General features: G+C 42.0%; 2 protein-coding genes and 1 pseudogene across 5 annotated transcripts; 2 read left to right on the top strand and 1 right to left on the bottom strand.

Moving 5' to 3' along the window:
• The first annotated feature begins 1,797 nt into the window (after window positions 1–1,797).
• APEX2 (apurinic/apyrimidinic endodeoxyribonuclease 2) lies at window positions 1,798–9,419 on the top strand. Of its 2 annotated transcripts, none has more exons than XM_079910054.1 (6): window positions 1,798–2,154; window positions 3,158–3,241; window positions 3,873–4,053; window positions 4,601–4,747; window positions 5,491–5,560; window positions 8,131–9,419. In XM_079910054.1, exons 3-6 carry the CDS (start codon window positions 3,977–3,979, stop codon window positions 9,037–9,039), a joined length of 1,203 nt encoding a protein of 400 aa, XP_079766180.1. In that variant the 5' UTR covers window positions 1,798–2,154; window positions 3,158–3,241; window positions 3,873–3,976; the 3' UTR covers window positions 9,040–9,419. The 2 variants fall into 2 exon arrangements, with proteins under 2 accessions (XP_079766180.1, XP_079766179.1); XM_079910053.1 differs by having other exon boundaries at window positions 1,803–2,161; window positions 8,131–9,412.
• A 156-nt stretch (window positions 9,420–9,575) lies between these two features.
• On the bottom strand, window positions 9,576–33,875 carry ALAS2 (5'-aminolevulinate synthase 2). 2 transcript variants are annotated; one of them, XM_079910052.1, is made up of 10 exons: window positions 33,860–33,875; window positions 28,716–28,911; window positions 27,951–28,073; window positions 24,382–24,604; window positions 23,645–23,829; window positions 20,615–20,794; window positions 17,978–18,142; window positions 17,135–17,403; window positions 14,558–14,720; window positions 9,576–10,665 (listed from the first exon to the last, which is right to left on the bottom strand). In XM_079910052.1, the coding sequence occupies exons 2-10, from the start codon at window positions 28,879–28,881 to the stop codon at window positions 10,502–10,504; spliced, it is 1,638 nt and encodes a 545-aa protein (XP_079766178.1). In that variant the 5' UTR covers window positions 28,882–28,911; window positions 33,860–33,875; the 3' UTR covers window positions 9,576–10,501. The 2 variants fall into 2 exon arrangements, with proteins under 2 accessions (XP_079766178.1, XP_079766177.1); XM_079910051.1 differs by lacking the exon at window positions 33,860–33,875 and adding an exon at window positions 26,989–27,099 and having other exon boundaries at window positions 28,716–29,161.
• A 23,790-nt stretch (window positions 33,876–57,665) lies between these two features.
• On the top strand, window positions 57,666–58,696 carry LOC307180571 (putative G-protein coupled receptor 160; annotated as a pseudogene). The gene has a single exon. The product of its transcript is annotated as a putative G-protein coupled receptor 160 (transcript).
• Window positions 58,697–60,948: the final 2,252 nt, after the last annotated feature.

Raw genomic sequence — 60,948 nt, 5'->3', positions numbered from 1 at the left:
GATAATGAAATGAGATAATGCATATGGAAGAGCCATAGGTTATATTGGAAGACAGTGCTGCTCTGGAACTTGGGTAGCCCACTTAAACTCTCTTGGCCTTGATTTTAATAATCTGAGAAACAGAGCAAAGAGGAAGTACCTGTCAGGCCACATCCTAAGGGATGCTATAAGGCCCAAGACAAATAATGACTACAGGGTGGGCTTGATACAGCTTCCCCATCTCACTCCCCCAGCCCAATAAAGCCAGAGGCCCTCTTCTAAATCTTACTCCACTAGAGTGCTTCTTTTTTTCCCTCATTTTCCCCGTGGTTTATTGAAAAGGTTCAATACTCACTATTTTGCAGCCTGCCACCCCCCAATATGTTTTGGGATCTTTCCATATCACTACACATAGAACATTTCATTATTCCCCCCCTTTTAAAAAAATATTTTATATTGGAGTATAGTTGATATACAATGTTGTGTTAGTTTCAGGTGTATAGCAAAATACATCATATACTGTTTATTCTTTTTCAGATTCTTTTCCCATACAGGTTACTACAGAGTATTGAGTAGAGTTCCCTGTGCTGTATAGTGGGTCCTTGTTTCTCTATTTTATATATTGTAGTGTGTATATATATTAAAAAAGCGAGGTAAATTTGAACACAAAATTAACAATTTTAAAGTCTATGATTAAATGGTATTTAGTACATTTTGCAAAGATTTCATTTATATGAAATATCAAAAATAGGTAAACCCACAGGAACAGAAAGCAAATTGATGCCATAAAGGTGCTGGTGGTGGAGGGCATAGGGACTAACTGCTTAATGCGTAATGGGTATGTATTTCCCTTTGGGGTGATGTTTTGGAACTAGGTAGAGGTGATGGTTCCTCATTCCTTTTATTATTAGTTTTTTAAATATGGTAAAATATACATAACATAAAAATTAAACATTTTTAATTAAGATTCTTTTGGCACAAAAGCATATAGATCAATGGAACAGAATAGAAAGCCTGGATATAAACCCACACACCTACTTTCAATTAATCTTGGACAAAGGAGGCAAGAACATACAATGGAGAAAAGACAGTCTCTACAGCAAGTGGTGCTGGGAAAGTTGGACAGCCTTATGTAAATCAATGAAGTTAGAAGACTCACACCATACATGAAAATAAATTCAAAATGGTTTAAAGACTTAAATATAAGACGTGACACCATAAAAAAAAAACTCTTAGAAAAAGAACATAGGCAAAACATTCTCAGACATAACTCCTGGTAATATCGTCTTAGATCAGTCTCCCAAGGCAAAAGCAATAAAGCAAATAAGTGGGACCTAATCAAACTTAAAAGCTTTTGCACAACAAAGGAAACCATAAACAAAACGAAAAGATGACCTAAGGACTGGGAGAAAGTATTTGCAAACGATGACCGACGACCATCAAGATCTTAATTTCCAAAATGGAGTGCGTTTCTTATTGCTCCCTCCTCCGGCCGCAAAGTTCCCTTCGCGCATTCCCCCGCCCACATTTACATGCACGGTTACGCCAGCCACTCCCTAGTCGCTGGGTGCCGCAGCCCTCTTCGTACTCAGGGGCGCAGTCTGAACACTGTGGGCGGGGCTTCGGTCGCTGCGCGGTTCCGCCACTTAAAAAGTGGTAAAATCTCGTTTGTAAGTAATCGAAATCACCAAGGGGACTTTTCAGCAGAGCAGAAACGCAGTCAGACTCAGGCACGTAAGCCAGTGTCGGGTGGTAGGGGCAGGAGCCCAACCACTGGCCTTCCTCTCACTAGTCATCGCCCCTAGGCTACCACACCGCCCCCTTCAGCTTCCGCTTCTCCAGCCAATGAAAACTGAAGGGCTTGAATCCCCGCCCCATGTGTGTCCGACCCTTTTGCGGCACGCACAAGAACGCCTGCGCAAATGCGCGCGCGGAAGGCCAGGCCTGGCGGACACAGGAATTTTCGGGTTTTGGCTCGCACTTACGTGGGGCGCGGGCTTAAAGGCATTGCAGTTAGCTGTCAGCATGTTGCGCGTGGTGAGCTGGAACATCAATGGGATTCGCAGCCCCGTGCAAGGGGTGGGAAACGAGGAGCCCAGCAATTGTACCGCCATGGCCATGGGGCGCATTTTGGACAAGCTGGATGCTGACATCGTCTGTCTTCAGGAGACCAAAGTAACCAGTGAGCGCTCAAGAATTCAGGACCCCTACCACACGTTCCCTTTTCCGCTAACTTTTGCTCTCTGCTCCATATCATTTAACTTTCCCATTTCTCTATCCTTAGAGTCCTCCCCCTAGAGCCCGTCTGGAATCCCAATCCCCCCTCTATATTTCGCACTCCAGCTAGATCTCCTAATTCCGACATCATCTCCTGGCCTCAGCAGAACCATAATTCCCTCCCCCTTGCAATCTCCATCTTCTTTCAGATCCTCTAATTCCTACTCATTCTCCTGACACAGCTCAGTCCCCCAAATTTCCTCCCGCCACACACTTTCCATCTCCCACTCCCAAGACAGACACCCCCACTTTCCCTTTTCTGCCCCCAGTTCATATCCTTTAATTCTCACACCATCTTTGCCCCCAGTTTAGACTCCCTAGTTTCCTCCTTTTTAAACTTCTATCTCAGATCCCCAGTTCCTCTTATCTCTACCGCCATCTCTCCTCCCCAGCTGAGAGCTTCTCATCATTTCTACCTCATGTCCCACCCCAAACTTAGACCCTCTAATTCCCTCTCCCCCACAGCTCAATCCCCTGATTCCTTCCCTCTCCCACCCACCTCCCTCTAAGACCCATTACCTACTTTCCCTCCATCCTCAGTTCAAATCCTTGAATTCCCTCTCCTACCTCCTACTCCCAGCTCAGATTCCCAGTTCTCTCTCCCATATGTCCCATTTCCCACCCCCAACTTCCTCCAGTCACCTAGTCACCTAGCCTCCTCCCACCTAATTCTTCACCTCCCATTCAGTAGTCTTCCCCTTTCTCGTAATTCTGATAACAATTCCCTCTCTAGTCCCCACCTTTTTTTAGCTTCTCTTCTTATCATAGGTACTTGATATTCTCTTCTACCCTGGCTCTGATGTGTGCAAGAAATTAGCCTACAGCTGTAATTCCAAGCCTTTCTGTGTCCTGGGTCCTAGTTTTATCTCTGATGTAATCTTACATCTTTTTTTTTTTCCAGGGGATGTGCTGACAGAGCCCCTGGCTATCATTGAGGGCTGTAACTCCTATTTCAGCTTCAGCCGCAACCGTAGTGGCTATTCTGGTAAATCGGGCTTTCTGGGGACTTTAAAGTGATGGAGACAGGTGGGAAAGGGTTTTCAATATTTAATGAGAAGGTAATAAGAAATGTAGGCTTTTCATCCAAGAGCTAAAGCCATATCAGGTTATATGAAGGATAATTTTTATGTATAATACTGGATCTCAGAAACACAGTAGTGTGATGGTTAGTTGTATGAGCTCTGGAGCCAGACTGCCTGAGTTTGGATCCTAGCTCACTTCCTAGCTGCGTACCCTCTGGCAAGCTACTTAACCTCTTTATGCCTCAAGTTCCTCAGCTGGAAAATGGAGATAATGTGTACTTCTTAGGGCTATTACAAGGACTAAACTAATTAATCCATGTGATAATAATAATAGCTAACATTTTCTGAGCACCTACCATGTAAAGCACTTAGAATATTAGCTGTTATTAATCTGCAGCTTTTCTAGATGAAGGAACTGAAATTCCAGGGTTTGAGTAGAGGAGTTGCCTCAGGCATCCATGGCCCTTGAGTTGGGGGAGTCATCAAGAGAGCCACACTTGATGAAGATGAGTCGGGTGACCTGTGCAGGGGCAATAGACTGTGCAACAGGCTGTTGGCTGCCAGGCCTGCTTAGAGTACCCTCTCTGTCTCCAGGTGTAGCCACCTTCTGTAAGGACAGTGCTACCCCAGTGGCTGCTGAAGAAGGCCTGAGTGGCCTACTTGCCACTCAGAATGGGGACGTGGGTTGCTACGGAAACATGGATGACTTCACTCAAGAGGAGCTTCGAGCTCTGGATAGTGAGGGCCGGGCCCTCCTCACACAACACAAGATCTGGTAATAGCCCACATCCGCCTGTCACCGAGCATTGCTGGTTCAACTCTGTGAATGTGGTGATTCTAAGGCTTGCCTTATAAACATACATTCACCATAGAAAACTTCCCAAACTTGCCTTTCCTGGACTTCAGTCCTGGCAAGGCAACCTGCTATGTGACCCTGAACAAATCATATTCTCTTCTGAGCCTTGAGTTCTCTATTTCTACAGGGGTGGGGGCGGGGGGAGAGGGAGCCTGGCCAGGAGGACTAGCTCTCTTTTTTACCACAGGTGCCTCAGAAGCAAGTTAGCCAACTTTACTGCCCCAGGTTGCTCTCTTTCTGTGTCCTGTCTTTGTGAATGGCAGGACCATCACCTGGTTTACCTGAGTGTCATCCTAGATGTAGTCAGTCCTCAAGTCCTGTGTATGCCAGCTTGTTCATGTCTCTCTATCCCTTTCCTTCACTTCCATCCCACAGACAATCATTAAGTGGGAGCCACATGGTGTGGGGAGGGGAAGGGTGGCTTGAAAGTGACCCCTTTTGCGGGGGCCGGTTCTATTCTCCCCAGCACATGGGAAGGGAAGGAGAAGACCTTGACCCTAATCAACGTGTACTGCCCCCATGCGGACCCTGGGAAGCCTGAGCGGCTCGCCTTTAAGATGCGCTTCTATCGCTTGCTGCAGATCCGAGCAGAAGCCCTCCTGGCAGCTGGCAGGTACTGCAAACCTGGGCAGCAAGGCTTCCTTGAGCTTGTCCCGGGTGCCCAGCCCCGTGTCAAGGTCCATTGAGAGGGATATGGGATCTTTGTCTTTTGAGTTCATTTACAGCCTAGTTGTAGACACCAGCAGGCCCACCAGAATAGACCCTGCTGTCTAAGAGCTGTGGGGACCAGGTAAAGTGATACAAATATGGGTTTTGTACTCAGATACCTCTGAGCACCTATCCCAGCTCCTCTTTTACTCACTGTGAGCCCGAAGGCTAGTGTTGCCCCTATTTTCTCTTTTGTAAAATAAGTGTATGAATCCCTACCTCAGAGTATAGTTTTAAGGATGAAATGAGATGAGGAAGGTAACGTACTTGGGAACAAATGAAAAGTCTTATCCCAGGGAGGGACAGGAAAGTGAGGGTAGGTTGACATAATCGAGGGATGCTTCCTAGAGGGAGTGGTACCTGAGCTCATCTTTAAAGGACCAGAAAGATGCCATTAGGTAGAGATAAGTGAGACAATCATGTCAAACAGGGAACAGGGTTACCTTTGGAGATCATAATTGTGTTGGTCAGTTGTAAAAGGCATCAAGGTTATACTGAAATTGGAGAGGCAGGCTATTATGACTTGCCGTTGGACCCTACCTTGACCTCTGTGTGGCAGGTGGTCTATCTGAGATCTTGGGCCCAGGAGAAAGTAGATGGGCCAGGACTACTGCTTCCCTTTCTGACCATTCATTTTATGTTTTTCAGCCATGTTATCATTCTGGGGGACCTGAATACAGCTCACCGCCCCATCGACCATTGGGATGCAGTCAACCTGGTAAGGCTCCCTCTAGGCCTTTGACCTCACTCCTGACTATGGTTCTGTTTAGCCAGCCAATCAATGCTTTTTTTTTTGGCCCAGGGGCAAGCTTCCTTCACGGAAAAGCAGAGCTTAGTTTGAAATTCTATTCTCAAAGCACTGAGGATTGTGCTGTGGACTCAGTTAGTAGTCAGTGCTGGCTCGGCCCCTCAGAGCTCTCAGCATGGTGGTGGGGTATGGACACATGACCAGTCAATTATAGAATGGTGTCTTCACGGCTGAGGCAGAGACAGCAGCCCAGGAGGTTAGGAGAGCCTGGAAATAGGAGTCGGGCCAGCCAGGACGTCAGGGGAGATATCTTAAAATGGCTGAATCTTAAAAGATGAGTAGAGCTTTGGGGTGGGAAGCAAAGAATTCTAGCATGATGAGCAAAGGATGCAAGGTGAGAATTTGGCTGGTGTGCATTGAGAACTACAAGTCCCATTCTTGTTAGGGGGTGACAGAGAAGGAAGGTGAGTAGCAGGAGATGGGGCTGGAGAGTTTCAGTCAGATTTCAAGAGCCTGGAACTCCACATTGCCTTGATCATTTCCCTAATATACTATGTTTCCTGCTCATGAACCTTCAACACCTCTCTGTTACCTTTGTGATGCAGAGAAAACACACAGGCCTGGCATTCAAAACTCTTTCTTGTCTGCACCCAGTCTCCGTTTCCATTCTCTGCACCTCTACACACTCCATCCACTCCAGCCAGGTTGTCTCCTCTCTGCCCATTGCAAAAGTTATTCTCATTTTGGCTTTTCTCACTGTCCTCTGAATTGGTAGGCATCCGCTCCCTCTGTCTTCTTTTCTTGTGTGAACCTCTCATCTCTGAGTCCTTCTATGCCAATGGTCCTCAACCCTTGAAAGTACATTAGTACAAGGAGCTTTTACAAAAATGTCAATACCTTGGTGCAACCCTAGACCAATTAAATCAGAATCTATTGGGTGTGGAGCCAGGGTAGCAGTATGTTTTGAAAGTTCCCAGGCTGATTTTATTGTATATTCAGGCTTGAGGACCACTGCCCTAGAATCTCCAAGTCAGTTCTCATCATAGCTTGCCTCATAAGGGGAGGGATAAGTAACTTATGCTGGCACAGTCCAACTCAGCAGTAGGCTTGGCTCAAAGAAGAGGCTGTAGGAAAATTCCTTGATTAGTTTGCAGAAGAGCCACAGGAACATAAATGTGTCTCTCAGCTGGGAAAATGAGCAGAAATGAGATAATGAGAGACTGGTGGTGGTGGTGGTGGTGGTGGTGGTGGGGAAGGGAGCGTACACTACAAACTGCAAGCCTTCAATCCTCCCTACCTTATTCCTTATCGGTGTTTACTTAGTCTGTTTTTGCTGCTTCCTGTGATAGTGTTATATACTTTTATGCCTTCTCTTCTTAGTTTAGAAATATCTTAGATATCTCGAGTGCACTTCCTATATTCTTTTTTTCCCAAGGAAAGAGAACTAATAGTACCAGATCACATGAGAAACACAATCTTTCCAAAATAACAGAGTATGTCTACTTCCCACAAGACCAGCTCTTCTAGTCTCATCTCCCTAAATAGTACCATCGTCCTCTTGGTTGCTCCAACCAGAAGCCAGGGAATTGTGTTAGTGTTCTTCTTCTCTACCCCCCTTTCCCATTCAATTGGTCAGTGAGTACTGTTGATTCTAGCTCCAAATCATCTCTTAATTTCATTTTGTCTCCTCTGGCACCACCCTAGTCTAAGTGACCATCACCTCTTGATAGTCAGTCTGGTTGCCCCTCAAGTCTTTTGGGTATACTGTCCCCTCCCTCCACAGGCCCATCACAGAAGTTGTTCTCTCAATTTGTAACACCCTCTGCCTGGGTTACTCTTGCTCAGCCTTCAGATCTGGATCTGGATCTCAGCTCCAGATCACTTCCTGAAAGGAAGCCTTGTTGGTCCCCAAGACAAGATCATGGTCCCACTTTGTCTCTAGTATCGTGCCTGGCACATAATCAGTGTTCTTTGAACATTTGTTGCACTGAATGAGTGGGTGAGTGGATTGGATGGATGATGAATTAGGGATCAGAGCCAAAGGAAGTATTCAGACCTGAAACCCTGGAGCCCCTCAGCTCAGGAAGGGGGTGTGCTCAGTGAAGGCTTTGACACACACAACAAGATAAGCCAAATAGTACCAGAGGGTTTACATGAAAAGGCAACAGGCTTCTTAACTCCTAACCTCAGCCCTACTTCCTGGAGGTAACCACTTTTAACTTGCTGTTTTCCATTCTCTTGGTGAGCAGTTCTGAGAATTGCTTTGATTAACTAACAGCAAGCTTTCAGATCTGGGATTTATGGCCCAGTGCAAGGTAGAGGTAGCCTGATGCAGAGGGGAAAAAGAATCATGGCCTTTTAAATCAGTAAGGGTGGAAAGTGAATCCCAGCTCTGCCAGTTCTGGACTGTATGACCTTAAGCATTCTTCTTTGAAACAACCACATTTTCTTGTCTGTAAAATAAAGCAGTTAATCTAAGCCCCTTCCAGTTCTAGGCGTCTAGTTCTACCTCTTTCTTTGTCCCCCTTCTCTTTCCCCAGGAATGCTTTCAAGAGGACCCAGGTCGCAAGTGGATGGACCACTTGCTCAGTAACCTGGGGTGCCAGGCTGGTTCCCATACGGGACCCTTCATTGATAGCTACCGATGCTTCCATCCAAAGCAGAAGGGGGCCTTCACCTGCTGGTCCACAGTCAGTGGCGCCCGCCATCTGAACTATGGCTCTCGGCTTGACTATGTGCTGGGAGACAGGACCCTGGTCATGGACACCTTTCAGGCCTCCTTCTTGCTGCCTGAGGTGATGGGCTCTGACCACTGCCCCGTGGGTGCAGTCTTAAGCGTGTCTTCTGTGCCGGCAAAACAGTGCCCACCTCTGTGCACCCGCTTCCTCCCTGAGTTTGCAGGCACCCAGCTCAAGATCCTTAGATTCCTAGTTCGTCTCGAACAAGATCCTGTGTTCAGGCAGTCAGCGCTGCAGCTCAGCAATCAAACACCAGTACAGATGCGCCAAAACAAAGCCCGTGTGCGCTCGACCAGGTCTCGGCCAAGTCAAGCTGGTTCCAGTAGGGGCCAAAAAAACCTGATGAGCTACTTCCAGCCATCCTCCAGTCGTCCCCGAGCTTCTTCTAACTTGGAGCTTCCTAGCCTGGGCACCCTCATGACCCCAAAGACCTCAGAAGAGGATGTGATGGCCAATGTGGTGGAGGGGCGGGCCAAGGCTTCAGAGGCCAAGGATGAAAAGGAGGTACGGACCTCATTCTGGAAGTCTCTGCTGGGGGGGCCCTTGCCCATGCCCCTGTGTGGGGGCCACAGGGAGCCGTGTGTAATGCGAACTGTGAAGAAGCCAGGACCCAACCTGGGCCGCCACTTCTACATGTGTGCCAGGCCCCAGGGTCCTCCCACTGACCCTTCCTCCCGCTGCAGCTTCTTCCTCTGGAGCAGGCCCAGCTGAACCAACCCAGGCCTAGGGATGTCTGGCATGGTTAACCTTGTACATGGTCTGAGGCCAGCTTCCTCCTAAGCTACTTCCTCAAGACCTCCTTCCCACCTCCTCTTCCTCCTCCACCTTCCTCAGGGACCCTTCCCTTTCCTCTTTTTCTTCTTCTTCCAAGGCCTCCCTTCCTCTCTCTTCTTCCTGCCTAGCTCCCCCTCACTGGTGAGCTTCTTTTGTCTTAATGCTGTGACCCAGTCCCCCACCCCACTTCCCACCTTCCTCTCAGAATTACAGAGGAACCAGTTGCCCCAGGAAGTTGTGATTTTAAACCCCTTCCTTCCTTCCTGGGAAATGTATCTGTGCCTAAATAAAGTACGTGTCTTTGTTGTAGTGCACCATGTCATGTGGACATTTTCGATGTGCTCCATAAAGCTGAGTCAGAGACGTTATCTCAGTCCCGGGTTTGCCAACTGCCTGTAACCTGATGATATAACTTCCAGGGAGAGGGGAGGAAGGAGGATTGGTGCTTACCATTAAAGTGCTCTGTTGAGTTGTTGGGGTTCCCTGCACTGCTGAGGTTGGATCAGCAAGGGAGGTGGGTGTGGTGGGGCAGAAAGCTCAAGTGGGCTGTGTAGCTTTAAACCACTGTTTCTCAACTGATGTGTCTCACAGCTGCCACAAATGGGCTACAGGGTAGAAAGAAATGGGTCCCTCAACCCTAGAGTTGCCAGGCAGGACCAGGAATTGCACAAGTTTCAGGAAAGATTGCCTCCTAGACAAGTAATACCATTAATTCACCCAAGCATGCCATGCAAATGTTTTCAGTGTGTTATGACCTAGAAAGTTTGGGAGCATTGCCTTGAACAAGTTGCTTGCTATAGCCAAGCCTCTTTCTCACCTTGGGAAACAGAACTGATAAGTCTTGTTTTATAAGGTGCTGTGAGAAGCAAAGAGGATAATGGATTGAGGAGGACATCCATTCTCTCTGTTGGAAAATATCTCCAAAGTTTTGGGGAACCAGTCTTTTTCTCCAGGCAGATTGGTTTGGGCTGATTCCACCTCCTGGCTTCAGAGGCTACCTGGGGCCTGAGTTTCTGGGCCTACGCATGAAGAGTCAATCCCTGGATTCTTGTTGAAACCATGGGGAAAGAGCCATTTGATATAAACCTGCCAAATGTCCTGGCTCTTTGTTTAACTCACTGTGTAGTTTTTGGCCTCTTGCTCTTTCTGGATCTGTTTCCCTATCAGTAAAATGACCAACAGGTGATCAGTGGTTTCCTCATGGCTCTGCCACTTGTCTGAGGGCGTCAGGTATAATGTAGTTGTCTGTTCTCTGTCAAACAAAGGGCTACAAATGCTACACTTTGCTCTTTATTTTCAGGCTCAAGTCAGCTAGAGGCACACAACAAAGCAGAGGACAGGAGGCGGCCCAGCCCCAAGAGAGGTGCAGGTGTGGTGGGGATCCAAGGCAGCTTGTTTCTCAGGCATAGGTGGTGACATACTGGGGCCCCATGTTCCCAAAGTAGGAACGTTCCCACTCACTCATGAGCTCGAAGTGCACAGGACGACGACAGAAGTTGCAGGCAGCTATAGATACATCCTGGAGGGGCAGCCCCACCTCAGTCCAGGCTGCCAGCAGCTTCTCTGAAGGTAGTGAGGGGAGGGGAGGGAAATAATTGGTTAGAGTAGGTCTTAATCCCTGTGTCACATTACAGATGTGCCAAGATATTGATCCCCCCAACCCTTTGAGATGTCTCGGAACCAGAGGTATCCTCCTCAGTTTGCTCCACCGTGTGCTATGAATGTTAGCATATGTGTATGGGTGCTGTGATGTATAAAAGTTTGAGAAGCACTCATGTGACATAATTTGAAGCTATACTGACCTGGCCTGAACCAAGCCCTAAGTACAGGACATGCTGTGGCTCAAGAAGTGAATCCATCTAGTTGGAAACTCCTAGCCTGGTGAGGAAGGTGACACTGACACTACCCACACAGTGTCGTCAGTATTGTGACCTGGGAGCCTGGGGCAGGGGTTTTTCCTAGAGGGAGTGGGAGCCCAGAGGACAGAACCTGACCTTGCTGTCAGAAGTACCTCAGTTGTGTCTCTGTCCCTGGCTTTTTTTCATGCCTACTCCCTGTGTGATCTCATCTAGTTTTATGGCTTTAAATACCATCACATGCTGATGATTGTGAAATTTTCATCTCTAGCCCAAAGCTGTATCCTGAATTCTAGACTTGTGTATCCAATTGCCTTTCTATATCTCCACCTGGATATCTAGTAGGCATCTGTAACTTAACATGAGCACAACTGAGCTACTGATCTCCCTACTCTCCACCAAGTCTACCCTACTTTCAGCCTTACCCATCTCAGTTGATGGCAATTCCAGTTGCTCAGTACAAAAATGTTTGAGCCATCCTTTATTTTTCTCTTTCTTCCTACCATACATCCAGTCTATCAGCAAATACCATTGGCTCTACCTTCAAAATCTGACCACTTCTCATCACCTACAGTGCTATTTTCAGGTCTGAGCCACCATAATTTCTTAACCCGGAATATTACAGTAGCCCCCTAATGGATGTCCCTGCTCCCAGTCTTTCAGTCTATTCTCAACATAGAAGTCAGAGAAATTCTTTTAAAACCTGAATCAGATATGTTACTCCTCTGCTTAAATCCTTCAGAAGGCTCTCCATTTCAGAGTTAAAGCCATAACCCTTCCAGTGGCCTATAATACCCTACACAGTCTAGCCCACATTGCCCCTCCTCAGTTTTCTGTCTCTTTCCCTCTTGCTCACACCACTCCATCCACACTCATCTACTTACTGTTCTTCAAATACAGAAGGAATACTGCTGTGTTAGGATCTTCCTTGTCTTAGGCTGTTCTCTCTGCCTGGGATGCCCTTCTCTTAGATTTCTGCCCAGCTAACTCCTTCACCTCCTTCATATCTTTGCTCAAGTGTCACTTTGGTTGTCTCTACCCATAACACTCCATTTAATGCTACAACCCTCCTCCAAGCTAGCCCATGTATCCCCCCAACCAGCACGTTTTTTCTGCTCTATTTTTTTCCATAGTGCTTAGAACTACCATGCTATTTAATTTGCACTTACTTTTTAAAGTGTTTTTTGACTATCTCCTTCCACTAGAATGTAAGTTCCAGAAGAATAGGGAATTTGTGTCTGTTTTGTTTACTACTGGATCCCCAGCACCTAGAACAGTATCTAGCACACAATAGGTACTCAATAAATATGTGTCGAAAAATGAATGAAAGGATGCCTGATTAAGTCTAGAAGATGAAAAGAAGTAAGCCAGAGTAAGGGGTGAGGGAGGGCATTCCAATCAGAAAGGAGCATCATTAGCAAAATCCCAGAGGTAAGAGGCTAGAGCAAAATGAGGGAACTATAAATCATTCAGTGTAGCTGGAGAAATAAAATGAATGTGGGCAAGAAGTGAGGGCATAGAGTTCACCATGTTGAAGGCACTGAATGCCATGCCAAGGAGCTTTGACTGTTCTCCAGGCCAGTTGTCTCCAATTTGGGGGCTTATACATCCTATTAGTACAAAAGTTGTAGTATGTACCTCCAATGTATGTATTTTTTATATACTATATACGTATATTATTGTCACTCTATATATTAGAGATCAATATCAGTCACACTTAATTTCCTATTTTTTAATATAAAAAGTAAACGTAAAATTCTAATAAATCCCCTTACCCTATGGATCATCTTGCATACCTCACCTTGGAGACCACTGCTCTAGTCTAGACAATAGGGAAAAATGAAGAGGTTTAGGCAAGAGAGCTATATGGTCAGATTTTTAGAAAAATCCCTCTAGTGGTCAATATGGATAAGGGATTAGAAGGAAGCAAGAGAGAAGCAGGAAAATTAGGAAGAAATCACATTGACATGGCTTAAAGAAGTGGCAGTGGAGAAAAGACATTAGAGAGTGATTGTAGAGAACATTTGCAAGATTTCGTGATGGGTTGGCTATGACATTGAAGGACTGACTGGTGGAGTCATGGTGGATGCCTCATATTTCTTTCCTGCAAAAGCCCAGCATAAATGGACACTCAGAGAACTGAGAGTACTGAGAGGTCTATAATTGAAGCCTGGAGCAAGTGAGAGGACTGAGCAAAAGGTCCAGAAGTCTAGATCATTAGTTCACAGAGGTAGTATACAGATCTAGTGGTAGGAGCATGGATGTAGAAACAGACTCTGCAGTTCAAATCTATTAGCTGTGTGACTTTGGACCAGTTATTATATATTTTTATGCCTCAATTTCTACATGTATAAAATGGAAATACTAATAATACCATCTGTACCCCATGAGGATTAGATGAGTTTATACATGTAAAGTGTTTAGAACAGTTCTTGGCACGTGGTAAATACTTAATAAATGTTGGCTAGCATTATTTGATGTTTTTAAATGAATGAATGAATGGCACCTACCTGTCTTTTCTTCCCGAGACTCTCATTCTGCCTATGCTCCAGACAAACAGAATGACTGTTGCCCATGCCTGCCCTCTGTTTTCCTATCTCTAGGTCCATGCTCATGGAATTCCCTTATTCTGGAATGTCCTTACACCATACCACATGTACTTCAAGGTGCAGCAGGACTTCCTTACCAATAAAGCCTCTTTAATTTCACCCTTCCTATACCCTCTCTAGCCATAAATGAGCACTCTCCTTCCAGTTCCCAGAGTACTGGAACTCATCACACTGGACCAGTACGATCCATGTTTATGTCTGTCTCCTTTGCTATACCATCAACTGCCTATGTGTCTTTCACCCAACAGACCTAGAAAGAGAACCTGCTCTATGCCAGGCCCTGCACCCAACAGGAATCCAGTAAACTTTAGGTGAATTGACTAAACTGGCATCTTTCAGAGTGCCGAATCCTAACCACTAGACCACCAGAGAGCATCTAAACTGGCATCCTTCAGGATAAAACCCAAACTATTCAGCTCTACAAGCCTCTAAATCTTGTGTTGTCTTTGTAGGTTCATAGATAAACACTGCCCTCCACCCCTCCATTCTTACTACCCTACATTCCAGTAACAACTGCTTATTCTTGATAAGTCCCAGGCTACTTCTCACCCTCCTCCTTGCCTTTCTTCATGCTCTTCCTTCTGCTAGGAATACCCCTACTACACCCTCTTTCTTCTCTTGGCCCAATACCACACAGCTTTGTAAGACTCAGCTCAGGTGTCACCTCCACTAGGAAGCCTGTCTTGAATCCCACAGGTTGGGTCAGGCCCCTCCTCTCTGCTCCCACAACTCCCCCATACATTGTCTTTGTTGAATTTTGATCAGCCCTTGAAGTCATTGTTTGGGTCTGCTATGATCTCCTCAACCAAACTGAAGCCCTATGAGTATAAGGACTGTTTCTCATTAATTTATGACCCTAGTATAGGGTCTGGCACATAATAGATGTTCCAGGAATATATTTTTAAACTGAATGGCATCCATTCTCAACTTCTTCACATACTGGGGCTGAAGGGAAGGAGAGTACTGTAGGCACCCATGTTGAGGACTTACCCACAAAGTCTTCCATCATCTGAGGGCTGTGGTGGGGGGAGGGTGCCAAGCGCAGCAGCTCCTCACCCCGGGGGACAGTTGGGTAGTTGATGGCTTGCACATAGATGCCATGCTTGGAGAGCAGGAGATCACAGATCCTGCTGTTCAGTGCTGCATCACCCACCTGGGCTCAGGAGAAAAGTCTGTTAGTATCTGCTACCCTGGGACCACTGTCACTAGCTCCATTAAGTAGGTGGAGGGAACCAGATCAAGGAACACCACTGAATTTGGGGACATATTTTTTCATAAAAGGCTTAGTCAGTGGCAGGTCTAGAATTTCTATCAAGGAGTTGCTCAGAGGCAGCAAGCAAATTTGAGATACATGTACCTCAATGTTCATAGCAGCACATACACACACACAGTGGAATATTACTCAGCCATAAAAGAGTGAAATATTGCCATTTGTAGCAACATGTATGGACCTGGAGAATATTATACTAAATGAAGTAAGACAAAGAAAGACAAATATTATATGATATCACTTATATGTGGAGACTAAAAGATAATACAAATGAATCTATAAAGAAAACAGACTCACAGAAAACAAACTTATGGATGCCTAAGGGGAAAGGGAGGAGGGGAGGGATAAATTAGGAGTATGGGATTAACAGATACAAACTACTATACATAAAATACATAAGCAACAAGGATTTACTACATAACACAGGGAACTATAGTCACAGGGAACTATTAAATATATAACACAGGGAACTATTACTATCTTGTAATAACCTATAATGGAAAATAATCTGAAAAAAATATATATATAACTGAATCACTTTGCTGTACACCTGAAACTAACACAATATTGTAAGTCAACTATACTGCAATTAAAAAAAAAATGAAAGGAGGTGAAGGTGGCACTAGGGACCTTGTCTTGAAGTTGTTGGCAGAGCAAGCATACTTAGCTAGTATGTTAATTTGGGGTGCTTCTGAGTAGGAAGATAAACCCCCCCAAGCCACCTCTGGGGTGCTGCCACTGGGTTAATTAAAGAAACATATTTACAAAAGCAGTCTTTCAAGGGAACATTGGGTTGGCCCAAGAACAGTGACCATTCTCATCAATAAAGGTCACAAAAAATTGTCCTTACCATACCCCAGCTTACCGACACACACAAATAGATGTCATTTAAGAGTTTAAGAAAGAATTAGCAGTTCATTTTTTTAACATCTTTATTGGAGTATAATTGCTTTGCACTGGTGTGTTAGTTTCTGCCGTATAACAAAGTGAATCCGCTATACATATACATACATACATGTATACATACATATACATATGTCCCCATATCTCCTCCCTCTTGCATCTCCCTCCCACCCTCCCTATCCCACCCCTCTAGGTGAACACAAAGCACCGAGCTGATCTCCCTGTGCTATGTGGCTGCTTCCCACTAGCTATCTATTTTATATTTGGTAATGTATATATGTCTATACTACTCTCACTTCATCCCAGCTTACCCTACCCCCTCCCTATGTCCTCAAGTGCATTCTCAAAGTCTGCGTCTTTATTCCTGTCCTGCCCCTAGGTTCTTCAGAACCTTTTTTTTTTTTTAACATTCCGTATATATGTGTTAGCATATGGTATTTGTTTTTCTCTTTCTGACTTCACTCTATATGACAGTCGCTAGGTCCATCAAAAGAGTCATGTACCACAATGTTCATTGCAACTGTATTTACAATAGCCAGGACATGGAAGCAACCTAAGTGTACATCGACAGATGAATGGATAAAGAAAGTGTGGCACGTACATACAATAGCGGTTCTTGTTTTTTTTCGGTATGTGGGCCTCTCACTGCTGTGGCCTCTCCTGCCGCAGAGCACAGGCTCCGGACGCGCAGGCTCAACGGCATGGCTTATGGGCCCAGTTGCTCTGTGCCACGTGGGATCCTCCCGGACCGGGGCACGAGCCTGCGTCCCCTGCATCGTCAGGCGGACTCTCAACGACTGCGCCACCAGGGAAGCCCCAGAGGTTCATTTTTAAAGGCAGTAAACACAAACATAGTTGGGAATCCAAAGTAGCAGCTAGCCCCATGGATTTTGATTTTCTATTTTCTGACTTCAGTTCTCCGTTAAGAAATACATTTCACACCATGACCGTACTATACACACATACACATAAACGTGCATATACGCAACTGAAACAAATTTCTCATAAAACGATACCCTTACTATGTGTGATGTGCTCCAACATTTCCTATTCTATTTCTTCTATTTTTTAATGCTAATCATAACCCACTAAACTGACTTTGTGTCCCATTAATGGTCTTGATCCACAGTTTGAAAAAACTGAGGGTCAGGACAGTCTAATAAGCATGAGATAATAGCTAATGCAAAATAGGCATGAGATAATGCAAACAAAAAAAAAAGGACTGGCTAATCCAGAATGACTGATAATTTTTCAAAAAGGGCAACAAAACTGGCAATAAGGAGGATGATTAACAAGAAAGCAGAGTTGACAGGAACAGGTGTTGGTTTGCTGGGTGTGGGAAGGCTCCCAGAAGAGATAGGTAGAGAAGGAAATGGGCAGTGTGGGGCTCTCACCCGAATGGGGATGATGTGGCTGGGGCATGGGATGACAGGAAGGCCTCTGTCCATTAGTAGCTGACGCATGTGCTTGACATTGCGCTGGTGGGCCCGCCTCAGGGCTTGGCCCTCCTCTCCCTTGAGCAGCCGCACGGATTCCAGAGCCCCAGAGAGCACCATGGGAGGCAGTGAAGTGGTGAAGATGAAGCCAGCAGCATAGGAGCGCACCATGTCTACCAAGTCACGGGTGCTGGCGATATAGCCGCCCACACAGCCAAAGGCCTTGCCTGGAGACAAGGAGGAGAATGAGGAGGATATGCACAGACCCCATTATCAGTCCCCCAAGGAACAGGGTCATGCACCAGGTAACACAAGGCGGTATACCAAAAGCTGGAGCTCCAGACTCCCTTCACAGGCCTCTGTTCATCTCCCCTGTCCATGACAAGGCAGACAGAGCTGATAATTCTGCTGCTTTGAGATAGGACTTTCAAGGGCTGCCATATGCAATGACTAGATATGCAGGAGCTGGGTGGGACCATCAACTGGTTAGGCCCAAAAGTGGAGCTAAAATGAAGTTTGGGGCTGGGGTGGGGGAGGAGTTTAGAACCACAACTCTCCACTCACTGAGTTGAACTTGGCTATTTGGCCTGGCTCAGGGGTCTTCTCAGAAAACCCTCCCAGACTTTCTCAGCAACTCTGCAGTGGGGTGGGAGTGGGATGAGAGAATCCACGAGTTCCATAGCCTGGGGCTGTAAATTCTACCCGAATAGCTCCTGCAGTTGTGGGGAGGAGGAAGAAAAGGGTCTTCTAGGGGCTTCCTTTCTGGATTGTATATAAGGGCAACTCAAGGGACTCACTCACCAAGAGTTCCAGAGATGATGTCAATCTTGTGCATAATTCCATCACGCTCCCCAATCCCAGCACCCCGGGACCCATACAGTCCTACAGCATGAACCTCATCCACGAAGGTCAGAGCCCCATACTGGTGGGCCACATCACACAACTCCTCAAGGGGACAGATGGCACCTGAGCAAAGCCAACAAATAGAGGTAGATCATAACCCTTCCCCAGCTCCATCTCCAGCACGGAATTTGTGACCCATAACTACTTTAGGTTGGGAAAGGAGGTGGGTGTGCACTGTCAGTTGGGGCTATGCCAAACCTCTTTATATGTGTTGACTAATTTCACCCCACTCCCACCTAAGCTGTGTGTGTGTGTGTTTTCTCTCCAACCTGTGATTAAGACTTGCCTCTTTCTATTTTTACTTCATTCTGATAATATCTGTCATCTTGTTTATGCTATTTGCCAGCCTCTCTCTGCTTCTTTTTTTTTTTCTGTACAGGTCTGTGTATTTCCATCTAGGATTGGCACTAGCCTATATGATGTCTTTGTTTAAATAAATTGAAAAAAATAACCTTTTGCTCCAGGTTAATGTGGTCCTGATTTTAGATCCTGCTCGCCCCCTCAGCCAAGTACTGTTGGCAGCCCTGTCAATATTATTATTCTTCACTGGTCCTCCCTATTTCTGTCTTTCTGGCTTTTTGTCACTATCTCTCTTTTTGTGGCTATTTCCATCTTTGTTTCTCTATTTTTCTATCTCTGCCTCTGTTTTTCTCTCTCCTCTCCACTTCCTCCCTCTGTCTCTTTGTCAGTGTCTCTCTCACTCCCTCCCTCACGTTCCTCTCTCACTTCTCTCTTTCTTACTGTTTGTGTCCCTTTTTTATCTACCTTTCTGACTTCAGACTTTTTTTCTCTATATCTTTCTCTCTTTCTGAGTTTCTTTGTGCCTCTGTGTCTTTTCTGTGTCTCTGTGGGAATATATTTCTGTCTCATCTCTGTCAATGTTGTTACTTGAGGGCCCCCACCCACAGACTCAGTCTCAATATACTGAATGAAAGTGAATTAGAAGTAATCTGTATGTTCCTGTACATTTTCCATGCAGATTTACCATTTTTCCCTGTTATTCTAGACATCTTCTATGCTGATAGTCGTTTATAAGGTCTTCAAATGGCTGTGACTCTCATGTATAGACTTTGTGGCCACTCTACATATACAAGAACCCACACTTCTGCCATTCCCCATCGCTGGAAACTAATTGTACAGGGAGTTGGAATACAGAAGAAACTTCTTCTGGTGGGAACAGGGACTCCAGGCCTGGATAAAAGTATGTGAGCTGGGACAACAGGAGGGGAGAAAACCACAGGAGTTGGAGCCCAAGACAAAAAGGACAGTGTGATGGCTCAAGCATCATTTCAGTGGGAGGAATTCAGCCCTATGGTTGACAATTTAGGCAGGGTTTCCACCAAAAGAATCAGGAACCATTCATTTGCAAGTGTAAGGAAGTAGAATGGTTCCAACATGGCTTTCACTACAGACGTAATGAATTAGAGGGAATTCCCTAGTGGTACAGTGATTAGGACTCTGTGCTCTCACTGCTGAGGGCCCAGGTTTGATCCCTGGTCGGGGAGCTAAGGTCCCACAAGCCATGCAGTGTGGCCAAAAAAAAAAAAAAAAAAAGAATGAATGAATTAGAGTAGTCTCAGTGGTAGAAATATAATCATTGTTAGTTGTAGAACTGTGAAAGAGGGCATGACAATAAGTTCATTATATAAATTAACTTACTTAAATTCTCGCAGCTACTCTATTATTATCATCTCCATTTTTAAAGGTAAGGCAACTGAGACACAGAGCAATTAAGAAACTTGCCCAAGCTAGTAAGTTGTCATACTGGGACTTGAACATGGATAGTTTGGTTCAACAGCCTGTGCATCACCATTGCTTGATGTGATGGCACTTACATTGGCTAAATCAGAGAACACAGTGGACTCTCCTTTGTTTCACTTGGAAAAGTGACAAGTTGAAATGAAGTGAGGACCTCTTCCTTTTAATAAATCCAGAAGGTTATGCCTAAAACACATGACTTCTGCTTAAAAGGGACAACAATGGAATGATTTGAGCATTGTTTCAGTTGGGAAAAGAAAAGAGGTAGGATGATATTGGACCCTGAAAAATCTCCCAGGTAATGGTTTGTGAAATTTTCTGTTGCAGAAACCAGACACTGGGATGATTGATTTGCACTTCTAATGGAGGGAGTGTCATGTGAAGGAATTGGAATCGTACATCCTAGGGTGCAGCTACTCACTTTGGCACCAATTTACTGAGCCAACCAAGACAAATTGCATACTGTCTCCGCACTTTAGTTTCTTAACCTTTGAGATCAGTGTAATAGCTGCCTCCATCCTTTGGCAGTTACTGGTTGTGTGACCTAGGGCAAGTCACTTCACTTGTTTATGTCTCAATTTCCTCATATAAATAAACAGAAATAATGATAGCACCTACCTCATAGAATCACTGTGAAGATTAAGTGAATTAATACATGTAAAATACTAATAATTTTGCTTGGCACATAATAAGCACTATAAATGTTAGCTGTTATCATTATCATCATAGTTTTTGTGAGACCAATTTTAGTAAACATACACTCACACATATACATACCATCCATGGAGTGAACAGTCTCAAAGGCCACAATTTTGGGTGTCTCAGGGTTAGACTTCTTTAGAAGTTTCTTCAGGTGGTCAGGGTCATTGTGCCTGAAGACAAACTTCGCTGCTCCACTATTGCGGATACCTTGGATCATTGAAGCATGGTTGCCTGCATCTGAGTAAATCTCGCACCCTGAAGAACCAGATGCATAATGCTTAAGCTTCAGTCCCAGTATTCACACTTCAACCTCAGGATTGACCTGGCAGGGACAGAGAGCCAACCCTTTCCTCCCTTTAAAGACTCTGCTCTGCTTCTCCATCCTCTGGAAGCCTTTGTAACACCTCTTCCTCTCTTGGAAGAACTCCTCTGCCCTGAAATTCTGACCCCTACACTCTTCCCTCCAGGCATTTCTAACTCTGGTCTGGCCTTTGACTATCTTGGGGTGGAGGAAATTTGAATTTCCCAAGAAGCTCCAGAGTTTCCTGAGGACAGGACCTAGGTTCCTTCTCCTAGACACCAAGATTAAGCCTTAGAAAGGAGTTTATCCCAGGGAATATTTGCTGATTTGGACTGATGCTAGATTCTTCCTGATCTAGATGAAATCCCACCTCTTCCAGGTAGCATCCTTCTGCTTATAGTTACAGGGTAGACACTCATCAGACTTTCACAATTTGAATCATAAGCTCATGACAAGTCAGAGCTGGAAGGGCCATTGGTGACCATGGAATCTAATCCCTTTACTGTACAAGTGAGGAAGCTAAGGTCCAGAGAGGGGAAGACCTTTCTCTAGGACCTGAGGAATGCAGGGCTTTTTACTGGACAATGCTGGGAGAACAGGTAGAGATGGGAAATTGGTGGATGGAGTTGATCCCTGGGCCCCCAAAACTGCACTGACATCAAGGAACTGTGGCCTTTCATTAGAGTAAGGGATCACTTCTACCTGTGGAAATCAGGCATGACTTCCTGGAGGACCTGCTGTGAAAGATAACTAGACTGGGAATTTCTAGGGAGCAGGAGCCACATCTTTTTATCTTTCTGTCTCTGGTACCCGGGTTAAGACTAAGTGTACTTTAGATGTTAAGCAAACCTTTCCTGAATGAATGAATGAATGAATGGATAAAAAACAAATTACTGATTTTCAAGTGAGTGAATGAATATATGAATTAATATATTACTGAATGAAAGAGTGAGAGGAGGGGTGTCAAAAGATGAGCCTGAAGAGAGAGGTAGAGGCCAGATTATTGAGGGCTTTAGAAGGCATTATAAAGAGTTTGGATTTGGTCCTAAGGGCAGTGGGGATCTATTAAAGGGTTTGGGGCAGGGGAGTAACAAAGATAGGTTTGCATTTTTAAAATGTGATCTGATTGTTGTGAAGAATATATTGTAGGAGGGCAAAGGTGAAATCAAGAAAATGATGTTGGTCTAGGTGAGGATGGTGGCAGAGGAAATGGAAAGAAGTTGAATTCTAATGGCTGAAGAGGGGGTTCACTGAAAACATTCCCAAAGATGTTGGCTTTAGCTGGGGTTATGTGTGATCTCGGAAAAAGTTTCTGAGAAGCAGTGGAGGTGTTTACAGTGTGCTGAAAAATAGACAGGAACTGAGGAAGTGGATAACAAGTGTGGAGACTTCTCTCAAGCAGTTTGGCTGTTATAGGGAGGAGAGAGAAGGGCAGTAGCTAGAGAGTGATGAGGGCAAGTGTTTTTTTTTTTTTTGAGATGCAAAAGACTTCAACATTTTTAAAGAGAGGGAGAGGCTAAAGATACAGGAGGGAGAGAGAGAACTCATAGATCAAGGTTCCTGAAGAGGTAGAGGACACAGAGCACCAATGTAAGAATTAGTCAACAAGAAAAAGGGCACCTCTTCTACTGTGACAGGAGAGAAGGAGAGAGGAGAGGACATAGGGGAATGCTCATGAGTTTATAAGTAGTTTGAGGCAAGAAGTTGAGGACATTACTGCGTGGGGTCTTCTATTTTCCGTGTGGTAGGAGGTGAAGTCATTTGCTGTGGTTGAAGGTCAGGTGGAGGTGTAAGAAGGCTGAAGAGATCGGGGTTTGGCAAAGTTACCTTGGAGACTTGGAGAGCTGACTATGAAAACAGGATTGCCAGGCAGCATAGACATTGCCAGGACCTGGTAGACATTGGGGATCATGAATTTTTAGTGGCTCCCATCTGAGCAATTATATAAGACCAGGATTGACATAAAGAAGGTGGAGAGGGCTTCCCTGGTGGCGCAGTGGTTGAGAGTCCGCCTGCTGATGCAGGGGACACGGGTTCGTGCCCCGGTCCGGGAGGATCCCACATGCCACGGAGCGGCTGGGCCCGTGAGCCATGGCCGCTGAGCCTGCGTGTCTGTAGCCTGTGCTCCGCAACGGGAGAGGCCACAGCAGTGAGAGGCCCGCGTACCGCAAAAAAAAAAAAAAGAAGGTGGAGAGTTATATTCATCCAGAGTTGGGCTATGATGGAAGGATGACAGGCATATGAGTTGAAGACATTATTGGCTAGAGAATGGGGGAGTAGGAACATGGGATTCAGATGGGATCTAGTGTATAAGTGAAGGGATTGGCTTTAGGCAGAAGGAGAGATGCGCTTTCAATTTGTAAAAGGAAAGAATGAAAGAAGGGTACATGAACAGTCAGATGAATGTGTGGATTTGGTGGCTATAAGTTAAAGGAGCTCCTGTCTGGTGGCTTCTGTTTTCTTTGTGTTGTAAGATGTGAGGTTATTTGCTAAGAGTGAAGGAGGAGGTAGCTACAGGTTTTAGAAGGGGGAAGAAAGTTTGAAAAAGTTGATGTAGGGACATAAAAGGACTGTTTATAAGTGTTAAGAGTGCAGTTGAGTTGGGAAATGATAAATTTATGATGTTACCCTTCTGTGAGGTTGGGATATAGTCATCCAGTGTTGAGGAGATGCAAGGTGGGTAATAAGGAAGGGCAATGGGAGCAAGTGAACTCAGAAGACAGGGAAGGAGTGATGGAGGCAGTAAACCTGGATGCTGTAGTGCAGGATACCACCCCTGAACAAAGCTCAGGCACCAGGCTTACCTGGCAAGATCTTGGCCAAGGTGAAGAGAGTAGAGTCATTGGCCACAAAGCAGGAAGAGAATAGCAGGGCTGAGTCCTTCTGGTGCAGCTCAGCCAGCTCTTGCTCCAGCTCAACATGAAACCTGCTGGTACCCGAGATGTTGCGGGTGCCACCAGCTCCAGCTCCGTGACGCTGCAGGGTCTCTCTGGCCAGGAGAAAACAGAAAGGGGACAAGGAGAAGAAATTCTTGTCAGATTCTGAGGAACTGGGTAGGTTTCTCTTCCTTGAAGGGGATCAGTATTGATTTAGTGACTCTATGAGCTGTGTCCTATATGACCAGGTAGAGGGCAGGCTGGGAACAATGGGGAGAAATGGACCTTCCTTCTCAGGCTGAAAGCACTCAGGGATGGAGGGAGAAGCCATGTTGAGCTTGATTAGCTTGGAAGACCTTCTAGAGGAGTTAGCACATCATCTCTGGCAATACTCATTCTGCAGCCAGAGTAAGAACTCATAGAGAGTGGGCCTTGCTTGGTTTCTCATCCTTTCCTTTGTAGCACTGGACACCAAAGAGTTTGGAAAACATAGCTTTTGACTTAGTTCATGTCTGAGGATTAGATTTGCTGGAAGACCTTGGACAAAAGGGGTGTTGGGTGGAAACAAGGTTTCCACTGTCAGCTCTGCCTTTTCCTTCCATGAGTGGCTTTGGCTCTTCTCTGGATGTCTCCCCACAGCTCATGGCTCAGACCCTACTACTCACTGTGTGGCTTGCAAGACCCGAGGGTGCCGGCTCATGCCCAGGTAGTCATTACTGCACCAGACAGACACATCCTTTGAAGCCACAGATGCCTCAAAGAAGTGTTCGGCAAAGGGGTATGCATCAGCCCAGCGGTTCACAGTTTTGAAAACACGATAGGTATGGTCCTGTTTCTTCTCCATGATCTTGTTCCTAAAAAACTGGTCATAACCAAAGACATGGTTTCCTGCAGGAGTAGAAATGGGGATGAGAAGAATTCATTTTAAATTACTTCCTGGCTAGTCCATATTTTATTCATGCTGTTGATTTGGTGTTCTCCAATTCTCTTTCCATTTATTCATTTATTTGATCAGTCATTAACTTACTGGGTCACATTAACTCTCTACTGTTTCATTCAAGCATCCCTTTGCTTACTCACTGACTCATTCACTTAGTAATTTATTTATACATTCACTCAGGCTTCCTACCCTTGGCATGGCCTCATCTCTTTTCCCAAGGTTAGTATGGCACCCTCCTTACTAGAATCACTACTTCTAGTTTCAGTGGAAGAATGTTGATGGGTCTAGTTTCTAGTCATAGCTCTGCCACTTCCTAGTTGTGTAATCTTGAGCAAGTCATGAATCCTCTTAGTTTTAATTTCCTCATCTGTAGAATGGGATTAATAATATCTTCCCTGCAGAATTGTGACCATCTGATGACAAACAGAATGTAATACACCCAAACTAGTGTCTGGCACATAGTAGTAGTATTATGATTATTGTAATATAGTAGTAGTAGTAGTAATAATAATAATTTTAAATAATATTATTATAACCAACATTTAATAAGTGCCTATTACATGTAATACCCTCTCTTAGGAACTTACAGATATTATTTCATTTATTCCTCATAACAACCCTATGGGGTAAGTTCTATTAGTATCTCCATTTTACAAGTGCGGAAACAGAGGCTTATGGAGGTTAGGTAACTTGACCAAGGTCATACAGCACATAAGTGGCCTACAAATAAGTGACCTAGAGTCTACTTCTTTAACCATTACCACTACAAAATGGAGCAACCCTACTTTTAGGATAAATTGAAATAATGTATGCCAGTGGGCTTGTTGAACTCCAGAACTCTATCCATGAGACAGAAATCATGATTGTTGCAGATGGCAACTTATATGGTAGGGGGATAAATTGGAAACATCTTTGCTGTGGGGATGTTTGGAAATATGTACCAAGTGTTTTTAAAATGCACATGCTGACATACCTAGGGGAATATTTGCAGCATGTTTAACAGAAAAATTGATATCCAGAATTTATTTTTTAGAAACTCTGAACAATTATTATGGAAAATTTTAACCCAATAGAAAAGTGGGCAAATAATATAAACAGACAATTCAATAAATGTAGAAAAAGATGCTTAATCGGGGAAAATCAAAAGGCAAAAACAAATTTTCACTCATCAAATTAATAAAGATTTTAAAATGTGATAATACTAAGTGCTGGAGAGCGTGTGAGAATATGGATTCTCTTTGATAACTGGTACACCACTTTGGAGGACTAATTGGCAATATTTATTAATATTGAAAATGTACACACCCTTACGTCCTGAGAATCGTCACCTCTTAGTGTCTATTCTAGAGGAACACTTACCTATATACATGAGGTACATTCAAGGATGTTTGTTGCACCTCTGTTTGTAATAGGAAAAATTGGAAGCAACCCAATAGAGGAATAACTAAATACTCTATAGTACAGCCACACTAAGTCTAAGATAATACTATATATTATCTTTGGATACATTTATATGTATGTAAAACCAACATACAATGTAGAGTGGAAGAATACACACAAAAAGTTGGAAACAATTACCTGAAATATAGGTGCTTGGTTAACTAAATGATGTTGCATTCATGCTACAGAACACATTCAACCATTAATAATTATTATGCAGCTCTATGTTTAGGGACATTGAATAATGCCCCTAACATATTGTTAAGTGAACAAAGCGTAATAACAAACTCCAGGTGGAATAAGATCACATTTCTAATAACAACATGTGTGTGGAGGGAAGTGTAGTTGTGTGTGTGTGTGTGTGTGTGTGTGTGTGTGTGTGTGTGTGTTTAGTCATAGGAAAATATCTGGAAAAAGTATGACAAAAAGCTAATGGTGGATGGTGGAACTCTGAGTGCTTTAAATTTCCCTCTTTATATTCTTTTTATATTGGGAAAATAAAACATTCTATTATGAAAAATGAATATAAACACATATAAGAGAGGGGAAAAAGGCTCTCTGCAAAGGATGAGAGTTTTTGAGGGAAACATGGAGAAGAAATAATAGGAATACACCTAATATTTAATGAAGCTTCATAACAAGTTAGAAGCACTTCCATAAGTGTAATTTTATTTCCTTCTCATAATAACTTGTTGAGTTATTAAAATCTCACTGGAGGGGAGTGACTTACTTTCTAAAGCATGCAGATACAGCAAGTGCCAGCATTAAAATTTAAACTCAGATTCCCTTTGGCTCTAAAGTGCTTTCTTGCCATTGCCTCTACTGTGTCAGAAGCCCTTTCAGCATTCCTTCCATATTCCTACCCCTTTTACTTCCTCCTCAGCAAACTCACCAGCCATGTTGTTCTGAATCAGGTGTGTGACCTTCTCTGAATTTTTCTCTGGCTCCTGGGGACTAAAGAATGGCTTCCTCAGGCTGGTTGAGGCCAGGGAGATGGGCAGGTCTGAGAAGGAGTATGGGATTTGTTGGCCATGAAAAAAAGGGGGGAAAAAGAAAGCATGTGCTATCTTCTTTAAACACAATACAACATACAAATATTCAAGTTTAGGAAGGAGGGAAGCCTTGTACAGAGAGAAGAAATATTCTGAAAAGTTAGCCCTTTCTCATCTCCCCAAGTGGAGACTTATATGTCAGGAAGCCATCCATAGGCTGAATTACACTTCTCTTCACTAGGACTTTCCCTTGGGTGAGACAACTGGAGCAGCAATGCTGAGTCTTTCACTTGGAAGGTAGATGCAGGACAGTGTACCTTACTCTTCTTTTCTGAAAGTCATTAAAATTCAATTTTGAAATTTTTACTCTTAATTATATCCCAAAAGGGTCTATGAAAGATGTTGACTGTATGGCCAACTCTCAAGTGTGGACAACTCTCAAGTGTGGCCTTCAGTGGTCTGCACCAATTGAGTTCACCTGGGCTCCATACCCTTCTAAAGAATGTAGCTGCTTCCAAAACTCACTCTTTTATGCAAATCCAGATTGTCATAGAGTGGTATTGCTTAAATGTGGGAGCCCAGCCTGTTGGAATCCATTTAGCCACTTGGGAGAGAGGAGGCAGAACTCTAGAGGGCTCATTTTAGACTAATAGCTAAAAGTTACAGAAGCATGTATGTGTGTTGGGGAGGGTGCATTTCAGTGCACAGTCTATACTATTTAGTAACATGGTTCCCCTGGAAAAGACTGGACTTCCATCATGAAATGTATACTAGCTGCCCTGAGCTGCCTAGCTCAGGACTGTAATAAAGTGAAATCAAGCATTAGGTGTAGAGGTTACATGAGGTGGAACTTAACTCCAACCTGTCTTGAAAGTCTTCACATCCTCCTGGACTTCTGGGGCTGCCTTCTGCACAATTTTACTCTTCCCATCCTGGAGTTCCAACAGCATGAAGGGACAGTGGCTCTTGGCCCAAGATGGAGAGTCTACGTAAAGTTAAGAGAGTAAGTGGCAGTGAGCTTCTAGCTGTAAGTTTAACAAAGGTCACTGAGAAGTACTATATCTCAAAGCTCTATCTCAGGCTATGGTAGAGACACAGAGATGGATGTATCTGGTCCCTAGGGGAGTTCCTGAGTTGTTGGGGATGGCACATACTGAAGACACATTATGAGCAGTGCTGGGATTGGAGGGAGGACATGGGCTAGAAGAGGAAAGGGACATGACCCAGAATTGGATTTGGACAGGCTGGAAGTCTAGGTAGGCTTCATAGAGGAGATGATGCCCAAGTTAAATGTTGCATGAGAAGTATGAGATACTCTAGTAAAGATAATGGGAGAGAGTCATTTGACAGGTGCAAAGACACAGAAACTTAAGAAAACAGAGTTAATCCAGACAACTTTAGTTTCAGCATGACTGGAGTATATAGAATGTGAGGGGAATGAGAGTGAAACTCCTTTTAGAGATACTGCCAGAAGTCAGAGGCCAGTGAACTCTTAGGCAAGCTCATTCTTCCTTGATACTTTTCACATGAACCCTTCCAATTATTAGGTAATGATGACCAATATGACTTGGAATCTTATCTCTAGGATCCAGACATTCTCCCCCATTTGCCAGCAGTGACTTCTTACCCCCTCCAGCCTTGGTTGCCTTAAGGTGAATTTGAGAACAGGTTGTTCCTTGGGTGGCCAGGATGGGACAGCGTCCAATACCAAACAGGAACTGGTGAGTCTTAATCATCTTGCCCAGGATGGCTGTGGGGCTCCGGATAAGCACTGGGCAACGCTGTAGCAACATGGCTGCTGCCACCCTCTTGAGCCCGAAGTTCTGCATAAGATGTGGAAGAGATGAGATTCCACCATGAAGACCTGGCTGAAAGCCAAGGGTCATTCTTGTGTTTGATCCTTTGCCTTTAGCTTCTCACCCAATGCTTGCCTCCCTCCCCAGAGATGCCTTTATTGTCATTTCAGGGTAAGAACTTTCCAAATATTAAAATGTACTAATAGGGCATCAGAGAGGAAGAAACAGGAAACTGATCATTAGACAAAAGAGGTGAAGAAAAGAGTTCCCACTGGAGGTCAGAAAGCCTGAATTCTGATTCAGACTCTGCCACTGACCTGCTCTGTGATGGTAAGGATCATTGAAGTCTGACTGTGTGTGGCAGGATGAGAGTTGACAACCCACCAACCCTTTGATCAACACTTAGGGCTAAGACTCTTTCTAAGAATATTGGCCTCAGCCAAATGAAGATTCAACCTGCTAATGCAGACAGATGCCATTGACAAGGGCTCATGAGGCTTCACTCAGAGTGTTTCCCGAGCAGACCCAGTCAGAGAGACAAGGAGCTTGAGGCCATAGGTACCAGCTTAAGTAGATTCAGGAAATAGGACAAAAGGGCACCATGTGCCACGAGACAGATATTTTACTGTCTTTGAATTTTCTCCTGGAGTTTTGAAAATCAGATAGAGATGTAGGTGAAAGCAAGACCCAAGGAATCTGGGAAACAAGTCTATAGGTGAATGAAAGAGGCAGAGACTAAGACAGAAGAGAGAATCGGGGTGGGGAGAATATAAGAAAAAAATACACATAGTAGGCATTCAATAAATATTTGTTGAATTGGGGAGTAAATTAATGAATGAGCAGGGACTCAAATGGAGGAAAGAGAAGAGAGGAAGGGTCATAAAGAAAGAAAAATTAGGAAAGATAAAAGGAGGAAAGTAAGAGAACAAAGGTGCAATGGTAGTAGTGGAGTTACAACAGAAATAGCGGGAGAGAGATCAAAGCAAGAGGAAAGGGGACAGGTAGAGATAAGAACAGGGAGAAGAGGACTGATCCAGAAAAGCAGAGGACAAGAGGATTATGGGAAATATAGAAGGTAGGGAAAGAGACTGAGATAAAAGAAAGAATGAAAGAGAGAAGATGAGAGAAGAGAGAGAGGGAGAGAGAAACAGAGCAGAGGTAGAGTTAGAGACAGATAGACAGAGGGACAAAAAAGGGATATGAGGCGAAATCAAGGAGCATGGCTGAATATACAAAGACTCAGAAAACTGAAAGCAGGAGAGGAGAGAATCCAGCAGAGGCAGAGAGTCAGTCAGGAACAAAGGTAAAGGAGAAATTCTGTCAGAGATTGTGTGGGTGGGGGAGAACAACAAAGAAGAGCTAGGGAAAGAGGATCTTGGCCCTCCCTACTGAGGGAGATTAGAGTGAGACTGAGTTAGAGCTAAGATCAAAGGATAGAGACAGAGAGATGGCTAAGGTGGGTTGGGGGTTGTGATGAGGGAGGGCTGAGACATATAAAGACAAAGAGAACTAGAGATAGCAAGAGGGAGAAATAGATTAAAAGAAAAAGGACAAACTAGAGATCCAGCATCAGAGGGTGAGACAAGATATGGGACAGGATAATGGGAGAGAGATGGAGGAATGTGGTAAGACTAAGGCCCTCCCACCACCAGGAGAGCTACTTAGTAGAACCTAACAGCACCTCTAGTATTTAAGGCTTTATGTTGTGAGGGAAAAGTGAACAGGAGGAACTCGTGGCCATGTCGTCATATGACAACCTCCTTCACCTCTTACAGAGCAATACTCCTCCCTTCTAGATCTCATAGAGCAAACACCCTCCTCCTAACTCACAAAGCAGCCTCTTCCCCTTGTTCCATCCCAGAGCATCCTCCTCCAACTCTCACAGGCTGTCATAAGAGCATACGTTGGTATGTGCGGTAGGGTGTGTGGGTCCTGAAATTGGGAAAGGCCAAGGGGTATTGAAAGGACTAATGAAACTCATGTTAAGACTTTAGGAAAGTGCCTAAAAGAAAATCTTAGCTTTTCTTATTTCAATTCCAGCTCCCCAACTCCTTGTTGGACGTTCTTGGAAAGTCACTTCCCCTCTTTGGGTCTCAGCTTTCATCAGCTGTCAAATGTAAGGTATTTATGTCTACCTCATATGGTAGGTAATGAATTGGATTTGATGCTTACCTTATATCTGGAGATATGAGTTTCCCTTCTCCTGCCTTCCTGCAAAGGCTAAACTGCTTGGAACTGAGCCTGCAGACCACAGATAAGGCTCCCAGAGTTTATCACGTTTAGGGTCTGACCACTCCCGAAGCTGAGACCAGGGTGTGGAAGAGAAGAGGAGTTCCTTTCTAGAATCATGTCTGTGCATCTGGCTGGGGCTGACCCTAGCTATTGGTGGTGAGGGGGGCGGATGGCCCAGGGAGAGGAGGCAAAGCAGATGGCCAGGTTCCAGGCTCCTGCAAATTCCTTTCCCCAACATTAACAACAATAATGACAACATTGGGGTATGTAATGTGAAGAAAAACCCCCAAGATTGGAAGCAAAGTCCAGTCCTGCCTTTGGATGATGGTGAATCCCACCCCCAGGTATAAAAACAGAAGTTCAGTACACACATCATCTCTAAGGGGCTTTCGGCCATGATATTCTCAGGGACCTGGGAAAATATAGGCTACTTCTTGGAATTTGTTGAATTATCAAGTTCTTTCAAGCTTCAGTTCCAGTTTCTCTGTTCTGGCACTCCTTTCCTGGAATTTGCCCTGCCTCACTCTGCCTGCCCATCTTGGGCTCTGTTTCCATTCTGTCTTACTACCTATCATGAGACTGGAGAGAGTAAAATCAAATCAAAGGAGTATTTTAGGCAATTTAGGGTATTAAGAGCACAGCCTCTGGAGCCAGACTACTTGCATTTGAATCCTGGCTCTACCACTCACTAGCTCTGGGACATTAGAAAAGTCATGTCTCTGCTCTATGTCTTATATCTTTAAAATGTAGATAATAACAAGGACAATCTACTTCACAGGGATGTTGTGAAGATCCAGTAAGATAATCTATATAAAGTATATAGAAGAGTGCCTATCCTAGAGTAAATGCTGAAAAAGTGTTATCTGTTCTTTTTTATATTCTACATTTTCTATGTAGGGAAAGTGAAGGTATAGTCAAGGGAAGTAACATCATGAATACACCAGACCAGGTCTGGAAACTTGATTCTTGTCTCAATCCTGATTCTTGTCCTGATTCTGTTACAACTTACTATATGAACTTGGGCTCTGTATTTTCCCTCTCTGGGCCTCAGTTTCTCCAAAAACATTGGACTAGATAGCTCCATAGATTCCATCTGGTTCTACCAGTCAAACACTCACAGAGTTCTCACTGTGCCATACCCCTTTGTAAATGCTTCACATACATTGACTTATTTAATCTTCATGACAACCCTGTGAGTTATATACTAATATCAACTTTATTTCAAAGATGAGGAAACTGAGGGCCCAAAAGATTAAGTAACCTGTTCAGGTCACAGAGCTACTAAGTAGGAGAACCAGGATTTGAACCTAGTCAATCTGGTTCCAGAGCCTACTAACTTAACCACTATGGATCTATGATTCTAATATTACTACACATTATCCTGACTGAGAGCCTGACTCCAGGCATAAATCCACTCTCCTACACTAACAGGTCCCTTTCTGGGACACTTGATTTTGAGTTGTAACCAATGCCTTTACCACAGGAACAGATTTCTAACTGAAGCGGAATTTCAGGCACTGGTGAACATTCATTCATTCATACATTCATTCATTCCATTATTTAACAACTTATGCACCAATCTTTGCCGGGGTCTTCTTAAAACAATGCTTTTACCCAAGGAGGTAACTGTGAAATTTTGGACCAAGTGATAGAGCATTACTAGAAGATTTTCCCTACACCTTAAAATCCTCTCTCATGTCAGCAGCCAATCTGCAGTCCCAGAGATCAGAGGGGCCAACCACAACTCTACCCCAGGAGAGAGCCAGAAACCACTCATTGCAGCGTTCCTCGATCTCTCTCTCCCCTTTGTGGCCTGCTTTGAAAGAATCAGTTAAGTCTGGAGGGGATGTGGTCACTTCTCTTCAGGAGTTGGAAGCATCAGGATTTACTTCCCTTCCTAGCACCCTCTCCCCATCATGGAAGAATCATAAAGAATTTTAGATTCCTGGAATCAGAATCAGAAATTCTTAGAAACAAAAATTTACAAGACCATGAAATAAAACTTAGAAGAGGTTGTGGAAATCATAGGCCAAGCCCTTTTTTTCAAAGGATGAATGATTTGCCTCACAGTGAATTAGGGTGAGAAAACAAATCAATTGACTTTCAGCATAGGGCCCCATTCTTCTCCCACCATCTCCCCTTATTTCTGCTAATTATTCAACTCTCAATTCCCTCAAATCTCTCCCTTCCCAATTCATCATTCCCACCACCCCACATTCACTTTGTTTTCTCTCCCTACCTCTGGCCCTCTGGGGTCTGACCCATTGAGCTCTGCTGTCAGCCAAGGAGAGAGAAGGAGTCAAAGTGAGAGAGGAATGGAGAATTGCCAAAAAAAAAATACCAAGACCTCTTCTTGGGAGACAGAGAAGGAATGGAAGAGATAGACTGAGAGATACAGAGTAGAAGAAAGAGATGGAAAGGGAGAGAGAGATTTAGAGGAAAAGATACATATAGACCTCAGAAAAAGGAAAAATAAGAGAAAGCTAGAGTGTCAGAGAATGATGAAGTAAAGTGAGTGATCTTGAAAACTAACAGAGGAGAGGAAATGAGGAAAAAAGACAAAGGAAAGCTGAAAACTGGGAAAGACAGGAAGAGACATAGGAGGCCAAAAGAAAATGACAGAGTGACAGATTCTAAGGAACAGACAAAGTCAGATCTAGTCAGGCCATAGAGTCAGCATATACAGCCTTGAGGTGGGCAAGCAGACCAAGAGAGAGGGCACCAGGCTGAAAGCAACACTTACCTGTTGCCCTGCACTGAGGACGAACGAACGACGGGTTGGGTGCTGTGGGTCAGGACCTGGTTTTATCCCTTCTCCCTTGGCTCAACTCCACCCACCCCGCCTTCTGCTGGCCTGGCCCTGCATTGGCCCCAAAGGTATCTCAGGCCCTTGCTAGAGATAAAACCCAATGTAGTCCCCTCTTGTCTCCCACCCTCACCCAGCACCGGCTCTCCCCTCTCTATTTTCTTTCCCTTCTCCCTCTGGAGTAGTAAAATGAGTTTGCTGGCTTTGGAATTAGACCATCCCTATATGGCTAGGGCACCTTGAGCAAAACCATCTATCTCTCTGACCCTCATTTTCCTCAACTATAAAAGGAGGGCAGTAAAAGTCAGAAGCAACTGTAGCACAAGAGGGAAGGGCTCTGTAACAGTTAGCTTCCATAGATGACATCCAGGTCATTGTAACAATTCAATAATATCATGTACAGAAAACACAACACAGTGCCTGGTCCAAAGAAATAACAGCTAATGTTGATTGAGTGCCTACTATGCACCTTTGTTAAGTGCTTTACATGGATAAATTTAGCCCATCCTCATAAGGACCTTATGAGAAAGGTATTATTATTCCCATGTTACAGATGAAGAAACTAGGGCTCAGAGAAGTGAGACAACTAACTGATAATTACCGAGATAGTAAGTTCAGAGTCCAACTATGAACTCAGGCAGTCTGGTTCCAGAACCTGTACTCTTTAAGCACTATTCTCCCTTTCAGGATATACAGTTAAAAATTTGAAGTTCTCTATTTCCTCTTTTTATTACCAACTCCTTATCCCTTTGTAATTTTCTTCTCCTCACTATCTTCTTTTTTCTTTCTCAATCCTAGGGCAGCAGGACGATGTCATAACCAGGCAATTTCATCTGTGGAGCAGATTATCATCATTAATAGTATATTAACATAAATGGAATCATACTCTATAATGATTTGCAATTTCCTTTTTTTCTATTTGACCACATGGCAATATGCCATGTAGTTCTTTCCATATAAATTCTTTCTTTTTTGTGGAGTCATACTATTCAAGAATCTGAATGTTAACATTATTTAAACACTCACTTATTAATGGAAATTTAAGTTACTTCCAGGGATTTCCCCCATCCATTATGAATAATGTTGCAATAAATATCTTTGGGCTTATGTGAGGATATTTTTTATATGGTAGAATCCTAAAAAAATTCCTGGGTCAAAGGATATATAGACATTAAAATTTTTGATACTGCTAATTTGCCCTATACATTTGCTATACATCCCCAATAATGGTGCATAAGAGTGTGTGTGTCTGGTCTCTCATAAACTTGCCAACACCATTTAAAAAATTTAATTAATTACTTAACTGAAATATACTTAATTTACAGTATTATAACAAATTTTTATTATTTCCTTCCTTCTGCTAACTTTGGATTTAGTTTGCTATTTTAATTTCCTATTTCCTTAAGGTGTAGAGTTAGGTTATTGGTTTGATATATTGTTTCTTTTTAAAAATATGTTTTTATAACTATAAATCTCTGAGCACTGCCTTGCTGCATCCCATATGTTTTGATAGGTTGTATTTTCATTTTAATCCATTTCTAAGTATTTTCTAATTTCCCTTGTGATGTATTCTTTGACCTACTGATTGTTTAATAGTGTGTTGTTCCATTTCCACATACTTGTGAATTTTCCAGTTTCACTTGTTATTGATTTTCAGTTTCATTCCTTTGTCACCACAAAAGATATTTTGTAAGATTTTATTCTTTTTAAATTAACTGAGACTTGGGGCTCAATTTATGGTGTATCCTGGAGAATGCTCCATGTGCACTTGAGAAAAATATGTATTCTGCTATTGCCAGCAGAGCATTCTGTATATATTATTTGTTCTAGTTGGTTTATAGTGTTTTGCAAGTTCTCTATTATTGATCTTCTGTTTATGGGTTGTTGTTCTACCCATTACTGACAGTGGAGTATTGAAGTATAGAACTATTATTGTAGAACTATTTCTCCCTTCTGTTTTGCCTGGTTTTGCTTCATATATTTTGTGATGGTCTTGTTAGTTGTGTGTATGTTTATAATTATAGCTCCTTGGTGAATTGACCTTTTAATCAATATGTAATGTCCTTCTTTGTACCTTGAAACACATTTTGAATTAAAGTCTGTTTAGTATGATATTTGTATAACTACCCCAGTTCTCTTTTAGTTACTATTTGCGTGGAGTATTCTTTCCATAATTTCACTTTCAACCTACCAGTTTCTTTTGATTAAAATGAGTCTCTTGTAGGCAGCATATAGTTCGATCATAATTTTTTCATCCATTCTGCCAATCTATGCCTTTTGATTACATAGTTTACTCTATTTACATTTAAACTTATTACTGATAAGGAAGAATTAGCTTCAGCCATTTTGCTATTTTTTTCTATATGTCTTATAGCTTTTCCTTCCTCATTACCTCCATTACTGCCTTCATTTGTGTTTAATTGATTTTTTGTTGTTGTGTTCCATTTTGGTTCCCTTCTCATTTTCCTTTTTGTGTATTTTGAGTTATTTTCTTCGTGGTTATCCTGAGGATTATAAGTAACATATTGAATTCATAACATTTTAGTTTGAATTAATACTAACAGCTTCAGTAGCATGCAAAACTCTGCTCTTATGCTCCTAGACACCTCTGTCCTTTCCCCTTTATGATGTTATTGTCATAACTTACATCTTTATACAATGTGTATCCACTAGCATTGACTTATAATTATTGTTTTATGAATTTGTCTTTCAAATCATATAGTAAAAAAGAAAAGTTACAAACCAATAATAAAATAATACTGAATTTTATATTTACCTATTTAATTACCTTTACCGGTGTTCTTTATTTCTGTGTATGGCTATCTAGCATCCTTCCCTTTCAGCCTGAAGGACTCCCTTTTGCATTTCTTGTAGGGCACGTCTACTGGTGACAAATTCTTCTGATTTTGTTTGTTTGGGGCTGTCTTGATTTCTCCTTCAGTTCTGATGAATAGTTTTGGCATATATAGAATTCTTAGTTGACTATTTTTTTCTTTTCACACTTTAAGTATGCCTTCTGGCCTCCATGGTTTTTGATGAAAAATCAGCCATTAGTTTCTGGGGAAAACTGAAATGCAGAAGAACCCTGCTTCCCCAACACACCCCCCAAAAAGTTCAATGATTGAACAGCTATCCATGAATAAAAACAGCTCTGGAAAACCTCTAGAGTCCACCTAGGAATTTTAGCAGCACAGTGGAACAAAAACCAGTATTTTTGAGAACCACACAAGCAGAGAAAGAAGACAACTTCATTCTATCTGCAACATCCCATCTCCCAAAGCAGCATTGTTCAGCACCAAGAAAGAACTTCCACCAAGAAAGAGTTCCTCTCTCTAGGAAAGGAAGAGTAGGGGTGAGCAAACAGCTTATCCAGCCTCTTGAGGCATTGCAGAAAGTTCCCACTTTGGTTTCACCCCACCTAGACCAGCAAAGCTGAAATGTATACAGCCAGCTAGGAAAAAGGAAGAAAAGCAGAGGCTATTATTAGCAGACATACAGCAGGAGCAATCATAGTTCACAAAGACCTGCTCTGCAGACGAATTCAGCAAATTTCACCACTGAGGAAACCAACAGCCAACACAGTTGCTGTGGATTGCCTGCATATTTCACCAGCTTTCACTCCACAGGTATTTGCATTTGCTGATGCCAGCCATCTGAGTTCCTTCCCACTCCTTTCCTCCTCCCACCCCTGTCAGAGCCCAGGAACCATACCAACAGCTATCCAGGATCCTGAAGCTATGCAAGTATAAGTTGCCAGCTGCCTGAGTCCTTCCGTGCTACTGCCAGAGCCCAGGAGCCACACACATAGCCATGTTGAGCCTCTGCATCTGCATGAGTGCAAAATGCCAGCCTAAGCACCCTGGGTGACTTTCACCACTGTGCTTCTGCTTGGGGCCTCCATCTGCACATCCACATGGATCTAGCCTTATGCCTCCACTGTAGCTTTCATACCCTGAGGAAGATCGTGCAGCCACAGTGGGCACACCAAAAGCCAGGGCTCCTGGAGCAACTTCTGAGCCCAGATCAGGCCCTGTCTTCTGTCACTGTCCAGCACTACCACACCCACCCATAGTTAACCTCTTCAACTGTGTGTCTGCATGCTTCCAGCCTGGATCCTGTCATCATCCATCAGCTTCCACTGCAGTACACATGCCCGGGGTAAGATGGGCAGGGAGAGTTGGAGCCACAGGTGATCACATGGAATGCCACAGCCCCTGCAGCTGTTTGTGGGCCTCGATTAATCACTGGCTGGCAACATCACACCTACCCATAGCTAGCCCTTCTAGCTGTGTACCTGCATGTCCCTAGCCCAACTCCCACTATCAGCCTCCACTGAAGCACACATGCTTAAGGAAAAAGTGTGCAGGCACAGGTGTCTGCAGCTAGCCTCTGCAGCTGAGTGTGTGCACACCACTGACTCTGACCAGCAACACTGACTGCCCTGGTCCCTAGCTGCTAGATCTAGAGGTGCCACTAAGGAGTCCAACAGTCCTTGCATCCACTGCATACCCCCCCACACTGTGCTGTGCTCACCAAGGACCACATAGTTGTCAGTGCTGTGGACAAAATTGGCCTAAACTGAAGAGACATCATGCTTCCCAGACGCAGTGCCACCACAAGCCCCCATACTTGACGCCCTGGACCACTAGAACCAGGTCACAGCATGATACAGTGTGCCTCTATTCATAGGTGAAATGCTTCTGTTACTGAAGTCAGTCCATAAAGTCTAGAAGAGTTGACTACTCCTTCAAGTGTGCAGATACATAGTCAAGGCTACAGGAATCATGAGAAAAAAATCAGGAAAATACATCTCTACCAAAGGAATACAGTAAACCACCAGCAACTGTCCCCAGAGAAATAGAGCTCAAGGAAGTGTTCAACAAAGAATTCAAAATAATTTTTCTACAGATGCTCAGAAAGCTACAAGAGAACACAGATAAACAATTTAATGATGTCAGGGAAACAGTGCAACAATGAAAGGAGAAGTTCAATAAAGAGATAGAAAGCATAAAAAAATAACCAAGCAGAAATTTTGGAGCTAAATACAATCACTGAATGGAAGAATACAACAGAGAACTCCAACAGCACACTTTAACAAACAGAAGAGAGAATCAGTGAGCTAGAAGGCAGATCAATTGAAATTATCCAATCAGAGAAGCAAAAAAAATAATAATAATGAATGAAAACGAATGAAGAAAGCCTATGGAAATTATGAAATACCATCAAAAGAAATATTATACTTAACTGGAGTCCCAGAAGAAGGGATGGAGAAATGGCTGAAAGCTTATTTAAAAAAATAATGGCTGAGAACTTCACAAACCTGGGAAGGGATATAGTTATTCAGGTTCATGAAGCTAATAGGTCACCTCAAAATTTCAATCCAAAACAATGTTCTCCAAGATACATAATAATAAAATTGTTTAAAGACAAAGAGAGAATTTTACAAGCAACAGGAAAAAAATTTTCTACAACGAGGGAACACCCATAAGGCTATCAGTGGATTTCTCAGCAATGAACTTACAGGTTAGGAGAGAGTGGGATGATATACTCAAAGTGCTAAAAGAAACTGCCAACCAAGAATACTTTAGCCAGCAAAGTTGTCCTTCAAAACTGAAAGAGAGATAAAGAGTTTCCCGGGCAAAAGCTGAGGGATTTCATCACCACTAAAGCTGCCTTACAAGAAATGCTGAAAGGAATTCTTGAAGCTGAAACAAAAGAATGCTAATTACTAACATGAAAACATAAGAAAATAAGCAACACATTGGCAAAAGTGAACATATAATTAGACTCGAAACAGCTTGATACTGTAATATGGTGATGTGTTAACTAGTTAACTCTAGCATAAAGGTTAAAAAACAAAAGTACCCAAAATAGCTATAGCTTCAACAATTTGTTAATGGATACACAATAAAAAAAGATTAAAATAGTGACATAAAAAGTATAAAAGGAAAGGGGATTAAAGTATATAGTTTTTGCATGCAATCAAAGTTAAATTGTTATCAGTGTAAAATAGACTGTTATATATATAAGAAGATTTATGTAAACCTCCTTGTTAACTGCAAAGCAGTTACAAAAAAGATAGAACGAGGGGAATCAAACAATATCACTTTGGAAAATTATCAATCCTCAATGGTAGACAGCAAGAAAGGAAGAAAAGAACAATCAAGCTACAAAACAGCCAGAAAACAATTAATAGGATGGCATTAGTCAGTCTTTACCTATCGTTTACCTATTAAGAATTACTCTAAATGTAAATGGATTGAATTCTCTAATAAAATGGCAAAGTGTGGTTGTATGGATGAAAAAATAGGACCCAACTATATGATGCCTATGGAGACTCACTTCAACTTTAAGGACACACATAGGCTCAAAGTAAAGAGATGACAAAAGATATTCCATGCAAGTGGAAACCAAAAGAGAGGAGGGGTAGCTATATGTATATCAGAAAAAATAGTCTTTAAGCAAAAAATAGTAACAGAAGGCAAATATGGTAATTATGTAATGATAAAGGGGTCAAGAAGATATAACGATTGTAAAGGATGCATGAACCCTGATGTTCATTGCAGCACTATTTACAATAGCCAGGACATGGAAGCAACCTAAATGTCCATTGACAGAGGAATGGGTAAAGAAAATGTGGTACATATATACAAGGGAATATTACTCAGACATAAAAAGGAATGAAATAGTGCCATTTGCAGAGATGTGGATGGACCTAGAGATTGTCATACAGAATGAAGTAATTAAGAAAGAGAAAAACAAATATTGTATAATATAGCTTATATGTGGAATCTAGAAAAATAGTGCAGATGAACTTATTTGCAATGCAGAAATAGAGTCACAGATGTAGAGAACAAACTTATGGTTACCAAGGGGGGAAGGGAGGGTGGGACAAATTGGGAGATTGGGATTGACATATATACGCTACTATGTATAAAATAGATAACTAATGAGAACCTACTGTATAGCACAAGGAACTCTACTCAATGATCTGTGGTGACCTAAATAGGAAGGAAATCTTAAAAAGAGTGGATATATGTATACGTATAACTGATTCACTTTGCTGTACAGTAGAAATTAACACAACATTGTAAAGCAACTATACTCCAATAAAAAATAAAATAAAATAAATAAGAAAGAAGATATAACAATTGTAAATATATATGAATCTACATATATTAAGCAAATACTAACAGTTCTGAAAAGAGAAATAGACAGCAATACCATAATAGTAGGAGACATCAATGCCCCACTTTCAACAACAGATAGGACATCTGTACAGAAAATAAATAAGGAAACATTGGATTTGAACCATACTATAGAATAAATGGAACTAACAGACATGTACAGAATATTCCATCCAAGAGCAGCAGAATATTCTTAAGCACACACAGAACATTCTCCAGGATAAATTATATAATATGTCAGAAGACAAGTCTTACCAAATTTTAAAAAAGATTGAAATTATAGCTAGTATATTTTCTGACTACAATGGTATGAAATTAGAAATCAATAGCAGGAGGAAAGCTGGAAAATTAACAGATAGTTGGGAATTAAACAACATGCTCAGTGGACATATATACACTACCAAATGTAAAATAGATAGCTAGTGGGAAGCAGCTGCATAGCGCAGGGAGATCAGCTTGTTGCTTTGTGACCACCTAGAGGGGTGGGATAGGGAGGGTGGGAGGGAGATGCAAGAGGGAGGGGATATGGGGATATATGTATATGTATAGCTGATTCACTTTGTTATACAGCACAAACACAATACTGTAAAGCAATTATACTCCAATAAAGATGTTAAAAACAACAACAAAAACAACAACATGCTCAGCAGCAATTGATGGGTCAAAGAAGAAATTAAAAGCGAGATCAAGAAATATCTTGAAACTAAAATTGAAGCACATCAAAACCCATGTGTTTCTACAAAAGCTGTTATAAAAGGGGAATTTATACTGATAAATGCCTACATCAAGAAACAAGAGAGGGGAGGAGTCAAGATGGTGGAATAGGAGGATGTGGAATTCGTCGCTCTTCACAAGTATATCAAGAATACAACTACAAACGTAACAGTTCTCATAGAGCACCTGCTGAACATTAGCGGAAGACTTTGGACACCTAAGAGGACAAGAAACATCCCCTCACAACTGTCTAGGATGAAAGAAAGAAGAAAAAAAGAAAAGAGGAATCAAAAGAGGGACCAGCAACCCTGGTGGGAAGCTGAAGGTGAGGGGAGGTCCTCATATTCAGAAAAACTCTCTCATGGTGGGGAAATCAGCTGGGACAGAAAAGGACCTTCAGGGGATCAAAGGAGAATGCAGTGGACAGTCTGTAGAAGGCAGGAAAAATTAAGAACTGCATGGTCTACACTGCAGCTCTGCACATTCCAGCCTGAGTCGTGAGTCACCTGTTGCAAAGGGAGGCTGGGTGCAGGAAATTGGGGTTTGGAGCACGGACCCAGGGAGGGGACAGCTGTTGGGTGTGAAAAGATAGCCTGAAGGGACAAGAGTAAGGAGCTGCACAACCGGGAAAGTCTGCAGAAAAAAACCTGGGACACCATAAAAGCAAGGCGTCATTTTTGAGTGGCGTACAAGGGGCAGAACTACCATTATAACCCCTTTCACCACCTGCCGGCTTCTTCAGCCTCCATGGGCATTGGGAAGGGCTCCTATCTGAGCAGGCACACCCATCCCTCGGGCCAGGGTCTCCTCTGCCCATGTGGGCTCCAGAGGCCTGAGTGCTGCCCATCCCAAAGCCTCCTTGGGCATCAGCCCTGGGCTCCCCTGCCTGGGATGAGAGTCTGCTGATGCTGGCTGGGCTGAGTGCTAAAGCGTGGGGTTGGGAGAATGGATCTGGGCAGAGGAGTGCTGTAAGCTGCACGGATATAGCAGTGGGGACAGGAGTGAGGGGATGCGCAGCTGGGAATGCCCCTAGAGGAAGCATGCACTGCCTGGAAAGTGGGGCACCATTGTTGAGAGGTGTGAGGGGAGCAGGGCCACCACTGCCCCCACATGCCAGCTCCTGCCTCTGCAGGCACTGCCAGGCACTCCCACCAGAGTGAGCATGCCCCAGACTGTTGCAACTGCCTGCTGGTCCCCGCTGCTGCAGGCAACTCATGAACGCCCCAATTGTGTCCGCCATACCCCTCCCTGGCCTGAGTAAGTGTGCCCCAAGCAGCCACTGCTTTCACCCACTCACACCTGGGCAAGGAACAGATTCCTGAGGGTGGCACACATGCAGAGGTGAAGCCAAAACGAGAATTGAGCCCCAGGGGCCATGCGACTAAGGAAGAGGAATGGAAGTCTTTCCATGCAGCTGCACAAGCCATGGATTAAATCCCCAAGATTGACTTGGTAAATCCAGCCTCTGTGGAATACCTGAATAGACAATGAGTGTTCCCACAGTTGAGACCGATCTAGCCTTCATAGCACTGGAGTTTTAGGTAACATACATGTGGGAGTCAAGCCAGGTCAGAGTCTGAGCTGGTCCCACAGTGCCCACAGCAGGTCCAGGGACCTACCTAGGTTATTGGAGGTCCTCCTGGGAAGGTAGGGATTGGCTGTGGCTCACTGAGGGAGCAATGACACTGACAGAGGAGGGCCCAGAAAAATATTCTTAATTCTATTATTCAGTTTTGTTTGTTTTGTTTTGTTCAGTTGTTGGTGGTGTTCCTTTTATTTTATCATTTATTTTTATTTTTTAAATATATATATATATATTCTATTTTTACTTTACTTGTTTCCTTGTTTTGTTCTTTGTTTTTTCATTTTATTTTTTCTTTAGTTTTTTTGATTGTTTATATGTGTATATTTTGTTTTCTTCACTTTTCTTGTTTTTTGTTTGCTGTCTGTTTTTGTTTTATTTTTCATTTTTTAAGTTTTGTTTGTTAAGGCCTTATTGACTGTTCTCATGTTTGAATTCTTTTGTTTGTTCTCTTGTTTTTTTAAATTTATTTTATTCTGTGTGTGTGTGTTGTGTTGTTGCTGCTGTTTGCTGTTGTTTTTGCTCTTTGCCTTGGGTTTCTTTTCTGTTCTTTCTTTTATCATTGGGCAGCTTGTGGGCACTTGATTCCCCATCCAGGGGTCAGGCCTGGGCCTCTGGGGTGGAAGTGCCAAGTCCAGGACACTGGACCGCCAGAGAATACCTGGGCCCAGGGAATATTAATCGGTGTGCATACTTCCGGAGGTATCCATATCAACACCAAGATGCAGCCCCACACAACAGCCTGCAGGCTCCAGTGCTGGACACCTCACACCAAGCAACCAGCAAGACAGGAACACAGCCTCACCCATCATCAGACAGGCTACCTAAAGTCATACTAAGATCACAGACACCCCAAAACATACCACCTGATGTGGCCCTGCCTTTCAGAGGGAAAAGACTCAGCTCCACACCCCCAAGCACAGGCACCAGTCCCTCCCACTAGGAAGCCTACACAAGCCCTTGGACCAACCTCACTGACTGGGAGCAGACAACAAAAGCAAGAGGAACTACAGACACTGAAGCCTAAGGAAAGGAGACCTTAACAGTAGGTTAGACAAAATGAGATGACAGAGAAATAGATTACAGAAGAAGGAGCAAGGTAAAACCCCACAAGACCAAATAAATGAAGAGGAAATAGGCAATCTACCTGAAAAAGAATTCAGAGTAATCATAATAAAGATGAACCAAGACCTCAAAAATAGAATGGAGGCACAGATTGAGAAGATACAAGAAATATTTAACAAAGACCTAGAAGAACTAAAGAACAAACAATCAGTGATGGAGAACACAAAACTGAAATGGAAAATACACTAGAAGGAATCAATAGGAGAATAACTGAGGCAGAAGAACAAATACGTGACATGGAAGATACAATGGTGGAAATAACTACTGCAGAGCAGAATAAAGAAATAAGAATGAAAAGAATTGAGGACAGTCTCAGAGACCTCTGGGACAACATTAAACACACCAACATTCGAACTATAGGGGTCCCAGAAGAAGAAGAGAAAAGGAAAGGTACTGAAAAATATTTGAAGAGATTATAGTTGAAAACTTCCCTAACATGGGAAAGGAAACAGTCAACCAAGTCCAGGAAGCACAGAGAGTCCCATTCCTACAGGAAAAATTCAGGGAGAAACACACTAAGACACATATTAATTAAACTATCAAAAATTAAATACAAAGAAAAATCCAAGATTTTGGATCATTTTTACTATCATTACTCTGAATTCTTTTTCAAGTAGACTGCCTAACCCTAAAGAAGCGGCTGATTAGTGGGCTCTGGCTCACTCAGGCTGCGGGGAGGGAGGGGTACGGAATGTGGAGCGAGCCTGTGAGGGCAGAGGCCAGTGTGCCATTGCAACAGCCTGAGGCAGGCCGAGTGTTCTCCCGGAGAAGTTGTCCATGGATCATGGGACCCTGGCAGTGGTGGGTTGCAGAGGCTCCAGGGAGGGAGGTGTGGATAGTGACCTATGATTGCACACAGGATTCTTGGTGGCTGTAGCAGCAGCCTTAGCACTTCATGCCCGTCTCTGGTGTCCATGCTGATAGCCGTGGCTCAAGCCCATCTCTGAAGCTCATTTACATGGTGTTCTTAATCTCCTCTCCTCATGCACCCCGAAACAATGGTCTCTTAACTGTTAGGCAGTTCCAAACTTTTTCCTGCACTCCCTCCCAGTTAGCTGTGGTGCACTAGCCCCCTCCAGGCTGTGTTCACACAGCCAACTCCAGTCCTTTCCCTGGGATTTGACCTCCGAAGCCCAAGCCTCAGCTCCCAGCCCCCACCCACCCCAGTGGTTGAGCAGACAAGCTTCTCAGGCTGGTGAGTGCTGTTCGGCACTGATCCTCTGTGCAGGAATCTCTCCACTTTGCCCTCTGCACCCCTGTTGCTGCGCTCTCCTCTGTGGCTCCGAAGCTTCCCCCCCGCCCATCCCCCTGTCTCTGCCAGTGAAGGGGCTTCCTAGTTTGTGGAAACTTTTCCTCCATCACAGCTCCTTCCCAGAGGGGCAGGTCCAGTCCGCATTCTTTTGTCTCTGTGTTTTCTTTTTTCTTTTGCCCTACCCAGGTACAGTGGGGGTGAGTTTCTTACCTTTTGGGAAGTCTGAGATCTTCTGACAGTGTTCAGGAGGTGTTCTGTAGGAGTTGTTCCACATGTAGATGTATTTTTGATGTATCTGTGGGGAGGAAGGTGATCTCCACGTCTTACTCCTCCACCATCTTTTTTTTTTTTTTACGGTACACGGGCCTCTCACTGTTTTGGCCTCTCCCGTTGCAGATCACAGGCTCCGGACGCGCAGGCTCAGCAGCCATGGCTCACAGGCCTAGCCGCTCCGCAGCATGTGGGATCTTCCCGGACCGGAGCACGAACCCGTGTCCCCTACAGGCGGACTCTCAACCCGTGCGCCACCAGGGAAGCCCCCCTCCACCATCTTGAAGGTCCTCCCGGCATAGTTATTTTTAATTCTTTTGTTTTTTTAACCTTTACACTCTAGTTAAATGTGATTTACACACCACCATTAAAGTTTTGTAGTATTTTGAGTTTGACTATATACTTACATTTACCAGTGAGTTTTATACTTTTAGTTTTATACTTTTATAGGTTTACATGTTACTAATTAGCATCATTTTGGTTCAGCTTGAAGAACTTCCTGTAGCATTTCTTGTAAAGTCAGGTTTAGTCATGATTAATTACCTCACTTTTTGTTTGGCTGGCAGTTTTATCTCTTCTTTATTTCCAAAAGACAGCTTTACTGGATAAAGTATTCTTGGTAGGCTTTTTTTATTTTTCTTTCAGCATTTTGAACATATCATCTCACTCTCTCCTGAACTGCAAGGTTTCTAGTGAGAAATCTAGAATCTTATGGAGTTTCTCTTGTATGGAATGAATCACTTTTCTCTTGGTGAATTCAAAATTCTCTTTGTCATCGCTTCTCAGCCTTTTGGCTAAGATCAAGTGTAGTATCTGTTCTTATCAGTTTAATATCTGATACGTCCTCTATCCGAGGACAATATATTAAATGGATTTTTGGAGCTGGGAGTCGGAATAGGAGCTTGCTCTGTCCGCTCCACGCATCGACCTGGTATTGCAGTATCTCCAGGAATGGTGCACTTCCCCTCACGGGGACCAAAAAAAAAAAATTCTCTTTGTCTTTGATTATTTACAGTTTGATTGTAATGTGTCTTGGTGAAATTCAATTTGGGTTGATCCTCTTTGGGCACCTTTGACCTTCATGTTCCTGGATATCCATAAATAGCTCTTTCAAGATTTGGAATGTTTTCAGCCATTATTTCTTTAAGTAAGCTTTACATCTCTTTCTTGCTCTCTTCTTCTGGGACTCTCATAATCTGTATATTAGTTCCCTCATGGTGTCTGATGAATCCTGTAGGCTATCTTTGATCCTTTCACTCTTTGTTGTTCTCTGACATGATAATTTCAAATGACCTGTCTTTGAGTTCACAGATTTTTCTTCTGCATGATGAAGTCTGTTTTTGGTGTTCTCTATGGAATTTTTCTTTATTCGATGCTTTCTTCAGCTCTAGAATTTCTCTTTGGTTCTTTTTCATTATTTCTATTTCTTTATTGAAATTCTAATTTTGTTCATGTATGGTTTTCCTGATTTTGCTAAGTTATCTGTGTTCTCTTGTAGCTCACCAGCTTCCTTAAAACAACTATTTTGAATTTTTGTCAGACAATTCATAGCTCTTCATTTCTTTGTGGTCAGTTATTGGAATATTATTTTGTTCCTTCAATAGTATCATGCTTTCTTGATTTTCCATTAACATTGAAATTCTGTGTTGCTGTTTTCACATTTGAAGATGTAGACACCTCCTACAGTTCTTACTGACTGGCTATAGGAGAGGAACACCTTCACCAGTCAGCCCAGCTATGGATTTTGAGGCACTTGCAGACCATTTCTATGGATACACCAACTCTGCACTCCTTGTTCCCTCTTAGGAGGAGGGAATTCCTAAGATTTTATGTCTCTCTTGATCCCACAATACCAGGCAAGGTGCTGAGAGCCTCCTGTTTGTTTACCATAGTGCAGTTCCCTGAAATGCTCAAGTTTGTGTGCCTTCTCCCAATTCTGCAGAGTTGAGATGGCCATTGGCATGTTTTCTCAAGCTGTCTGCAGAGGATCACACTTGCCATCTGTGGGGTCAAGCAATGGGAGCCAGCCACAGAGGAGGCTGAATAGAGCTGTGTTTTGGGAATTCCTGTGGGCCAGTTGGGGGAGAGAGTGTTCTGAAGGTGAGGCACACCAAGTGACTCATGGGTGTGCCTCCTGTTGCAGTCTGTGAAGCTGACAATAGGATCTATGGCCCATTATTGAATTCTGAGCCCTGGTTGTTGTGAGTCCCCACTTCTTTTCCCTGCACCCAAACTCTTCCACCTACCTCAGTATTCTGGGTGGGGCAAGAAAGAAGTGGACTTCTTGCTGGGGAAGCCATGAGTTCACTATGTTTTCACTCTCCGTTGTGAGAGAAATTGTGTTGAGGGGATCTCTCTTGGCACTAAGCTGTGCTGCCTTGGGGGAGGGGTGATGTGGGTCAGGTGAAACTGTGCTTCTTACCCTCTTCAGTGTGTCTATTCTTGGATTTTTTTTGCTCAATTGGTGTGCTGGAACTTCTCTGGACTCCAGGACTTCCACAAAGGTACTCTTATGCTGGGGAGATTATGAAAATCTGTACCTCTGTGGGAAGAGGATGGTAGAAAGGATGGTATTCCACCATCTTGCTGAATGTGATATTAACGGTAGGTTTTTGTATATGAACTTGTCAAATTGAGGAAGTTCCCATGTTCCTACTTTGCTGAATGGGCATTGGATTTTGTTCAATCCAATTTCTGCATATATATATATATTCATATATATTCATGCAATTATCTTCTTCAGACTGTTGATAGGATAGATTACATCAATTGATTTTCAAATTTTGAACCACTCTTGCATACCTGAATAAATTCAAGACCAGCATGTAGGTCTGGCCCAGGCTCCTACAAAGCCACTGCTTTTGCCCTGGGTCCCGGTGCAAATGAGACCTTGTGTTCATCCTCCAATATTGGAGTCTCTGTTTCCCCCACTCTTCTGGAGCTCCTGCAAACAAGACCTGGTGGCCTTCAAAGTCAAATGCTCTTAGGGCTCCTCATCCTGTAGCCAGACCCCCAGCCTGGGGAGCATGACATGGGGTTCAGAACTCACACTCCCATGGGAGAATTTCTGTGATATAATTATTCTCCAGTTTCTGGGTCACCCACCAGGGGGTATGAAATTTGATTATATTGTGAGTACACCCCTCCTACCATCTCACTGTGATTTCTTCTTTGTCTTCAGTAGGTTCCAGTCTTCTTTATTTTTGATTGTTCAGCAGTTTGTTGTGATTTTGATGTTCTCGTGGGAGGAGGTGAACTCAAGATCTTCTACTCCACCATCTTGTCTTCTCTTTTCTGAAACAGAGTCATTCCACACACCCCTGCCAACATGGCACTGTGAGCTGTGTGGCAATAACAATTTAATGTTGATTGCATACAAAAACTCTATACTTTTACTTTACCATCATGTTTATGTTTTTGATGTCATGATTTATATTGTTTTACTTAGTGTATCCATTATCAAATTATTTAGCTAAAGTTATTTTTAATTTATTTCTGTGTGTGTGTCTTTTAACCTTTACACTCAAGTTAAATGTGATTTACACACTGCCATTACAGTTTTGGAGTATTTTGAGTTTGACTATAGGCTTACATTTACCAGTGAGTTTTATACTTTTACAGGTTTACATGTTACTAATTAGCATCATTTTGGTTCAGCTTGAAGACTCCCTTTAGGATTTCTTGTAAAGGCAGGTTTAGTGGTGATTAATTACCTCATTTTTTGTTTGGCTGGCAAAGTTTTATCTCTCCTTTATATGCAAAGGACAGCTTTGCTGAGTAAAGTATTCTTGGTAGGCTTTTTTTTTCTTTCAGCATTTTGAACACATCATTCTCTCTCCTGACCTGCAAGGTTTCTACTGAGAAACCCAGTCTTATGGAGTTTCTCTTGTAGGGAATGAGTCACTTTTCTCTTGGTAAATTCAAAATCTCACATGTTCATGATATATGCACTGTTCTTATAAATTATAGTATTTGATTTACTACTATTTTATTGAGGATTTTGCATTTGTGTTAATGAAAGATATTGATGTGTATTTTTCTTATAATGTTTTTGCCTGGGCTTGGTACTAGGACAAGGCTGGCCTCATAGAATGAGTTAGGAAGTATTCTACCTTGTTCTATCTCTTGGAGTAGCTTTTACAGAACTGGTATAATTCCTTCTTCAAATATTTGTTAGAATTCAATGGCCAACCCATCTTGGCCTGTGGTTTTCTGCTTTGGAAGGTATTAATCATTAATTCAACTCCTTTAATAAATAGAAGCCTATTCAGATTGTGTATTTCTTCCTGTGGGAGTATTGGATAATTGTGTCTTTTTAGGAATTGGTCAGGGTTATCAAGTTTGTGGGCATAGAGTTGTTCATTATATACTGTTACCCTTTCAGTGCCTATGGGATCTGTAGTGATCTCTTCTCTTTCATTTCTTATATTAGCAACTTACATCCTCTTTTTTTTCTTAGCTAGCCTGGATAGAGGCTTGTCAATCATATTGGTCTTTTCAAAGTATTTGCTTTTGGTTTTCAGATTTTCTCCAATGATTTCTTATGATGCCTTTTTACAGTAAATTGTAAACTGAGAATCAGAAAGGTTAGATTTTTCACCAAATTAAGCAACAGTATTGCAACTCTTTGGGCCTTGTGTTATATCTCAATGCCTGAATATTAATTTCCAAACATAAATTTCCTTTGAGGTTAGGTCCATATTGCAATATTCTGATAAATGACAACATGAAATGACTTGTTATTTCTCCTGTACAGTCAGTGCAAGTTGGCAGTCTATTTAATGAAATTAGCTATTTAGTGCTGGACTTTCATAGTGGAGGCTGAGAACATAGCAGCCCTAATCCTCATTATCATTGTTAGTTTAAATATTAGTCTAAATATTAGTTGAGCACATGTCTGCTAGCAATTGAACATATGTTATACCACTATACCTTCAGAACTTTCCTAGAATGTAGATATTCTTGTTCCCATTTTACAATGAAGAAACTGAAGGGTCAAGAAGTTGACTTGTCCCAAATTGAGTGACAAACCTAATTTTGCTAGATTTTCTCCTTTTGATATTGTGTCAGTGGCTAATCCTCAGTTTCTTATTCAATAAAATAGGGAATGTTACTATATGATCTGCCTCTTCTGTTCTTAGGTTAAATAGAACATATTGCTACACTGTCTGTGTGGATCCAAGGAGATCACACATGTGAGGCAATTTGGGCATCAGTTGCACAGAGTAAAATGCTCAACAAATCATATTAATTCTAGTCAGTACTATGGTTATGAGTAGGTCCACTACTGTAAAAGTTTCCAGACTGTGGTCGACTAATGGTGAAAAATACACTGCATTCTATGGGGGATAAGCTTTCTTCTTTTAAACATGTTCTTTTTTTCTTAAATTTTCCTTAAAATGCATCTTGATAGTAGTGACAGCAACAAAAATGTCAGCGTAGGGAGTTCCAAAGGACCATCCCTCTACAAAAGCACTGGTAAAATCAACGTCAAAATCAACTTTTCAGATGTCTGGAAAATAATCAAAGGTTTATAGCAACCAATCAAATGCTTAAACAAGAAAAAGGTGACTAAAACCTGGTAGGAGTGCATTGTGACATTTTAACTTACCTTTGTCCCACCCCACCTCCCGGATTTGATGTCAACCCATGTTCCCAGTATGGTTTCCTGGTGCTGGTGAGAGCAGCAGATCCTTGCCCTCAAAGAATTGTGATTGTCCATTTGGAAATGTCTGGTGGCTCCCTGAAGGTCTATTGCAAAGGACTTACCTTTTTTTCATCTAATTCAGATCTCTCTCATGTCAGAGAAGTGACTTTGGGGACAGTGTTCCTCAAAAACATTTACATGGAAATTGTGATAGTTAATATTTTTTGTCAACATGCCTGGCTATGGTGCCCAGTTGTTTGGCCAAACACCAGTCTGGATGTTGCTGTGAAGATATTTTTAGATGTGATTAATATTTACAGTTAGTAGACTTGGAGTAAAGCAGATTACTCTTCATTATTTGGGTGGGCATCAGCCAAGGCGAAGCTCTAAGGGCAAAGTCTAAGGTTTCCTGAACAAGCTTTTTTTCTTCCTCAAGTCTGCTACATAGAAATCCTGCCTGAGTTTCCTACCTGATGACCTTTCCTGCAGATTTCAGACTCAAGACTGTAAAATCATCTTTCACCTGAATTTTAAGCCTGCTGTTCTGTCTTACAAGTTATATGCTTCAATTCCTTATACTAAATTCTTCTCTCTCTCTCTCTTTTTACGTATGTGCAGTGTGTGTGTGTGTGTGTGTGTGTGTGTGTATAAACAAGAAATGAAGATTACAACGCATAGCTGTAATCTGCCTAGATGTGTTGAAGTTGTGCCCAAATGCACACACATAGCCTACCTGAAAAGACTGAGTTGTTTTTTTTATATCCAGACACTTAAAGGGTTCTCTGTGAAAACGCTGGCTAATGAAATAAAAGCTAATGAACAAATAAATGAACTAATAAAAGCTAATGAACAAAGGTAATGAGATAGAGTCATCAATGACCACATATGGCAAAGGAGAGAGTCTCTCAAAAATAATTTTTAAAAGTCCCTAAAAATACAAACAACAATAAACTCAAGAAAGGGAGGAGAATCTCATTTCCAGAGTTGCCTCTTTATAACATTCCAAATATAGTTTTCAACAAAAATTTCAAAGCATGAGAAGAGATAAGAACCTATGTACTGTCAACTGAAAAAAATTGCACAAGCTAACAGTTGAGAAATATGTTTTATTAAGCAGACATAATGAGGACTTAAGCCTGGGAGACAGCCTCTCAGCAATCAGAGACTACTCCAGCAAGGTAAGGAAGGAGCCGGGATATATAGGAGTTTCTGCCAAAAACCACTAGGTAGTTGGAAGGAAAAACTAGACATCTCAAGTTAATGAATTAGGCACTTTTCTATGTATGGGAAGATGCAAGAGTTGGGGCTCATTGAAATCATTCCTTTGATGTACACCTTAACTGTCTAGGGGCAGTATCCTGTTTTCTCCATCCTGAATTCCCTCAGGGTACACCTTCAGGGTGGGGTTCATCTGCAGTGGCTGATGGCTTGATGGCTGCAACACCCTTTGCTTACTGATATGGCAAGTGACATTCTTTGTCCACAGTACCATTTACAAAATAAATAATTAGTGGAAACGGTCCCTGAGGAAGAACAGATATTGGAATTACTAGAAAAGACATTTAACCTTCTTTAAATATGCTCAAAAAGATAAAGGAAACTATAAATAAAGAATTAAAGGAAATCAGAAGAACAATGTCTCACAAAATAGAAAATTATAATAAATAGATTGAAACTGTGAAAAGGAACCAATAAAATTCTGGAGCTGGAATGTCAGATAACAAATGAAAAATTCACTACATCACAGAAATTAACTAAAATAGATTGTAGGCCTAAATGTAAAACTGTAAAACTCACAGAAGATAACGTAAGAAAAAAAGTCTAGAAGACTTTGGATATGGCGGTGACTTTTTAGATACAACAGCAAAGGCACAATCCATTAAAAAAAATTGATAAGTTGGACCTAATTAAAATGTAAAATATCTTCTCTGCAATAGACACTATCAGGAGAATGATAACACAAACCATGGACTGAAAGAATATATTTACAAAAGCATATCTGATAAAGGACTGTTATCCAAAATATACAAACACTTAAAACCCAACAATAAAAACCCAAAAAACTCAAAAAAATGGGCCAAAGACCTTCACAGACATCTCACCTCAGAAGATATGCAGATGGAAAATAAAGGTAGGAAGAGATGCTCCACATCATATGTTATCAGGAAAATTCCAATTAAAACAATGAAATACCACTACACACCTATTAGAATGGACAAAATCTGGAATACTGACAAGAACAAATGCTGGTGAGAATGTACAGCAATGGGACCTCTCATTCATTACTGGTGGAAATACAAATGGTATAGCCAACTTTTGAAGAGAGTTTGGCAATCTCTTATGAAACTAAACACACTCTAACATATTATCCAGGAATCACACCCCTTGGTATTTACCCAAAGAATTTAAAAACTTATGTCCACAAAAAAATCATGCACATATATGTTCATAGCAGCTTTATTCATGTTTGCCAAAATTTGGAGGGAACCTTCAAGTTCAACCTTCAGTAGGTATAATGGAAACATAAACTGTGGTACATCCAGACAATGGAATATTATTCAGTGCTTAAAAGAAATGAACTGTCAAGCCATGAGAAGACAATGAGGAACCTTAAATGCATATTACTAAGTGAAAGAAACCCACCTGAAAAAACTACACACCTGTAAGATTCCAGCTTCATGATATTTTGGAAAAGGCAAAATTATGGAGACAATAAGAAGATCAGTGATTGCTAGGGTTTCAGGTGGGGAGGCATGAATAGGTGGAGCACAGAGGAATTTTAGGGCAGTGAAAACACTCTATATGGTTCTATAATGATGGATACATGTCATTTATACATTCTTCCAAACCCATAGAATGCACAGTACCGAGTGAACCCTCATATAAACTATGGACGTTGGGTGCTTATGATGGATGTGACAATGCGAGTTCACCAACAGTAACAGATGTACCACTCTGGTGAGGGATGTTGATAATGCAGGAAGCTATGCATATGTAGAGGCAGAGAGTAATTGGGAAATTTCTGTACATTTCTCTTAATTTTGCTGTGAAACTAAAATTGCTCTTAAAAATAAATAAACATGCACACCACACACACACAGGAACATATAACAGGAGCCACATAGGTAATTTTAAACGTTCTTGTGGCCACATTAAGAAAAGTAAAAAGAGGTGAAAGAATTATTTTTAAAAATTCAATAGAGGTTTTCAACAGCAGATTTAAAATCACAGAAGAATCAGTAAATTTGAAGGCCAGGCACTTGAGATCATCCATTCTGACTATCAGAAGGAGAAAATAATGAAGCAAAATGAAAAGAGACCAAGAGAACTATGGTGCACCATCTTTAGCACCAATGCATGCTAAATCCCAGAAGGAGGAGAGAGAGAAAGTGGCAGAAAGAATATTTGAAGAAATAATGGAAAGAGCTGTATAGGAGCTGTATTTTGTACACTATTGAAGCTAAGTAGGTATTAATTAATTTGTCCTAGAAAATTGACCCTCAGCCCTGGTACCATCCAGACCTGCTGTCTACCTGAACAGCTTCCCCAAGAGGAGAAAAGAGAGAAGAGTCATCAAGGGAGAATTAGACAAATCAAAGTCCTCTGAGCAACTGATAAAACAACTGTTGATAAATAGAATATCAAAAGTAATATAGTAGATCTGAAAAAACAGTCAACTAAAACACGATCTAATTGACATATATAGAACACTCCAGTCAATAACAGGCAGAATACATTTTTTTCAAGTTCCCGCAGAATAGTCACCAACATAGACCTTTATCCTGGGCCATGAAACAAACCTTAAAAAGTTGAAAAGAAATGATATCATTCATACAGAGTGTGTTCTCTGACCATAATGGAACAAAATGGGAAATCAATAATAGAAAGACAAGAGGAAAAATCTCAGAACACATTGAAATGAAACAACATATTTATAAATAGTCCATGGGTCAAGAAGGAGATCACAAAGGAAATAAAATATACATGGAACAGAATAAAAATGAAGTCGCTGGAACAGTGATGACAGGGAAATTTATAGCACTAAATGCTTATATTAGAAAAGAGAAAAGGTCTCAAGTAAACGTTTCTATCCCAAGAAACTAGGAAAAAAGAGAAAAATAAACCAAAAGAAATCACAAGAAAGGAAATAATAAACACCAGAATGGAAATCAAATTGAAAATAGGAAAACAACAGAGACTATCAAAGAAATTGTTATTTTTTCAAAACTGTCACTGAAATTGACAACCCTCTAGCAAGACTGACAAAAATACCAGAGAGATGACACAAATCACCAGTGCCAGGAGTTAAACAGAGGATATGGTTCCAGAGTCTGCAGCTATCACAAAGTATAATATGGGAATATTATGAATACGCTCATAAACTCAACAATTTAGAAGAAAAGGACCAATTCCGTGAAAACCAAAAAGGATCAAAACTCAAATAAGATTAAATAGACATCTGAATAGCACTAAAACTATTCAAGAACTTGAATTTTTAATTTAAAAAAAACTTCCAAAAAAAATTTCTGGGCCCAGATGATTTAAATAGAAAATTATATGAATCAGTTAAAGAAGTCACACCAATCCACACAACCTCTGTCAAAAATTAAAAGGAGGAAAATCTTCCCAACTCATTTGATGAGGCCAATATTAACCTGACACCAAAACCAGACAAAGACAATACCAAAAAAGCTATTATGTAACAAATCCGTCATGAATATAAGCACAAAAATTGTTAACAAAATATTAGCAAGCCAAATCTAACACTGTATAAAAAAATTATACATCATGACCAAGTGAGAGTTTTTCCAGGTTTGCAAGGTTGTTTCAACATTCAAAAATCAATTAATGTAGTCCACAAAGGCTAAAGAACAAAAATAATATGATTACATCCAGGAATAGAGAAGATTATTGACAAAGTCCAACACCAATTCATGATAACAAATTTTCAGAACATTAGGGATAGTGATGAATTACCTAAGCTTGGTAAAGAATGTCGACAAAAACCCTACAGCTAACTTCATACTTAATAGTGAGAGACTGAATGGTTACCACTAAGTTTGGGAACAAGGACAGGATGACCAACCTCTCCACTCTTATTCAAAAAAAGGAAGTTCTAGCCCCTAAAATAAGTAAGGTAAGAAAAAGAAATGAAAAACATATAGATGGGAAATGAAGAAATAAAACTGCCCATATCTGCACATGACATTGTCTACATAGAAAATAGCAAGAAAACTACAAAAAAGAACCTAAACAAAAAAACACTCCCAAGCACCCACAAACCCCCAAAACAAAAAGCAAAAACAAAAATTGAGTTAAATCAGGTCTGTGGATACAAAATCAGCACTCAAAAGTCAATTGTGGCTTGGAGCCTAGGCCTGCACTTCCTGGTCAAGAGCCCTCAGAACCCCTAGAACTTGGACAGGATTGTAAGTGGTCCCAGTGGCCCTGCTCCCTGCCCCACACCTTTGCCTCTGCTCCAGGGCACTGCACAGGGTGGACGGGACAGAGCCAAGAGGGTGTGAGGGGTTCCTGCCCCTCCCTGGGGCAGCCACCTGGGGTCCAGTGCTGCTGGTGCTGGGGCAGTGAGCTCATGGCACATCTGGTTGGGCCCCCAGCACCTGAGAAGCCCAGCACCAGCCAGAGCAGCTATGTCTGGGGTGGCGTCCAGAGGTGGCTGCAGGGCCATTCCTCTGCATTCAGGGGGATGCAACCAGGTGGAGATGGCCTGCTGGGAAAAGTATGCACTGCCTTCCTCCACACTTGTGCAAGTGACTTGGAACTTATTCTCTGGGCATTGTAGTGTAGCAAAATGAAATCAAAAGTAAGGTAATTGAAGGCAGTAAAGCTGAAATAAAACATAAACATCATCAGAAAGACCCACTGGAGAAAGCAAAGGATGGAAAATAAAATAAAGCAGTGTTTTATCATATGTATTTCAGCAGGCCTTTTGAAATTTAGAAAACATGACTACTTTTTCTTTAGAGGACTGCTCTTTTCACTGCCACTTCAATCAAACCAACCAGCCCCTAGATGTCAGCTGTTTGCTATTCTTGTTTATAGTTGGGAACATATTATTAAATATCTTCCAGCTAGGAATGAGAAGAAAAAAAAACACATAACAGAATTTTACAGGGTTTTTTTGTTTGTTTGTTTTATTTTCTTTTCTCTTGCATCTCACTAGCATTCATCTTTTATTTTTGGTAAACATTTCCATGCTATCCTACTTCATGGAGTCTTGTACATTTAGGCATTAGGTTTACTAAATACAACATCTGCCTATTTAGTCAAATTATTTCCTTTACTTATGGCTTTTTCTATTATACAGTTTTCCTGAGAGTTTGTACAAATTATTACCTGAATCTCTCCAAAACTGCCAAGCTTCCATTTAATCGTCAAAAAATGATTTTATTTCTTCACAGTAATTTGAATTTATATTTCAGTCCTTGCTTATCTTTTGGGAGATGCAGCTATCTATCAAAGCCTGAAGGCACAGAATGTTGATTCTTTTCAATGTCCTTTCTACTTCAGTGTTCAGTTACTGTCTGTCATTTTTCATGGTGATGATTTTATCTGTGGCTTTTATAACCTCTTGGTCAGAAGTCATTACCTTGGTACAGGCTATTAGGATAACTTCCTCTATGAATGAGACTATCCTATATTTTCCCTTTCATTCTGCTAGTTACAGTGTGAACTCTAAACAAGTATTCCTGACCAAGCTAGTATCTGTTTTCTTGGTACCCGGTTGCCATTTGCACTACTTCAAGTAACCATCCTTTTACTTAAAGTACACATTCCAGCCTACACTGAGATGAACATTCCCTGGTTGTATTTTCTCAATAGTTTTCTCAATACTGCAGTTTATTGGTTTGATTGTCACAAGCTTAATTTGGGAGATACTGCATTACCTGTAGATCCACTTATCAACTGGAAATGCTGCTTCATTCCACTTACAGTTCATAATATTGAGCAAACGGAAAAGCCTACACCAAAATAATTTATTAGATGTTGTTCATATTTCAATAAAGCTGGGAAAAATTAATTTGTTAATATGTTGTCATGTTAAAACTAATCAAAACTTACAACTAAAATAAGAATCATACTTTTACAAACAGGAAAGAATGATGACTGAGACATGTGAAAAAATGGAACTGAAGCTTCCTATCCCCTAATTTTCAAAACTTTTCAGAATTTACCTTTAGGGGCTATATTATTTATTAAATAGTGATTTTAAAAGCAAAAAAATATAATTCCAGTGTTTATACCTGCTCAGTAACACTTTATATTACAAATAATAGTTTGTTATTAACACTAAAGTGAAAAGAATTAACCTTTTGGCCATGTTGATGTTTCTGTTACCAAACACACTGCTGGTTGCAAACTGTTCTGTAAATCTGAGATTCACTGCCATTGTTGTTTATTTATTATTATTTTTTTACATCCTTATTGGAGTATAATTGCTTTACAATGGTGTGTTAGTTTCTGCTTTATAACAAAGTGAATCAGTTATACATATACATATGTTCCCATATCTCTTCCCTCTTGCAGCTCCCTCCTTCCCACCCTCCCTATCCCACCACTCCAGGTGGTCACAAAGCACCGAGCTGATCTCCCTGTGCTATGCGGCTGCTTCCCAGCAGCTATCTACCTTACGTTTGGTAGTGTATATATGTCCATGCCTCTCTCTCGCTATGTCACAGTTTACCCTTCCTGCTCCCCAAATACTCAAGTCCATTCTCTAATAGGTCTGTGTCTTTATTCCTGTCTTAACCCTAGGTTCTTCATGACATTTTTTTTCTTAAATTCCACATATATGTGTTAGCATACGGTATTTGTCTCTCTCTTTCTAACTTACTTCACTCTGTATGACAGACTCTAGGTCCATCCACCTCATTACAAATACCTCAATTTCGTTTCTTTTTATGGCTGAGTAATATTCCATTGTACATATGTGCCACATCTCCTTTACCCATTCATCCAATGATGGGCACTTAGGTTGTTTCCATCTCCAGGCTATTGTAAATAGAGCTGCAATGACCATTTTGGTACATGATTCTTTTTGAATTATGGTTTTCTCAGGGTATATGTCCGGTAGTGGGATTGCTGGGTCATATGATAGTTCTGTCTGCAGTTTTTTAAGGAACCTCCATACTGTTCTCCATAGTGGCTGAACCAATTCACATTCCCACCAGCAGTGCAAGAGTGTTCCCTTTTCTCCATACCCTCTCCACCATTTATTGTTTCTAGATTTTTTGATGATGGCCACTCTGACTGGTGTGAGATGATATCTCATTGTAGTTTTGATTTTCATTTCTCTAATGATTAATGATGTTGAGCATTCTTTCATGTGTTTGTTGGCAGTCTGTATATCTTCTTTGGAGAAATGTCTATTTAGGTCTTCTGCCCATTTTTGGATTGAGTTGTTTGATTTTTTGTTAATGAGCTGCATGAGCTCCTTGTAAATTTTGCAGATAAATCCTTTGTCAGTTGCTTCATTTGCAAAGATTTTCTCCTATTCTGAGTGTTGTCTTTTGGTCTTGTTTATGGTTTCCTTTGCTGTGCAAAAGCTTTGAAGGTTCATTAGGTCCATTTGTTTATTTTTGTTTTTTATTTCATTTCTCTAAGGAGGTGGGTCAAAAAGGATCTTGCTGTGATTTATGGCATAGAGTGTTCTGCCTATGTTTTCCTCTAAGAGTTTGAAAGTGTCTGGCCTTACATTTAGGTCTTTAACCCATTTTGAGCTTATTTTTGTGTATGGTGTTAGGGAGTGGTCTAATCTCCTACTTTCACATGTACCTATCCAGTTTTCCCAGCACCACTTATTGAAGAGGCTGTCCTTTCTCCACTGTACATTCCTTCCTCCTTTATCAAAGATAAGGTGACCATATGTGCGTGGGTTTATCTCTGGGCTTTCTATCCTGTTCCATTGATCTATCTTTCTGTTTTTGTGCCAATACCATACTGTCTTGATTACTATAGCTTTGTAGTATAGTCTGAAGTCAGGGAGCCTAATTCCTCCAGCTCCATTTTTCATTCTCAAGATTGCTTTGGCTATTCGGGGTCTTTTGTGTTTCCATACAAATTGTGAAATTTTTTGTTCTAGTTCTGTGAAAAATGCCAGTGGTAGTTTGAAAGGGATTGCATTGAATCTGTAGATTGCTTTGTGTAGTAGAGTCATTTTCACAATGTTGATTCTTCCAATCCAAGAACATGGTATATCTCTCCATCTATTTGTATCATCTTTAATTT

This window comes from Stenella coeruleoalba (assembly GCF_951394435.1).
Source record: "Stenella coeruleoalba genome assembly, chromosome: X".
In the NCBI taxonomy this organism is placed as follows: Eukaryota; Metazoa; Chordata; class Mammalia; order Artiodactyla; family Delphinidae; genus Stenella; species Stenella coeruleoalba.
The sequence above is the reverse complement of the archived record's forward strand: the minus strand, read 5'-3'. Positions and strand labels throughout refer to the sequence as shown.

Excerpts from the sequence above, each read along its gene's own strand:
- APEX2 (XM_079910053.1), top strand. The coding sequence starts at position 1,825 with ATGAAAACTGAAGGGCTTGAATCCCCGCCCCATGTGTGTCCGACCCTT. Across the intron at positions 4,054-4,600 it reads CTCACACAACACAAGATCTG|CACATGGGAAGGGAAGGAGA; the intron begins GTAATAGCCCAC and ends TATTCTCCCCAG. Across the intron at positions 4,748-5,490 it reads GCCCTCCTGGCAGCTGGCAG|CCATGTTATCATTCTGGGGG; the intron begins GTACTGCAAACC and ends TATGTTTTTCAG.
- ALAS2 (XM_079910051.1), bottom strand. The coding sequence starts at position 28,974 with ATGACCCTTGGCTTTCAGCCAGGTCTTCATGGTGGAATCTCATCTCTT. Across the intron at positions 17,404-17,977 it reads CATCATCTCTGGAACTCTTG|GCAAGGCCTTTGGCTGTGTG; the intron begins GTGAGTGAGTCC and ends CCTTGTCTCCAG. Across the intron at positions 14,721-17,134 it reads GCCACATCATCCCCATTCGG|GTGGGTGATGCAGCACTGAA; the intron begins GTGAGAGCCCCA and ends TCCTGAGCCCAG.